Source organism: Cucurbita pepo, chromosome 2 (assembly GCF_057944985.1).
Source record: "Cucurbita pepo subsp. pepo isolate OVF chromosome 2, ASM5794498v1, whole genome shotgun sequence".
Classification (NCBI taxonomy): Eukaryota; Viridiplantae; Streptophyta; class Magnoliopsida; order Cucurbitales; family Cucurbitaceae; genus Cucurbita; species Cucurbita pepo.
The window spans coordinates 9,484,082-9,555,282 of NC_141799.1; the positions used below are offsets into that span (position 1 = coordinate 9,484,082).

General features: G+C 38.3%; 4 protein-coding genes, 1 non-coding gene and 2 pseudogenes across 8 annotated transcripts; 2 read left to right on the forward strand and 5 right to left on the reverse strand.

The window, feature by feature from the left end:
- Positions 1–980: 980 nt before the first annotated feature.
- LOC111784405 (putative 1-phosphatidylinositol-3-phosphate 5-kinase FAB1D) lies at positions 981–11,799 on the forward strand. Of its 3 annotated transcripts, none has more exons than XM_023665115.2 (13): positions 981–1,115; positions 1,650–1,911; positions 2,006–2,039; positions 2,126–2,764; positions 3,514–3,661; positions 3,751–4,089; positions 6,786–7,619; positions 7,898–8,232; positions 8,332–8,458; positions 8,572–8,727; positions 8,895–10,229; positions 10,320–10,586; positions 11,166–11,799. In XM_023665115.2, the coding sequence occupies exons 2-13, from the start codon at positions 1,704–1,706 to the stop codon at positions 11,424–11,426; spliced, it is 4,683 nt and encodes a 1,560-aa protein (XP_023520883.2). In that variant the 5' UTR covers positions 981–1,115; positions 1,650–1,703; the 3' UTR covers positions 11,427–11,799. The 3 variants fall into 3 exon arrangements, with proteins under 3 accessions (XP_023520883.2, XP_086977307.1, XP_086977308.1); XM_087121181.1 differs by lacking the exon at positions 981–1,115 and adding an exon at positions 1,147–1,542; XM_087121182.1 differs by lacking the exons at positions 981–1,115; positions 1,650–1,911; positions 2,006–2,039 and adding an exon at positions 3,359–3,443 and having other exon boundaries at positions 2,709–2,764.
- Positions 11,800–11,995: 196 nt separating this feature from the next.
- LOC111784407 (uncharacterized) lies at positions 11,996–19,169 on the reverse strand. Its single transcript, XM_023665119.2, has 17 exons — positions 18,892–19,169; positions 18,661–18,807; positions 18,488–18,578; positions 18,250–18,368; positions 17,979–18,169; positions 17,646–17,856; positions 17,295–17,535; positions 16,805–17,208; positions 16,528–16,660; positions 16,255–16,445; positions 15,792–16,123; positions 15,593–15,692; positions 15,295–15,513; positions 14,750–14,989; positions 13,894–14,103; positions 12,505–12,978; positions 11,996–12,409 (listed from the first exon to the last, which is right to left on the reverse strand). The coding sequence occupies exons 1-17, from the start codon at positions 19,027–19,029 to the stop codon at positions 12,251–12,253; spliced, it is 3,600 nt and encodes a 1,199-aa protein (XP_023520887.2). The 5' UTR covers positions 19,030–19,169; the 3' UTR covers positions 11,996–12,250.
- Positions 19,170–19,800: 631 nt separating this feature from the next.
- On the forward strand, positions 19,801–23,395 carry LOC111784408 (putative magnesium transporter NIPA6). Of its 2 annotated transcripts, none has more exons than XM_023665120.2 (9): positions 19,801–20,093; positions 20,408–20,464; positions 20,763–20,853; positions 20,970–21,130; positions 21,214–21,341; positions 21,507–21,644; positions 22,222–22,314; positions 22,391–22,508; positions 22,788–23,395. In XM_023665120.2, exons 1-9 carry the CDS (start codon positions 19,826–19,828, stop codon positions 22,916–22,918), a joined length of 1,185 nt encoding a protein of 394 aa, XP_023520888.2. In that variant the 5' UTR covers positions 19,801–19,825; the 3' UTR covers positions 22,919–23,395. The 2 variants fall into 2 exon arrangements, with proteins under 2 accessions (XP_023520888.2, XP_086977724.1); XM_087121598.1 differs by having other exon boundaries at positions 19,803–20,126.
- LOC111784409 (GDSL esterase/lipase At4g16230-like) lies at positions 23,362–25,517 on the reverse strand. Its single transcript, XM_023665123.2, has 4 exons — positions 25,086–25,517; positions 24,788–25,015; positions 24,452–24,698; positions 23,362–23,756 (listed from the first exon to the last, which is right to left on the reverse strand). The coding sequence occupies exons 1-4, from the start codon at positions 25,494–25,496 to the stop codon at positions 23,524–23,526; spliced, it is 1,119 nt and encodes a 372-aa protein (XP_023520891.2). The 5' UTR covers positions 25,497–25,517; the 3' UTR covers positions 23,362–23,523.
- A 22,616-nt stretch (positions 25,518–48,133) lies between these two features.
- On the reverse strand, positions 48,134–48,272 carry LOC111784412 (small nucleolar RNA Z247). The gene has a single exon (XR_002813534.1). It is a non-coding gene; the product is annotated as a small nucleolar RNA Z247 (small nucleolar RNA).
- Positions 48,273–52,520: 4,248 nt separating this feature from the next.
- On the reverse strand, positions 52,521–53,096 carry LOC147793593 (aspartic proteinase PCS1-like; annotated as a pseudogene).
- LOC147793592 (aspartic proteinase PCS1-like) lies at positions 52,521–56,907 on the reverse strand (annotated as a pseudogene).
- Between the last annotated feature and the right edge of the window lie 14,294 nt (positions 56,908–71,201).

Sequence of the window (71,201 nt, forward strand, 5' to 3'; positions counted from 1 at the left end):
TTAGTATTATTATTATTATTATTATTATTATTATTATTTAATAAATCGGACACAGAAATGAGGGAGGGATCTAAAACGACAACACCCGTCCTTCACTCGGCAACGGTCCTCCTATAACACCTTATGCCTTATACTTGTGTTTATTTATATTTTTCATTTTTCTTTTCAATTATAATATTTTCATTATTCAATTTTAAATATATTTTCAAATCTCCACACCTTCCACATTTCTCCATTTATTATTATTATTATTATTATTATTTATTCATTTATGAAGCTCATTCTTTACTGAAAACTTCCCAACTCTATTAACAACATAATTTAATTTTTATTTATTATAATCTTTTTTAGTGCACAAAATATTATCAATGGAGATTTAAATATTCGAGCACAAAATATTTAAAAAATAATTAAAAAGTATTTTTAAATATATGCATTAATTTACTAGATATAATGAATTTTGAATCTTTTTTAATCTAATTTTTAAAAATAAAAAAAGAAAGCAAATTATTCTTAAAGTAGATTTATAATTAATTTAAAATGAGTTAAATAATAATAATAAATTTTATGTAGGAAAAGACACAAATACCCATAGACATGGGAGGTGTTTTTTTTTTAAAAACGAAAAACTAATGATTTTAAATAAAAAAAAAATATATTTTTTTTATGAATCACATGTAGGTGTGAATATGACCTTTAAATTCAAACTTTAAACAGATCCAATTCATATTTAACCTAATTTTATTAACAAAATTAATGAAATATTAATTTAAAAAAATGTATTTAATTTTTTAGTAATGGGTGGAGGGAAATATATATATTTTTTTTAAAGTAATAAAACAAATACATATGTTTTAAAAAGAATGTTCCAGTTTCCAGCATAAATATAAACAGCTGTACGTTAAAAAATAAATAATAAAAATAAATAACAATTTTCCCCCATTTTTTTGTTTGAAAATATAATCCATATTTTGGTTAAACTCTTGGGGGACTCCACAATCCATTGCCCAACAACACCCATTTCTGTATGCTTCTGCTTCTGCTTCTGCTTTGCTTTGCTTTGCTTTGCTTTATTCACAGCACACCCCGTTCATTGCATTCTCACTAACACCGAGGTCTTTTTCGTTCTTTTTCAACTTCTTCTTCTTCTTCTTCTTCTTCTATTTCTCTATTATGAAATTGGGTATTTGGTTTGCTGAATTGGGGTTTCAGTTTCATTACTATGCTGCGGATTTCACTTTCTTCCCTAACATTTCAATCCAAAACTAAATTACTGTTTCCTTTCTTTAATTTTCTGAGATTTTGCTTTGCCATTTTAGTTTTTCTTTTTCGATTTATTTCCAATTTCATCACCTTCGAATTCTTTTTTTCTTCGTGGAGAATGGTTGGTGGTTGAAGATCTACGCTGCTTCTTCTTAATCCGGATCATATTCCCAAATTCATATCGGATTTCTTCTGCTTTTGTTGTTTCGATTGTGGATTTAGATAGTCTCTGGAATTTTTTGGTTTATGCATGCAATCTTTGGAGGTTTTTGGTTCAGGGTTTGTAATGAATCGTGTATTGTAATTAGTCATTAGTTTTACAATCACTTAAAAATGTGGTTTCCAGGAATAGTTGTTATACTGACGATGATGTTGTCTTGCCTTAGCTTGGTGTAGGAGAGGCTATTCTTGAGTGACATTACTGGAGTTTGGAGAGTAGAATGTGCCATCATTGTGGTGCTGTGGTTGCTGATTCAGGTGGCCAAAAATTGGAGAATGGTAGTTCTGTTAAGTTAGATGATGCAGGCGCCATGTGTTTTTGTAAGGTTTGCAACGAGAATCAGGAGCAAGAAACGATGAAGCGGGATGGTGGAAGCTCAAGTGAATCACTGATGCTAAGTCCAATGCCTTCACCGTCGAGCTGCAATAGTTGGGTTCCAACCTAGTTTTTCAATTGTTCCTATACTAGTATTTTTTTTTTTTCACCCCAAATTTAGTTCCCTTATCGTCTCTTTCGTGTCAGGTGATTGTTCAACAATGGGAAGTTTAGATATCAGGTAATATAGCTTACTAAGGGAAAACTTTTAGGTCAACTACCACTTTTTTTCTTATTTAGTCATTGTGTTCATTTTTATTTTGTTAGGGATGGTCAAGAAGGTTCAACAGGAAGTAGCCAAGAAGATATTGATTATAAGCAAGAAAGGAGGTCACAGAACTTGAGCGGAGTAGTTCATAGCAATGTTCAACTCAGTGGAAGAGATGATGAAAGTGTAATGCCAATCAATAATCAAGAGGCAACAAACAATGCTTTTGGTGTTCCTGTTAATGCGGAATTTGAGAAATCCAATTCTAGTTGGATGGATACCAATCTGTGGGATCCTCCAGAACCAGAGGACCCATATGATCACATGGAGGGCGGGATGGGTTATTACGACGATGATGACGATGATGACGATGAGTTTGGTGATAGCACAGAATGGAGCATGTCAAGTTCCTTTAGTCGCTCTGTGGATGAAGCCAGTGTTAGCCATAGGTCTAAGGAGGAAAAACAAAGGGCAATGCAAGAGGTTATGAATGGGAAGTACAAGGCTTTCATACGTCATCTTCTTAACTTAGTAGGTGTTCCCTCATCAGGGGAGGACGGTGAGAATTGGGCGGATATAGTTTGTTCTTTGTCTTGGGAAGCTGCCACATTTTTGAAGCCTTTAGTAAATGGTAAAGCAATGGACCCAGGAGCTCATGTAAAAGTAAAATGCATTGCAAGTGGCACTCGCAGCCAAAGGTAATCATGAAAACTACCCTGAAAGTTTTGAGCAGTGTCTGCAAACTTAATATAGGGAGGTATTAATCTTTTTACTTGACCTTTATTAGAATTCTTGCCATACCCTTTAAACCATAGCTCGAAAAGGCTTGAAAAAACCACTCCTCCTACGGAGGCAGAGGCACCATGATAGCCCTAGCTCATTTAGAATAAAATCCAACTATTATAAGGAAATGGACAATGGAGGAGGATGTGATCTAAAGACATCAAAAGAAGATCTAGGGGAGCTGACTTAATTTGGAAATATATATACCTATTAGTGTTTATAAACATTTCGAGACTATAATATCTCGTACTTGCATAATCAAAACCCTCTCATTCCAATCTGTGATGTTGTATTCCATGTTCATCATCTAAATTTTTGTCTATGTAACTTTGCCTACGCATAGTCTATTACACTGGCAATCACTCTTCGCCTCTCTTTAGAGTCCTGGGTGTTATAAACGTCTCATTCTTTATTCATTTTAATTAAAAGTTTATGTTTGTAACACAAAAAATGGATTCAAAAGCCTGTCCAGGAGCTTATTTCCCTTCATTTGATTCTTCTCATTGAAGTGTTGGTATGGACTGGAGAAAAGATGTTAGAGTGAGTGGAGCACAAACCTTTGGCGTGTGTGCGCTTTCCTTTTCCCGATTAAATGTTAGTAAGACAGAATATGCCAGATTTTTACTTTACATTGGGAACCTTAATAGTTTTTCTCCTATTGCAGTCAATTTGTCAAGGGCATGGTATTCAAGAAGCATGCAGCTCATAAACACATGGTAACAAATTGGAAGAACCCAAGGTTAATACTGATTCAAGGCAGGCTTGGTGAGGCTCCAATTAGTGGACTGTCTTCATTTAATTCAATGGATCAGGTACTGAAATTTAAATGGTTCAGTCTTTACTATTCGGTCCCTGAGAAATACACCCGTATGTCATCTGATATTTTACTGTCTGATCACAGGAAAATGATTTTACGAATTATGTTATAGAGATGATTGAAACTTGTACTGCAAATGTGATTATCGTTGAAAAAACTGCATCACGAGTTATCCAAGAAGCAATTCTCAAGAGATGCATCACATTAGTGCTTGATATGAAGCTCCACCGTCTGGAGAGAATAGCTCTTTGTACCGGTTCACCAATTTTAACATCTGAAACTTTAGTGAGCCAAAAGGCAAGACAATGTGATGCTGTTTATTTTCAGAAAGTTGTTGAACATTCTGGTGGTTTGGAGGGAGGAAAGAGGTCAACTAAAACTTTGATGTTTATTGAGGGCTGTCCAGCACGTTTGGGTTGTACGGTTAGTATATTATTTATAATTTCCTATCTCTTATATTTATATCATTGAGTTTGAGACATTTTTTTGAAAGAAAAATCTTGACTTTCATTGAGAGAAAGTGAAAGAATTAAGAAAGGAGTTAGACTACAAGAAAGGGGTTCTTATCAAGAGAATTAAGACCAAGCGAATACTTACAAAAGAGTCTAAAAACTGAGGCCACAAGAGAAACAAAGAATCTAACAAGGTACCGAACATCAGCAAAAGAAGTCTGGCGCGTTTTTGAAGATTCTGTTGTTTCTCTTACCTCAAAGTCCCCACAAAATGGCCTACACCCCAGCCTGCCACAAAAGTTGCCCTTTATCACAAATGGAATGATGAAGAAAAAGCTTCTCAAAAAAGCTGAAGCTGAACACCTAAAAAAATTGTGCCAGAGCGTCTAAGCAAAATTACAACTCCAAATGATAATGATTTAGGTTCTTTACTGCCCTCCTGCAAAGAAGACAACAAAGAGACCCAACCACTAAAGAACCTCTAGGCGAGGTCCTATCCAAGGTGTTAACTCTTCCATGCAAAACTTGCCACACAAAGAATTTCGCTTTCCTTAGAATCTTCACCTTCCAAACCAATGAAAATGGAATCACCCACGAAGGAAGGATTGGACAAGCATTGGAAAAAAGAGCGAGAGGTGGTTTTGTAGATCTTCCCAAAGACAGGGTCCCAAAAGGAACTACCTTTAGGAGAATGGCTCAAGGAAGATCCAAGTAGGATGAAAGTAAAGCCTCAACTTCAAAACCCACAAGGTTAGCTTGCCGACCTCTCAAGCTTGAAGTAGTTGCAATTAATGCCCAAAATTTGACATTTTCTTTTGTTAATCCTAAGGCTCGAGATAGTCTAAAAAAAGACTAACGTACAATTCAAACTGTTAAATAACTCTTTATCCGAGAAAAAGAAGATGGTATACTTTGCAAATTGGAAGGTGAGATGAGTGAACCTTGTCTTTACCAGTTTGAAAACCTTACAAAATATTTCTTTCCACTCCTTTTGAGACCATCTTGCTCAAAATGTCAACCACCAAAAGAAAGAGGAAGGGAGAAAGAGGATCGCCTTGTCTAAGACCTCTAGAGGCACAAATCCTTCCCCACGCTTACCATTGCGCAAGATTGAATAGTTCACATTCCTGAAACAACTCCCTATCCAAAATCTCCATTTAGGCCCAAATCCCTTATTTTCCATCAACTTATCTAAAAAGACCTAATCCACGTGATCAAGGCTTTCTCAAAGTCAATCTTGAAGATAATCTCTTCTATCTTTCAAACTCTGATTCTCAATGGCCCCTTTTGCAATTAGAGCTTGGTCCGAAATGTGTTTGCGAGCAAGAAAGGTCCCTTGAGTGTTGGAGATTGTTGATGGTAGAACCTTCTTAAACTAGTCAGCAAGGATCGAGGAGATAATCTTATACACATGGATAATAAGACTAATGGGTCTAAAGTCCTGAACATTTGTTGCCTTATCCTTTTTAGGAATTAAGCAAACAAAGTTATCGTTGAGCGCATTATTGAGAAGGCATCTCTTGTAGAATTCGTTAAGGACTTTTTGAAGATCCTCCATAATACCCTCACAATTGTCTTGGAAGAAAGCCAAAGAAAAACCATCAGGACCTGGGGCTGAGTTTCTATCCAACCCAAAAACCATCCTTTTAAGCCTCCTCCAAGGAGAAGGTGCCTCCAATTAAGCTCTGTCCTCGAGAGAGATAGGACACCAATCCACCCCCTCCACAGGCAGGTGAGACCAACTAACGGCCCATACAAAGAGAAGTAATGAAGAATTTCATCATCATTCTCATGGTTCTCGATTAACAGACCTCCAGACTCTTCAATGGAGTTGATGAAGTTTACATTTCTTCTTCTGCTAGCGACTCTATGGAAATAAGCCAAATTACAATCACCCTACTAGGTTACCGAGTTACTCACCTTCAACACAAATTTTTTCCACTCCACACTCAGGATGAGGGACTTACCTTCCTCGAGTCTCATCCTCTTTTCGCCTCTCCAGTCTTATGTGGTAGCTCTTGAGACATTCTTTGATTTCCAGTCACGTGCAAATGAGGATGGTGTCCTCTTGATGGTTGAACCTCATATCAAGCTTATTGAAAATTTTAGTGATTTAACCTGGTAGAGTCAGATGGGTCAATATCTATTGCTAGTTTCATTTTTGTACAAGAAAAGGCAAAGATTTTCTGCCTATTTTTGTTGCTCTAGACAATTCCTTGAGTGTGAAATTATGTAAAGGTTAAAAAAAAAAAAAAAGGAATTGAGCTTTCTCAAGACAAAGTCACAGCGGTTGGAAATACTCCTTTTGTTACTGACACAAGCATTAATTGCCACATATGTTTCAGTTTTGTAAGAATCTGTCATGTCATGCCATTTTGCTTTTAGACAGCCGTCCAGAACAAAGGTGTTATTGGTTGCATAATTTTTTCTGTAGAGCTACACTCACCGGAACTGTGGTGATTGGTTTAATCCCTACATCTGCGAAAAGTAGCAGTCATATTTATGTTCTAATTTTTCATCACACCATCTACAGGGTCTGGTGTTGCCTCTTTCCTTTGATATTGCTTTGCCCCATGATAGATTAGATTCTAAATTGGAAAATTGATTTAATTGACTATCTTTTGGGCACAAATGAACTATGTTTTTTTAATTTTTAATCTGATGCAGATTTTGCTGAAAGGAGCTCGCAATGAACTGAAGAGGGTTAAGCTTGTTGTGCAGCGTGCTGTTGTTATGGCATTTCACTTAATATTAGAGACTTCTTTCCTTGTTGATCAACGAGCAATGTTTGCAACTATTCCATCTGGTGGAGTATCGACTATGGTTTCACCAGATCCACAATCACCTTTAGAGCCTTGTAGCTCAAATATACTTCAAGTTGAGAAGGCAAATGATAAAAGTGAACCATGTGTGAGTCTTCTAACGGATATTTATATTTCAAGTGGACCCCATGAAGAGTCTTCTAACGGATCAAATCTGAAGCCGGTGGAAAAGCCAATAATACCTTCTGAACTAGAACCTTATAATCCTGCCATTCTTTCTGGATTTTCATCCATTTCTGATTCGTCTAAGAAAGTCATGGGAGAAAGTTTCCTTTTATCCTCTACCCATCACTCATTGTCTTCTTATTTTGGACATGAAAGAGACCGGATTGGCTTGGCCCCCAAGTCTGACTCAATTCCATCTACTCCACAGGCAGCCAATCGATTTGATGTGAAAGTTAGGGGTAGTTCTGATGAAGAGAATTCAGGTCACGAACAGTCTGCATCCCATCAATCAGCCTCGGAAGGCCTTGGATTCCATGAAAATGCTCCTAACTGTTCTGAAGAGACAATGCAGAAAAAGTCGTCATTGGATTCTCAGAGTATTTTGGTTTTGATGTCAAGCCGAAATGCTTTGAAGGGAACCATGTGTGAGCAGAGCCATTTTTTGCATATCGTGTTCTACAGGAATTTTGATGTTCCTCTTGGAAAATTTTTACAAGAAAACTTACTAAATCAGGTTCGCAAGTCATGACAACGTTTACCTACTGTTTTTTTAATATAACAAAAATTCTGTCTTTGGTCTATCTTATCAATAGCAGGAATATTAGACCACAGTGAATTATAATTTTTAAGGATATTTCTTAAAGTTTAATAATACTTTTTTAGCTTATGGTAAAGCTATCTTATGATCCATCTAATTTTCTTTTACTCATTGGTTTTGTTTACTGAAGAAGCATATGATATAGGTCAACATTGTTTTAAGATGATTCTGACTCGACATTGGTGGAATTGCAGACAAACTTCTGCACTGTCTGTGGTGAACTTCCGGAAGCCCACTTTTACTATTTTGCTCATTATGGAAAGCAGCTTTCCATTCAAGTCCAACAGCTTCCAGGGTATAAACTTTTGCCAGGTCAAACAGAAGGAAAACTTTGGATGTGGAGTCGTTGCAGTAAATGTAAATCTAAGGGAGAACCTTCTACGTCCACAAAAAGGGTGTTGATTTCCAAGGCCGCACGCAGCTTGTCATTTGGAAAGTTTTTGGAGCTTTGTTTCTCTGATGAAACTTTACCTAGTAAATCATCAGGTTGTGGCCATTCTTTGTTTGGGGACTTCCTCTACTTCTTCGGGTACGTCTAGCCATAGTCCGGATATTTACTTATACTTGCATTTCCATGTTTCTTGTCCTAAAATTAGTCGTCCTTAGCCATTGTACTTGTGAATTGTAGACTGGGCAATAGGGTTGCGATGTTCAGATATTCCGCCGCAGCAATTTATATGGTCTCAATGCCTCCTCAGAAACTGGATTTCAACAGTTCAATGAGACAAGGTCATCTCATCAGAGAAACTGAAAATGTATGTCATCTTATCTATGTACCTTTCACTGCTTTCTGACGGTTCCAATTGGCTTCCTCTAATCGCCCATGCTACTCAATTGTGAAGTGTGTTATTTTATTGCATCTGTTAAGGTTAAGAAGAAAGGGAAGCTTCTTTTCACTGAGATTGCGCACTCTCTGAAGAAGATAAGCTCTGAATGCAAAAGTTCAAATGTAAAACCGCAATGCTTTCTCAATGACTTTTCTTCCATTGAAGAAATGTTAAACCAAGAAAGATCAGAATTCGAGGTCATCTTCTTGTCATTATCTTCTGTGCTGTGGAATTCTTTGGAACTTTAACGATGCTTTTTTTGAATTCCCTCCCTTTTTTGCTTATGGCGAAGTGCATCTCTTATTTTTATCGATCATCATTTTCCTAAGCCAGACTTTCTCCTGTCTAATTGAATGAAATGCAGGTAAAGATTCAAAATTCTTTTGCTTTTCACAAATATCTCAGTCTGAATCAGTTACTCTGGGAGCTGCTGCTAGAATCATGTATTTGGGATAGACGTCTGCAGTCATTAACATCACTGGGTCTTACAAGTACCCCTGGCACCTCTGAAAATGTTGAGCCAGAATCGGTTACGATGAATATGAATAGCAACATTGATGCCGGACATGAGGAATCAGAATCCATTGCAGCAAATGATGATACAGAAGTTCAGCAAGATATATCATGGGATGAAAATGTATTGCCTGTGAAAGAAATTGCAGTCGAAGGTTTAGATGGAGAGTCCGGTTGTGATGAAAATCATTCACCTTCAGTGACTGAAGTCACGGAGATACGAATTATGGATGATCTGAGCCCGAAACAACTTTCTTGCCAAGGGTCTTTGTCCAATGGCTTCAACCGTCATCATTTGGATGATGAGGATTCTCAAGTAGGAAGGGTTTCGTCATCTGGTGATATGCATGTAGATAGGACCATTCCGATTTCGACAGGTGATTCAAGCTTGGGCAAATTGTTGTGGGCACCATGTGTGGAGATCCGGCAGATGCACATAAGGGACATCCAGAGGAGTTTTTTTCCTGAACTCAAATCCTTCAGTAGCTATACTCCAAAACTCATACCTGAAGCCTCTTCCTTCACCAACGAAGAAGGACAGAAGCTACACATTCGTCTTGCAAACAATAATTTTATTGTTTCGGACTATGAGGGTGAACTCTCGAGCATAGTTGCTTGTGTACTCGCTTTGTTGGAAGATCTATCCCTTCAAACGGATTCTCATAATGAGGATAGCAAGGGAGAGGGGGGAGGTGTTTCACAACCAACTTTGAGTTCACAAAGCCAAAATAAAGTTCCCTCAAATGGATCCTCCGATTCAGACTCGAGTGCCGCTGCAGACGCATATCAGTTCTCAAATTTTGAGAGGCTAAATTTGTTGGATTCTCTCGTTCCAGAGACTTTCAAGCGGACAGATCATGAAGGGGTCATAAAGTCACTAGCAAATGGAAAGTATGTTGTGAATTGTCCATATTTCAATCAGTTCCGTGATCTTCGAAGTCAATGCTGCCCATCTGAGCTCCATTACATAGCTTCCCTAAGCCGTTGTATAAAATGGAATGCAAAAGGCGGGAAGAGTAATTCTTTCTTTGCTAAGACACTTGATGACAGGTTCATTATCAAAGAAATTAAGAGGACGGAGTATGATTCATTTATGAAGTTTGCTCCCGAGTATTTCAAGTACATTAAGAAATCATTTGACATGGGGAACCAGACCTGCCTTGCCAAAGTTCTTGGAATCTATCAGGTTTGATCGATATAACATTCATCTCTTTGTCATTTTATAGCACCCCCACCCTCGGTTGTCCGTCATGTTGTCTTTACATTTCTTTTACAGGTAGCAGTGCGAGAGCCAAAGAGCGGGAAAGAGATGAGACATGATGTGATGGTTATGGAGAACCTCAGCTTTGGCCGCAACATAATTCGCCAATATGATCTTAAAGGAGCTCTACATGCTCGATACAATCCGGCTGCCAACAATTTTGGCGAAGTCCTCTTAGATCAGAACTTTGTAAAGGACATGAACTCGTCTCCCATCTATGTGAGTAATCGAGCAAAGCGTCGGATGCAACGGGCAATTTGGAACGACACTGCTTTTCTCAATGTGAGTACAAATTAATTCATTGAAGTTCATTTCCCTCCTTTTTGTAGTTTTATCACATCAATCGAATGTTTCTTATCACTCTTAAAAGTGCAAATAAAATTTCAGGAACTAAAATGGAATATAAATCTTAAATTATCATAGATATCATAGTTATTTGGTAGAGGTGATATTTTAGATAAGGGAGTTTTAACATAATTTTATTTCTCTTTTTAATTTATAAATCTTTATTTGAGCTTATTAATCAATGGGCTTAGGATGACTAGCCTGTTAATGACCTGCTATTTAGATCATTTAAAGGCTTGTATTCTGTACATTTGGATCATCTTTTGGGAATAACAAAATTTCTTTACATGAGTTATTGTTTAAACTTTAGTGACCATTGGTAGGTATGGGTGTGAAAAGGGGAATAAAAATAGAAGTGTCACAATAAAAAAAACAAGAAAGGGATATTGTAAATGATCTGAAGCAGGTAGGTGCTTTAGTTTTATATAGAGACTACTGTTGCATTTGATTTAATCTCATGAATGCATTTGGAAGATACTTTTCTTTTTCTGACAGTTTTTAGCATAACGTGTGCAGTCGATAAATGTTATGGATTATTCTCTGCTTGTTGGGGTTGATGCCGAAAAGAAGGAATTTGTATGTGGGATAATCGATTATCTTAGACAATACACCTGGGACAAGCAATTAGAGACATGGGTAAAATCCTCCCTCGCCCCGAAAAATGTACTGCCTACTGTTATTTCTCCGAAAGAATACAAGAGAAGATTCAGAAAGTTCATGTCTGCACATTTCCTTAGTGTCCCAGATCATTGGTGCCTGCAGCAGAACTTCCCTTAGTTCGTGCTTCTTCTAAGACGAACAGTGAAGAAAATGCTCGGTTTTGGTTTGGTGTCAATATATACATATCGATACAGGGAAAATGTGGAGCGTAGGAGATGATCTGTCTTCATCATTACACTTGCAAATTCATTATACTGTAAATAGATGAGTGGCATGGGTTTGGGCATTCAGTTGTTTATGATGAGCCCTCAGATTCTGCAATTTTCTTAGCAAAATTATAGGGTGGTGGGCTGTCCAGTTGAGGGGAGGGGCAAAAGAGTAGTAAAGTGTATAGTTGTTATTATTTGCTGTGAAAATCATACATAAATCCTCACTTATATGATATTGGTGTTCATTCATATATATATCTATAGAAGTTTTCCTTGTGTTCTTTGTTTGTCTGAAAAAACTGAACATCCCTTTATTTTACATTTGTTAGGGGATAAATTTCATTTCCCTTTTGATTCACGAATATCCATATTCTCTTCGTTCAATCGTTCAAATTCAAAAATGGAATATTTTTCGTGTGATCAACTTGAGAGGTATAAAAAAGGGCATGAAGAATAAATTGAGAGGTATAATACACCTTCCAATCAAATTACCCTTTCCTTATCTTCTTCCTCTTTTCTTTGTTTTTCTTTCTTCGTTAACCTTAAATAGGTTAAATAGAATGTAAATATTGCTACACTCCCCAACTAAAAAGATTATACAAAATTTTCATGAACTAAAAAGATCACCTAATAACTAACTCTAAGAATACATGTAGAAACTCATCCCAATATATTTGAAGAAACTATTGGGTGAATCTCCTCTCCATAATATATATAATATTATCCCAAACCTCATCCACTTCTTCTAATTTTCTTTCTCATTTTATCTTCTTTTCTATACCTCTCTCGCCGTTCTTCTCTTTGCCGCTTTTTAGACAGCTGCTCGTTTTTGGCATTCTCCGCTTCAAGCTCTTTTCTTTTCTTCTCTTCTTTGATCTTTCGTTTCTTCATCTAAACGGGCAAATTTGAGATACAAAATATGGGTTAGTAGTTGGCTTATTATATTCTAACAGAAGGAAAACAAAAAAAAAAAAAAAATGCATTACTTTCTCATGTCTCATAAGTTGAAGCTGCTGAACAAGAGCATGAACTTTCCGTTCACGAGGCTCCATCACCACAGCTCTTCGCTTTTCAAGAACTGGCCTCTGTTGACTAGGTTTATCCTTCGGTTTTGATTTGAATGGCAAGGCTGCTTGTAATGATTTGGGAATCACCAATGGATTGAACTTCCGTTTCTGCCTTTCGATTGGCTTGTACACTGAATCCTTGTTCACAGGAATGGGAAGATCATGTTCTTTCCTGAGTTCAGCCACAGTTTTCATCCCTTGCCATATTCGACCACGAGGTTGCAATGCTGTAGTCAGCGGGTTGTAGAATTGAGGAATTTCAACTTTAGTCCATGCACGCAAGAAAACTACATCACTCATCCGAATCTTGTCCTCGAAAGTACATCTAGCAATCCCTTCCTTCGGTAGTCCCCCCTTCTTTTTGGGCTGGTTACCAATCTCCTCTTTTGCAGCCTACAGATAGAATTGGTTGAAACTAGGAATTAGATATCCATTGATGTATCGATATATTCATTATTCCAGGTGTCCAACATAGCCTGGAGTGAGAATCAATACTTTTACAATACTGTAAAAGTTATCAACAGACGAGAAAGAAAAAGTAATCAAATGATATCTAACATCCCTGCAAATACTTGACCCTACGTCTAGCTACACATATTGACCATCTACAGATTTACAATGGCAAATTACATAGAAGAACTGGTAAGGGTCATTAAGTTACAAAATCTATAAATTGATAAATAAATCTTCTATTTGTTCTTTTATTGCTTTCATTACACATTTCCTGGAAACACCCCCGAGAAAAAAGATTTATCAAAATCCTCGTCCCATGTTTATTGGTTTCATACTTTCGCAGACCAGTGTTGTCCAAATCTACCATTGGCCAGCAATATTTATTCAAGCTACATTAAAGTTCTTACACAACAACTGCTCCTATTGCCATGTTTATTTGGTTAACAGATCAGCAAGCAAGCCAGGCTTAAGTTTCATTCCTCAGCAAATAACTTTTATATATCATTTTTTGTTTATCTAGAAACTAAGCTTTCATTGGAAAAAAATGATGGAAAATACAAGGCAGATCACGGTTCTATATATCACGAAAAGTCATCATAAGAACCAATAATTCACACTGTATAAACAGAAGCCAGATCACGGTTCAGCAGTTGCACATTAGCAAGCAGACCATAAGAGAATATATAATTGGAAAAAATATGGGGGTCAGGAAAAGTACGAGTGAGGTACATAAGAATTTCCAGTAGTAAGCATTACAACAAAAAGAAAAAAAAAAAAAAGAAAAAGAAGAAACTCTCTATGGGAGAGTAGGAAAAATAACATGCAAAATGTTCTCTCTATTTCAAACAGACATACCTTTTTGACCTGGCCTCGAATTCCACTGACAGTTCGAACAGATGCACCTTCAAAACGAGCTATTTCAAGATCTGAAGTAAACATATCTTTTATAAGTGCTGTCTTCTTAAAAATTTTGCATGGATAACCAACTAGCTTGATTTTCTTGACCACCCGCTCTTCATGATTGGATTGGAGCACAGTAGCTGTTGCACATATTCTGAACGATGCCTGAGAAGCCATACAAAAGGTCAATAAAAAGCTAGAAAAGGCCAACAAAAGATGGCAGTAAAAACTTCAAAGTAAAGTTGGCATCAAATATTTAATCTATAATGCAAACAGCTGAAATGGCACAAGACAAACCTTATGCTTATGGGGAAAAAAAATAATCAAATATTCATGTCATACAAGAATATGTACATAAAAGATGAATTAAAATGCAGTGAGATTCGTGAAGATTCCAGAGGATAAGACATTCTCAAATGAAGAAGAAAACTAAATTCACAAAAAAGAGCCTCATCTAGAATACAAATAGCAAGAGATAAAAGCTAGCTATGAAGACTTGGCATTCATTCTTGCAGTCTTTCGCTTTATGCCAAATTGAACACTTCAGATGGTATGTAAATTGAACACTTCAGATGGTATGTAAATTGAACACTTCAGATGGTATATTTATGCACTTTCAAAATCCTCAATGAAAGTACAATTAGAATTTGTATGGAATAATAAAATATTCAAGCAACCATCATCGCTGATGCTGCAATATTGGGAGGAACCCTATTTCAAGAGACAAAAGAAGTTTGAACTGCACACACTATTTGTCATCAAAGATGTTAGGGAAGACATGATATCTCATTTATAATAAAAAAAAGTATACCTGATTGCTTGATAAAGTCTGAACAGCAATAAGCCCTGTGTTAGGAGGGGCTAGAGGGCCCCAAAATATTGCTAGACAGTGCATATGTTCAGGTGTATATTTAAGCATGCGGTGCCTCCCATTTGAATCTTCAATTGCATAAACCGGGGTACTTTGGAAACGTCTCCATCCAACCGAAAAAATTAATGGATCTCTAGTCTTTAGTACCTTTTTATGCCACCTATGTCGTTTTAATCTGACCTGCAAACATATTATTGCAACATAACTTGGTGAAAGAAGAACACTTGGAATAACTTTTCCAAAAAGAAATAAAGCTTTAATCAAGCAATGAAGGACATCGGACAAGAGCTTCAGATATATCTCTTTATATCAGGTTCATGACCCCTTCTGGGGTTATGGTGTTATGGTTTAATTACATTATCGGAAACTTAGTAAGGTGAGATACATGCAATCGATAACTTCTCAGAATGACACAAGAAAAAAAAAATAATAATAATAAACAAAATAATCAAGTTAATAAAAAAAAAGATCTATTAAAATATTACCTGCATGTATCCAACGTCATCCTCCCCAGGCCCAATTCCTCCAACCAAAATTGGCTGGCAAGGATCAAAATGCTCCACCATCTCACAAGGAACACCATGAACTTCCAATCTTACGTATGTCCCTGATTGGAAGCCCTCAATCCCCACTCGGAAGGCTTCATCGATATTATCAAGTTCAGCTTTATTCCTTTGTTTCCTAATTTCAATTTCCTCCTTCATCTGAAACAATCAAACATGAAGCAGTGCTCAGGGTCATGCAAAAACTACCTACCTTTTAAAAAAAAGGGAGAATGTTTACCTTGTCATGATAATCATCACCTTCATTAGCTTCACTATGGTTTAACTTTCCCTCACCTTCTATATCACTTCCATCCTCCGTTGCCTTAGATCCAGCATATGTAGGTCAGAGTTAAGTCTAACAAATTCTTAAAAAAGAAAATTAGATAAATAAAATAGGGTGGAAGAAACAAGTATAATCAAGATCATCAAAAGGATATTCAGCATCGAACTGTGCCCGAAGAGCAAGCTTTTTCAGCCTGCGCTCCTCGATTGTTGAGTACTCTGCCTTTTGGTCCATGGCATCGGTAGTTTTATTAGCATGAAAACTCTCATACTTCTCACCAGTTTCTAGATCTTCAAAATCAGCATACACATCATCATCATCTTCTTCAACTTCATCCTGAGAAGATTTATTTCTGAGAGCAGCTTTTGACCAATCACCAGTTACAAAGCGGTCACGAATGCTCTCCACATTATCATTGAAAAAGTTTGTAAATTTGGAATAGTCCTCAGAACTGGCATTTGCACCATCCACTGCTTTACTTTCATTCTGCCATCAACAATATATTAAAACGTTAAGAAAGTAACCACTATTCGCACAATTGGAAAACCAACAATCGAAAACGTTGAAATCTAAAAAAAGGGAATACTATTTTTAAAAAATTAGGGCAAAGAGTAAACCTTATTTCCCTCCCCTTTAGGCCTAAAAAAGTGGTCCTCGTCACTTTCTTCATCATCACCTTCATCCCTTGAGGTTGTAGATGTTTGTGTGGATTTCCCATACACATGTTTCATGAGATTCACGTGTTGCCTAGAGACGGTCCTTTCTAACAAAGACTCCTTCCACTTTGAGGAGTTACCCATGCCACTATCTACAAATAGAGTAATAAGGTGGTGAAATTATCAATGGAACAAAAAAGACATTTGCATACAACAGATTTACAAGGAAAATACCATTTTCCTCGTCATTATCATCCCCATCCTCATCCTCATCCTCATCCTCATCTTCATTTTCATTGTCATCATCTTCTGACATCATTTTTTGACCGTCAACATCACTGTCATTGTCATCTTCTTCATCTGAATCCTACAAAGATATAAAAGAAAATATAAGGGCACTAACAACGTTCTTTTTTGGCACATTGCCTGCAAAGTTAACATAAATTGGATTGTGCATACAAAATATAAATGAACAGCCGCGTCATTTACAAAATTAAGTCAGTCACATTACCATGAGATCATCAGAGTCAACATCATTTCCAAAAACAGCTTTTCTCCTAAGCCTCCCTTCATGAAATTCAACATGTTCCTTCATATGGTCTACAACAGTGGATTTCTGATTTAATAAATCATTATGCTCTTCTTCATCAGTGCCCTCACTTTCAAATTTAGCCTTTTTCGGGGTAAGGTCATCTTGATCTGAAGACTCTGAATCATCGGTATCATGTACTACATCAGGTCTATCAAGTTCCACCAACCCAGGTTGCTCTGCCGGCCCACTACTATGGATCCCATTTAAGTTGTCAGGTTTTCTGCCAAATAGGGAAATGAAGCTCTTCTCTAACTTTTCATCAACCGAATATTTTGTGTTCTGGAGAGACTTCACCAGAACTTCACCCACGTCTTGAACTTTACCTGATTATAGCATAAGAGTTACTTCAGAGTTACTCCAGAATAAGTGACGGATGAGTGCATATTAGCAGAGAATGGAAGGCAATTACCTTTGGTTGAAGGAACTTCTTTATCATCACCAACTTGGGAATACTGAACGAAATGGTCATTAATATTTATATAAACAGCATCCTTATCGTACAAAAGATCCCCAAGCCCAGACATAGGAGCATAAAACAATTTTTCCTTATCACGTAGTCCTTTCTTCTTGGCAGCAGATGGCAAAGGACAAGGATCAGCCAAACTGGTTACATTAGCCAAATTAAAATCACCCACACCAGAGATGTGAACCTGATTTATGCATTGAAAATAAGGAAATGTAAAAACAATGTTCTAAACAATAACATAAACAGACAATAAATCCTATAGAAAGGCAAAAGCATCAACCAGAGAAGTGGTACCTTAGTTTCCTTCTTCAAATTACAACCTCGAAGATAACCATATAGTGTGATATTTCTATCACATTTATTATTCATATGAACTCGTTCAGGTGGAGTGACATCTTCAAATCGATCAGACAAAACATATGGATGGTTGGTACGCCAAGACAGTGGCTGAAACTTCATCACAGAGATAAACCGAGCAAGATTGTGTACTTCACGTTTAGTGTACCTGTTGATGAGAGAAAATTGAGTATATAAAATCACATATGCACCTACCTATTGCAAACATTAAATGATGAAATGTAATAAAAATGAATGTTCGAAGATAGGAGTGAAGAAGAAGATCCTTACTTTCCATGAATAAGCCCAGATAGATAAAATAATTTAGCTCCTGTACGTATCTCAGTCCAAAAGCGATGTTTAAGATGCTGCTTTGTTTTCCTCAACTTTTTTGCATCCTTAAACTTATCAAGGTGAGTGAGAACTCCCATAACTTTTGGAAGTCCGTGATTATGCAAAATGTTGAGGAACTCAAAAGTCTCCTGTGATGTAGGTAAGATATTTAAATTAACATAACAAATTTCATTATAACCTTCAAATAAGTGGAATCATGGTATCTCACCATCTCAAAACCGTAACTACCATCAATTAGAAGCAAAGTCAAATCAGCAAACTTTGCTGCGTCAATCATCCCATTGATATCATTTGGGCACTCTACAAACTGCAACCGCCTTTGTTTACCTGAAAAACACACACATTGAGAATACAAATCCCCAAATAAAATAGCCAAAACACTGAAAGAATGTGTTTGTGTACGAAACAAGAATGAAAATTAAGTTATAATCGGCAATAGATTGAACCTGACACAATTGTAATCGGCCCACGAACATCAGGTAGATTATGTTTGGTATAATGCTTAACAAGAGACTTGATTAGAAGAGATTTTCCAACCTACAGTAAGTTACAAGAATTAAAAGAAGAAGAATGAAAAGAGATGCAAGTGATAAAAATATAGAAAGTAATAAATTCAGACCTGGGGAGGTCCCTGTACAACAATAACATAGGGAGCTGGTTCACCATAACAACGATCGATTGTGGGAACATGAAGCCTACGTTGTTCTTTCTCGACAGAACGAGATTGCAGGCGCTTAGCTTTAACTGAAGAATTAAAAGCAAAAGCCTAGAAAAGAAAAACAAGAGTTAAGTTCAAATGTAGTCGGAGGCATGGATTGATTAGAATACAAGAAACAATTAAAGTACCTACCTTCGGGTTGTGCCTCCTGTCATTCTCAGAAACCTCCCCCTTCTTGTTGTGCTGTGCTTTCTTCTTTGCATTGGGACCAGATTGGCGAGACCTGTGAGCCTTGTGAGACTGATCATCGGCACTTGCATTGATGGCCATGATTATCCGACAAAAAACTCGAGTGAACAAATTGTAGCGATGGGCTTAAGGAGAAGGAGGCCGGCGGGGTTTAAGGAGAAGGAGGCCGGCGGCTAACTAAGACAGTGGGGGAGGAAGACGAGAAAGGTTTAGGAGTATCGTTTTTTCTTTAACCTTTTCTTTCCTTCTTCTCTCTTATTTATCAGATGCCAATATCTTTTAATTTCATAATTTTTTTTTTTTATTTTTTTTTATTTTTATTTTAACAGTTTTTTTAATCTGTATTATTTTGAGATTTTAAAATATTATTATTCTTTCTTTGATATTTTAATTTGTCAAGTTCTAAATAATGTAATGAAATATATTATTAATTAAATTTTGAAAATAAAATATATTATATTACAAACAAATTCTTACCAATAAAATTAAAAAAAAAATATTAACGGATTATAAATATCTAAAAATATGATTATGATTATATTACAAAATATATATATATATATATATATATATATATATATATATATATATATATATATATTTTTTATACTAGAAAGCTGGTGACCCAAAACTCAGATCAACTCCATGCGATCTAACCCAACAAAATCTAGAAATTGAATCTAAAAAAAATATTCACATAATTGGACTCAATCTAATCAAACTAAGTAAAGGAGAGAAATGAAAATGTGGGCATAATTATCCAAAATTATACCTAAAATGTAATCATGAAAAATTGGGAATATTTGTGTATTGATGTGTTCATATAATTTGGGTTAAGAAATGAACTCTGGCTGGGCAGCCAAATGGATTCAACGTCATGTTTGGGAGAGAAGCGTGGGAATTTGCTGTTGTACTGACATTACAAAAAAAAAAACGTGTTTCTTCTTCTTCTTCCTTCGTCTGCAAATCTTTGGACTTAGATGAATCTCTGCAGCAATCCATGAGCACCCATGACCCTTTCATCTCGCCCAATGATAACCTGAAAGGTTTCCTTCTTGCTATGTTATCCAGCGCCTTTATTGGCTCCAGCTTCATCATCAAGAAGTTGGGTCTTCGTCGGGCCGGGGCTTCGGGCTCTCGAGCGAGTCAGTTTTTCTTCAATTAATTTTTTCATCTGGGTGGGTTCTTTCAATTTCGTCTTCCATTTTACCTGTATGCTTCCTTTGATTTCCTTGATTTACATGTTCGAGGTGCTCGTTCTTCTTGCGATTTTGTCATTCTCATGATTGAATTTTTCAGTTCGCGAAGAATTAATTTGTTTCATTTACATTCTGAATGGTTATAATTGAGGGTTATAGATTGTGGTTTCTCCTTTTTGTTACTAATTGGCAGGCTGCGTTGCTCACATTGTTCCTTTGGGTTTTATGCTGATGAAATTTGTGTGGTTTATGAATTCTAGGTTCTGGTGGATATGGATATCTGTTAGAGCCACTTTGGTGGATCGGCATGAGTACTAGTGAGTATCAATTTCAACTGTCTTCGGACTCTTTACTCTCCCTACTTATCTCTAAGAGCCGTCTACCTCAATGCCAATTTATTGAGACAATAACTTTCGATTAAGGAATGCTCATAACTCAGAGTTACATTTAACTAAATCTCAAACCTCATTCTAGATCTATTAGATTCTTTAAAAAATGTTTTTGTTCCTCTCCACCCGAATTTCGAGAGCATCTCCAAGCATTTCAAGTCGAGTTTTTACATGCAGTTTCTAAGCTACATTTGATTGATTACTTTTACCTGTGTACCATTTGCAGTGATTGTTGGAGAATTTTCTAATTTTGTGGCTTATGTTTATGCTCCTGCTATTCTGGTAACCCCACTTGGAGCGATCAGTATAATTGTTAGGTAACAAGCTTCAATGAGATATTGATTTGGGATTGAATGTAATTACTTTTTATTTATGCTTCCATGTCAAAATGGGATTTACCCAAATGATTTTCATGCGTTTATTGTGTTGGCAGTGCTGTGCTTGCACATTTTTTCTTGAAGGAAAAATTGGAGAAAATGGATGTATTGGGGTGTGTATTATGTGTTGTAGGGTCTACAATGATTGTTCTTCATGCGCCTGGTGAACGTACTCCGAGTTCAGTGGACGAGATATGGGAACTAGCTACTCAACCAAGTAAAGTAAACTCTAAAACATATCCTGATGTGTGTCTTACTGCGTGGAGCTTCGTTTTGATTATTCTGATGTGTTTTGTTCAGCTTTCCTTCTCTATACGGCCTCGGTTATAGCTATTGTGTTGTTCCTCGTGTTGTATTGCGAACCCCGCTACGGACAGACAAATATACTCATTTACATTGGGATATGCTCCATAATTGGATCCTTGACGGTCTGTCTTCGTTACTCTTTTACGTGCTGAATCGTTCTGATGATTCATCGTTGATTTTTCTTTTTCTGTGAAGCAATTTTAATGAAACTTGGAATACTCTTTTTCTCTTCATTTATACTTGAAGGAGTTGTGTGTTAGAGACCAACTTTCTGCATTGGTTTGCAGGTAATGAGCATCAAGGCTATTGGCATTGCTATAAAACTCACAATGGAGGGTTTGAGTCAGGTTGCTCACTTCCAAACATGGGTCTTTGTAATGGTTGCAATCTCATGCATAATTGTTCAGCTGAACTATTTAAACAAGGTTAGTGTACTACTGTTTTGTTCAAATCGGTTCGGGATAATAACTATGGAGTTCGTGGATGTTAAATATAGAACTTTTTTGCTCGGTAATCGTTTGGTGTAGAGTACATTTGTGGCTTCTTCATAGCTCTCCCTATGATGTATTTATAGTTTCGTTATGACTATTATTATCTTTCGTGTGTTTTACGTATGGAGAATCCAAACCTCTCGAATTTTGGGTTTATATGGAACTTTCACTTGAATGTTGATGAATAATTATGTCGAGTATCAGTCCAGTTGTGTATCAATTGGTACCAAAGCTCTATTTTTGCCATGCTAAATATTGAGAAGATGAATACTCGTTTAGATGTAATTATGTCGAGTATCGATCTAGTTCTGTATCAATTGGTACCAGAGCTCTATTGTTGCCATGCGAAATATTAAGAAGATGAATACTCGTTTAGATATAGGCCATGGAACGGAATTGTAGAATATGCTCAGCTGCTGTTCAAGTGTGAGAGAGGGATTGTGAGAGAGAATATGGTCATCCCTTAAGGCTATTTTAAAACTTAAGCCGGAAAAGATCTTTACATGAACAGGCCTTGGACACATTTGACACCGCAGTTGTCTCACCAATTCATTATGCAATGTTCACATCCTTCACGATCTTCGCCAGTGCCATAATGTTCAAGGTACTTTTGCTACAAATTTAAACATTTCTTTTGGGCTTTTCAAAGAGATTGATTCATGTGCTTGTTATACCATTAGGACTGGTCTGGTCAGAGTGCTAGCAGCATCGCATCAGAACTTTGTGGATTTGTAACCATCCTTTCTGGGACTATGGTCTTGCACGCTACAAGATCACCCGATCCCGCCTCTGTTTCAGGTATTTATTTCATTCGAAACTCTTAAAACTGGCCGAATGCAGAGTTTGTGATGATTCATTGTCTGTTATTTATGACATGTTTTGCTAGATTATTAATTGTTCTTTATACAATCACATGCTACTAGTATCTATGATCAACATATATATTGTACATGGGTAGACACTTGTTAAGCACAATGGATATGTTCTTAATACTTGGTTAAGCTTGAATACGAACGAGACGATTATTTGGGCATTGAACACGTGTTAAACACAATAGACAATGCCTACTTGCTACAGAGATGTACCTGCCTGTGTCTCCTCAAGTGTCATGGTATTTCCAAGCAAATGGTGATACCTGGAAACGGAAATCTGATGAAATAACATTGCCAGATTTTGATGCAATCCTCAAACAGGACCATTTCACATGAGATGAAAGGTATTATTGGCTCTCTCCATTGCACACAAAACAAATGCATCCAAATTCTGGGAGAAATCTGCGTATACTTACTTTTCTCACATTGTTTTAATGAGTTATTTGGTAGAGTGGTACACCAAAGTTCCATTTTCTTTCTCGCTCGACCGCTTGAGATTGAAGAACGGGTAGGGCGTGTGTAACTTAGTATGTTCTTTGTAACACTTTACTTTGTTCCTAAATAGGTAACTGGTATTGGAAACACAGCTTCTTCCCCTCTCTTTTTACTTTTAGGCCTTACACCTCTGATAACATTATTTTGTACAGTAGATCAGAGCCTGTGGATGGAAGATGTAATCTGCTTTTGTGTGTAGTTTTTCACTCATTTCCCTTATCCGAGGAAAAATTTGAGATAGACGAATGTATCAATATTGGACTTTGAAACGACACGATGAAAGCTTGAAAGGTGAATAAAGTTCTAATGTTATTACTACTACACAGTGACAACTTACAGAGAAAGAGCGAGATTGCCAAGTTGAGCGTAACTCAATTAGTGAAGACATACTTTTAATTAAGAGGTTAGAGGTTCAAACCTCTCTACTCTACTCTACATGTCGGAATCTATAGATTGGCGAGGTGAAAAAGATTAGTGGGATAAACTTCGGTTTGAAGTTGAGAAGCATAAGCCTTAGATGCGATGAGGACATTGACAGCTTCGGTTGGATGTAACCCGTCGAAGAAGACATGGTTGGTTCTATTTGGACAAGTTTGCCCTCCATTTTTGCACAAAACTCCATTCCCACCTTCACTCAGAGATGGCACTTCACAGCAGGGCACAGCTGCCTCCATAAAACCTGAAAACCACCCACCATATGTTGAAAGGAAGGTATGTTTGAACATGTTTTTAACCAAATTTCTTGTTTTGGTAAAAAATGTTTAATGGTGGTAAATCCCTTTTAATGCTTAAATGTGAGATAAAAATGAGTACAAGAACAAGTAAAATAGAGATTACCCTAAATGCCACATTTATGATATGAACTTTAAAGATTAATGAAGTGTCCTACAGGTCGTAAATGGACTTAAATATTAGGGAACCGTATCCTTCAAATAATAAAATTTAGGTACTCTCTATCAATGCTATCACTGATCCTTGTCCCACACTAGTTTCTCTTTTACCAAACACAATTTATTATTTGATATTTGAAAATAAATATCAAGTTCATAATAATAATAAAATCATTATTAGATCTTATGGCTTTAATGTCCGATAGTTAGCTTTCTTATGGTTGGTAATACTATAAGTAGAACGGTTTCATGATTGACCCTCTAAATAAATTTTAGCCATGTTTATAAGCTATTAATGAGCTTAACAATCAAATCGTTTTCTCTCAATTAATTTTTTTTTAAAGATATAAATGCATTTTGATTATCTCTTTTGACCACATTTTATTATAGAAAATAGAGTGTATTCGAGAGAGAAACAAATCAACGTAAGCGAGTAGAGCGAAAATGACAGAAGTAGAGTAGAAAAGATAAATATGTCGAGTACCTTTAGAAATATGGTGAGAGATGATATCATCGATAATCTTGTATGAGTTAAGGAAGACGAGATTGGAGAGTGGCATTTGTGGTTTTAGGTCATCCACCAATGTCTTCAAGTGGAGATTGAACATTTGAGCAGCTTGGTTTAGTATATGAAGGCATTGTCCTTTGTTGTTTGCTCTCACCATTGGACTGCACCCTAATGGGTTCACTGATATCAACACTATTTTCCTTGCTCCCAAACCATACACCTTCTGTGGATCAAAGCAACACAATATTAATTGACATAAACAAAGAATGTGGTTCAAATTTGTGGCTTGAATCACAAACGAAACCAACCCACTTTGAGTTGCTGAGACAATGTGGCTGTGAGGTTGGCTGTGAACGAGTCGAGGCTGAGTTCCGAGTGGAGGTTACTCAAAAAGTAGTTGAATGAGTAATCGTTCCCTCCCGACCCAACCACAAACAAATACTCGTCTAACGATACCCTCGTGCTCATACCTCTTCTCAATTCAGGCAACGTCACAGTTTCAAAGTTTCTGATTTGCCTGTTCAAACTTATTACATTTCCCTACACAACACAAACAAAACAAGATTGGTTTACGTGTTTTCATGGCTAAGCGTGAGTTTTTGTATGTTACCGTGATGGCACCGGTGTTATCTAGAATACCAGAGCCACCAGAAGCATAGTTGACGCCATGAACAATCTTCTTCCCCTTCGTTGAAGGATCAGTGAACGGAGGAATGGGAGAAGGAAGGTGAAAATAATCTCCAAGAAGGTCGATAACATTCTTGCCGTTCGTAAATCGTCCCAACGGACCGAGAGAAAAATCCATTCCGTAAGGTAAAAAGTCAGCTTTGGCCCTTGAGTTCTCTAAAAAGTTATTGTTGCCATTGTCAACTAGAGAGCTCCCAAACACAAACATTCCCTTTATCATCCCTCCATTGCCCTTTCTTCTTTCTCTTCCTCCTTCACAATAAGAGAAGAAGAAGACGAACAAGACAGTCACAGAAAAGAACAAGACCGTTCTTAGATTTGTGTTTCTTGTCATTGTCGTAACACAAATTTGAAGAAAATGGAGGATGTGGAAGCTCATTTTATAGGAAAACAATGAGGGCAATTACGTAATTTGGTGCCGAGTTTCATTTTATATTTCGAACGAGTTTAAGTGGATCAATAATACGACATTTACTTTCTTAAAACGTTTGGCAAAATGAGAATCGAAGTTTATATCATCATTTGTAGTTTTCCTCGGATTTTTGTTAATTGAATTTCAAGAATTAGTTTGTAAGAACGTAATAAATGAACTTCAATAATTTATTGATGTGTTTAATTTCCACGGTGGTTCATGACCTACCGCTATCGTACATCCATTAAATCTTATTCAACTATACAATGACATAAATAATGGACACCATTGTCATGCATAGACCTATTTTCAAAAAGATATAATGTCTTAATTATTGTAAGAGTGTCAATTTATATACATCTTCAATAATTTTATAGACAAACGTATGAGCTTATAACATTTGTGCGGGTACAGACATAATTATCAATGAGTTAGAATCTTTTCTCAACGATTCGAATCAATAAATAAGTTTTAATGCTCTTTTAATTTATTCACATTAAAAAAAATTATTATGATAAATAAATCTAAAAATCTAAATGTCTTGTTTTTCTCTCCGTTCAAATGAATCATATAAGTTGGTTGAGAGGTTATTAGATGGAATGAGTTCAAATCATAACCGACTATTTATTTATCTAGAATTAAATTAATGGTGTACATAGGTTGGGTTAGAAAAAACTTTTGGACCAATTCAAAATTTTGGGTTGGTTAGGTGGTGACCCGAGCAGCCCGAAGAGAGCTCACAACCCAACCTAACTCAACCTTAACGATTTGGATTTGATAGTTTAAATTGGTCAAGTTGTCAGATCATACGAACATAAATTGAGTAATAAGGTCAGACAATTATTTTATAAGATGAATCGAGAAGTTGGTACCGAAAAATGGGATAGGGATTGAGGTGTGAGTGTAAAAAGTAATGGAAAATAGGAAGAAAAATGTGATATATTTGAATTAAATAGAGGGAACCACCCCAACCAACCTACTGTTGTGTGCAATTACTGGCAGTGGAGTGAGTCAGCTTGGAGAGGATGGTTTTACCAAAAGTGCATTCATGGTAAATAATTATTTTACGTATATTTACATCTACATCTCCTCACATCGATATTAAGGGATCAACAATTATTTTCATTACAAACCAAACAACCTATTTCAAAACAACAAGGTGAATATTGTTGGATGATGGAAGTCCCATATCGGCTAATTTAGGAAATGATCACGGGTTTATAATCTAAGAATACACTCTCCATTGGTACGAGGCTTTTTGGGGAAGCCCAAAGCAAAGCCATGAGAGCTTATGCTCAAAGTGGACAATATCATACCACTGTGGAGAGTCATGTTCGTCTAACCTGGTATCAGAGTCATGCCCTAAACTTAGTCGTGCCAATAGATTGGTAAATCCTCAAATATCGAACACGTGCCAATAGATTGGTAAATCCTCAAATATCGAACAAAGAACGAACAAATAACTCCAAAAGACGTCTAACCTGGTATCAGAGTCATGCCCTAAACTTAGTTGTGCCAATAGATTGGTAAATCCTCAAATATCAAACAAAGAACTTCAAAAGAAAAATGTCAAGAGCCGTGAGTTAAGACCCTGAATTGATCGATTTGCTCGAACTTTAAGTAGCGTTAATATGATCCACTAAATGAAGTTCACTGCCCATGAAACTTTAATGCTAATAATATTATGGGATGTTACGATTATACATGAAATTTAGACAAGGTTAAGTAGCTAAACCAAGTAACGGTGCTAAATGACCCGTACAATAATTTATCTTTGGTTCATGTTCTAAATGACCTCCAAATGCTATGAAACTTGGTAATAGGTCTTACTTTATGATGACTGATGACTTGGTAAAGTTTGAAAATCATTCAAACACTGTTCATTTTAAAGATATTTCAAAGTCTAAATATCCTCAAAATACGTGGCTACTTTTTGTAAAGCCTATTGATAAGGACATAAAAGATATTCAAAAATTCAAGTTGTTGAGAGCAAGTTTGGAACCTAAACTAAGTTAGGGCCTATGAAAACGCTTAAAGGAAATAAACTCTTACCCAAGATCCGAGACTCTTCAAGAATTTTCTAAACAACACATTATGACTTCATGACACTTTAAATGACTCAAGCATGTTATTGTAAGTTATGTGAAGCTTAAGAATGCATGTTACGACTTATGCATCCAGAAATTACGAACCTTAGAAAATTTATAAAATGTTTTAAGATTGAGAACCAAGAAAAATTACCACACAAGCTCTACATCTATTAAGATAAGAAGAATGCTAGGTACCACTCAAGAATAAGGGACCAAGGTCTTCAAACTCAAAAACTCAAGAAACTCAAGAAACTCCCAGACCTCCCACAGTACAACATTTTCATGACTCAGACTACATCGCTTGAAACGTAAGAAGACTTGGATGTAGGTTTTCAAACTATGCCACTTGGAATGTGCATCCTTAAGCGTAGGTATTTAGATTATGCCGCTTGGAACGTGCATCCTTAAGCGTAGGTATTTAGACTATGGCGCTTGGAACGTATGAAGCATTGGACATAGGTATTCAGGCCGTATCGTAGGGAACACATGAAACTCTGGATGCGAGATCAAACTACATCACTTGTAATGTAAGAAGCCTTGGATGTAGGTTTTTAGACTATGCTGCTTGGAACGTAAGAAGTCTTGAGTGTAGGTATTCAAACAATGCTGCTTGGAGTGCATGGAGCCTTGGGCATAGGTTTTCAAACCGTATCGCAGGGAACACATGAAGACTTGGATGCAGGTTCAGACTACGTTGCTTGGAATACATGAAGCCTTGGACGTAGGGTTCAGACTGTGTCGCTTGGAACGTATGAAGCCTTGGACACAAGTTGTTAGGTTCATGACTTGTACCGTAAATCCTAGGGAAGTGTCTTGGAGAAAAAACCATGAACAGAACAAGAACATAGAAAATAACCAAGAACGAGACAACAATCAAGAATTAGAACATGGATCAAGATCCAAATTCTGAAGACAATAACTCAAAACCACAGTACTAAGGCCCTTAGATCATAATCAAAGCTCAGATCTCATAATCCAAGAACCGAGTTCCTCATAATAGTTCATGATAAGAACTCATAAGTCAAGAACATAATAGAACCAAAGGGCCTAAGTACTTGCAACAAGAACCAAAACAAGTTAAGAAGAAGTGTGGTACCCTAGTATATCAAGGACACGGTTAAGAGCCTACAAATAGTCTACTTACTGAGTCTTCGTACTCACTCCATAATTTTTAGGTAAATAAGAAGCTAGTCAAGGTTGGGAGCAAACTCTGGAGCAGGTGACATAAACAAGCCTCACCTGTCGTCCTCAACCCCTCTTGTTTTTAAATATATATATATATATATATATATATATATATATATATATATATATATATATATTTTTGTTTTGACTAATCTATGAACTCTATTTTGATATAATATAAATATATTGTATATTATATTTTAAATTATCTTTGTTTTATTTGCAATTTTTTTCCATTTTTTTACACCATCGAGTCAGTCCAAAGTCACGTCTGTGACAACCTTGCATCGTCAGCTAGATATATTGTGGCCAACGTGACCTTTGCCTCTTCTACCACAATATTTATGGCTTGAAAGTACTGTTCAAGGTCAAATATAAAATTGTCCAAAACCTTAGCATCTTGAGCCCCATAGAAGGGCTTAGGCTCCGAGAATTTCACCTTGTTAAATTGGACCACTCCTCGGTTAGAGTTTGGTTTCCTATTTCTCTCATGGTGAGGTTTAGCTTGTGCTCAAATCCGTCACTTCAGCTTTGACTACTCCAAGGGCTGCTCTTAAGTCCTAAGACATTTGTGAAACCATCTAAATGAACACCGGTTGGCCATTGTCTAAGCCCTCGATAGTTCTTTCATCTGGGCAGTAGAGCCCACCAAACTATCCACCCGCTCAATGCCACAAGCAGTTGTGGCATTGTCTTCTAGGGTCTTTACCCTAACCATTAATTTACGTACGGGCATTGCCTCAAGAAGGCCTGCCATTCCTATCAACTTTAGTGGCAATCTCGTTCATGCGAGACACCAAAAGCCTCATTCCATTAAGAACTTTACTTAGGTAGAAGAAATGATCTTCAATCTGTACCAATCAGTCAGCCTAGGACTTGTACGGTAGTTTTGTAGAAGACATGTTTGTTTACCACGATTTAAGGAGCTAACTTGGCTCTAATACCACTTGTCACAAACACATGGTTGGAGAAGCAGGATAACGATTGTGTGACAATTGTTCAAACCCAGCGAACAAGTCAGATGTATAAAAATTATATGTCGCAAATAATTCAGACATACGACCGAGCTTCGATTACGTTTAAGAGAAAGTATTTTAGAAAACGTGGCATTAAAACTTTTTTTTTTTTTTTTTTTTCTTGGGTAAGAAAACAATGTTATAGGCTAAATAAAAGCAAATAAGCACCAACAATTTTGATAGTATACTCGAGTAGGAAGAATTGACGACTAGTCACACCTCCTATAGAACATTTTGAGGCAGACATGATTTTGGTAAACTGTTATACACAGCGTACATTGACATGACAGGAATATTAAAGATCTAATTACATATGAAAGCAACTAAAAGGAGTCTAGAATGGACATGCGACCATGGACAACATGTCCTAGACAAGCATGACCAGAGCATCCGACAAGCCGCGAAAGCCGCCATAGGCAACATGCTTTGGACAAGCATAACCGTGACACCACACTTATGTGAACCCCATGCGCCTATCATCTCTATGTGTCCGTTAAAACTAGACTATTCTAATCCAAAAAAGTCATGACCAAATTCTCATTCGTAAAGAGAACTGGTTCCTTAATTTTTGTAATGCACGTTTATTTTTAAATACTTTTCAAGTAAAGATAAAACCACGACCCAAAAGTGACAAAGAGTGTTATGTGACAACCATATGTTGATTTTGAAATTAATTCTATTTTATTTTTTAAAATTTTTTATTTTCGATCTAACTTATAAAGAAAAGAAAAAAAATTCATGTTTTGGCAATGTACATGTGTAGCATGTGTATTGAAACCATATAGTTTAATCATGAAAACTATGAATATGGTATTAATTTTTTTTTTTTTAATTTAAAAGTCTATTAAAAATAAAATTCGTAATGTAATGAAATTAATTATTTTTGGAATCAATACCCTATTGAATGAAATTGAAAGATCCTGTGAACCCAAACCCACTGACCCATCCATGAAGATCCCATTGTACCAAAACCACTTTAATTAAAACAGGTAGTTTTGTTCATTGATTACAAAGTCAAAATCAAAGTCAAAAGTCAATGACCAAAAATGTCTCCTCCTCTATTATTTATTAAATTAAATATATATTAAGAACTATGGTCTAAAAATATACTATGCACTAAACGTATTAAAAATATATGGTGTAAAAATTAAAATTAAAATTATGTTATAAGATTAGGAACCATAGTCTAAAAACTAATATTATATCACGAGTAATGTAATTTTTTTTAGCCCATAGTCAAAAGTGTATCTTTATATTGTGCTTAATGAACATAATTGTTGGAAATTAACAGTTAAAAGTGAATCGTTGTCAATAATGGTCTAATTTTCAAGATCATTGTTTTTCTTTTGTATTTGTTTTGTTTTGACAATGAGTTTTATTTGATTCAAAAACTAAAAAAAGTGGAAGCGTCTACAAAAATGAAAACACAAATTTTGGAGAAAACACAAATTTCTGAGTTGCCTCATTTTCGATTCCTTAACCTTTCGTGCCACGGTCTAGCCCTTACCTAACTCATTTTAAAAAGAGTAAAAGTATTAAAAATGTTCAATAATGTAGTCATAGCAACTAAAATCGAGGGACTTTAGTGAATAACTACTTACATATGCCGACAATGAGTATAGTAATAATTACGAATAACCAACGAGCAAAATAAAGTTCTTACATTAGTAGTTAAAATACGACATAATAGTTAAAACATAAAATAAAGAACATACACAAAATATTTAAAACAAGAGTGTGGAGAACGACGGATGAGGCTTGTCTATGGCACCTACTTTAGAGTCCGCTCCCAACCTCGACCAGCTCTTTGTTTACCTGAAAAATGTGGAAAGTACAAAGACTCAATAAGTAGCCTATTTGTAGGCTCTTAATCATGTTCTTAGGGTACCACACTCTTTCTTTTATTGTTATGGTTGTTGTTAGTACTTGGGCTCTTTAGTTCTAATTTTGACTTCTCGGTTCTTATCATGATCTATCCTAAGGATCTTAGTTCTTTGATTTTGACACCTTAGTTATGGTTTAAAGGCCTTAGTACTAAGTTTCTAGGTTATTGTTCTTAGAACTTGGATCTTGATCCATGTTCTAATCCCTGATCGTTGTCCTGTTCTTGATTATTTTTTAGGTTCTTGTTCTGTTATTGGTTCGTTCTCCAAGACACTTTCCGTAGGATTTATGGTAATAGTCATGAACCTGATAACCTGTGTCCAAGCCTTCATACGTTCCAAGTGACACAGTCTAAACCTACATCCAAGGTTTCATGAATTCCAAGCGACGTAGTCTGAACCCGCATCTAGGGCTTGCCTTGTGATACGGTGTAACGACCCTAAATTTCCACATACTCAGAGTTGCTACTAACGTCTCATGCTCATCTATAATGCGGAAATATAACTCTTACATGAATATAACTGATAACGTAAACTTAAAAAAAAAAACGTTTAAAACAACTTCTTCTCTGGAAAACACAGCCATGGTCTTACGTGTTTAAATATGAAATACTGAAATTTAGAGAAAACAAAAACAAATACAAAATAATTTAAAACAATGAAATGCAAAACAACCTATTCTAACTTAAGACTAGAAATCAAATATGAGTCTACCCTATGCACGTGCCACAGTCTCTGCTCGCGATGCCGCCGTCCTTCGTACAAGTGCTCCTTGCCTTTACCTGAAAAAAATGATGTGGCCCACGGCCTGAGTATTTCAAAGAATACTCAGTAAGTGGCCCCACTATAGGGGCCATGCTAATGCAAACACATGCAATCATGAATAGGGACCTATCTCTAATCATCTTAGGGGTGGCCTTCAGTCTCGGACAAATTGGATGTGTAGTACTTCCCTACACACGACTCACACGTGCGAGTGTGAGTCCCCAGGGCGCTCGCACACCCCCTGGACCCTCTGGTCAAGCTAATCTGTAGCGACGTCCGGAGGTCAGCGGAACCCCATAGTGTCATGCGCCTCATAAACACCCTCATCTGTGTGCTTCCGCACCTGTGCGCATTCGCGCTCATCATAAGGTGCGCGTCCGCACTCATCATCTCTAGGGGAAGTAGCCCTATGCTTATGAGCATACAAAATGCATGAGGTCCCTCTAAATCCATCGTAATGTCTCTTCTGACACAACCCTCTAGTCTCATCTCTTTGTTACTCAAGGTAACTCATACTCGTGGATATTTATATTAATATCATTTTCATGCTCTTAGGGTTGTGTCCTACGTCGATCTAACGACATGATGCAATATGGCACTCATCACCATCTAGCATGCTCAATATGGAAAACATCATCATATTAAGGTAAAAATCATGCAATCATCATGCTCATCATAATGCCACACGTGCGTCAAACATATCAAGCGTCACTCAACAAAATATGTATATACCGCACATATCATCAAGCATCATAATCCACACATCATCATAACTCATACAATTATTTAGCCTATCCTATAGTAAGGCCACTTACTTGGTTGGCCTTGGCCGAAGTACTCCCTAAATAGCTAAACGTAAGCTCTCGTTCCGTGAGAGCTGCTTCCTACGTCGCCGGAGTTTGTTTCCTATCACACCGTTCACCACTTTCCGTTAGTATTTCACAATTAATTTACCAATAATTTAATAAATGTGAAATACGGCTCTAAAACGGCCTCGGATACCTTTATCGGGGCCGAAAACAAGTCCGGGAGGGTCGAAATAGTGGAAACCGGGCTGAAAACAGGTGAGCCGAGCCAAACAGCCGCTGGAGCCGCCGGAGGAGCCGTCGGAGCGTCACCGGAGGGAGCCCGAGCCGTTTGCGCCGAGCCGAGCCGAGGGACTGCCGCGCCGCTGTGTGACACGTGGCAGCAGCAGAGAAAGCCACGTTGGGCGATAGTGTCGGGTCGAAGCGCGGGTCGCATTTCGGTTCGGGTCGTGGTTCGGGTTGCGGGCTGTGGAAGGCTACTGGGCCAAGGCTAATCGTTGGGCCTCGGCTTACTGGGCTGGGCCGCAAGTGTTTGGTTTGCAGGCCGGCTCAATTGGACCATGGGTCTAGTCTGGGTTGGTTCAACTGAACCATAGCTTCTGGGCCGGTTTGAGGTTTGGGCCGCTGTAGTTGGGCTGGGCCGAAGGCAGAGGCCAAGGGAGGAACGGGCTGGCTCTCCCGGGTTCTGGGTTCGGGTTGACCCGGATCCGTGGATCTCGTCTTCCTTACCCGACTTCGGCCGATTTTTTGGCGAGCTTTCTCTCTCCTTCCCGCGGCGTTTCCGTTGCCGATTTCGGTCCTCTTCCTTCCCTTTTCCTCTTTGTTCGTCGTCCTTCTTTCCTTTCTGGGAGTTTTGCGGCCTAAAAGCTCCTAAAAGCCACAGATCTAAGAATCGATTAAGAAACTTAATTTTTCGACCTCGGTTACCGACGACGACGCTTACGAAATAACACAAAACGCACCCTGAGTCATTGTGCTTTCGTTAGGGATCCCTCTTATGGTGGGAACAGGTCGTTTGGTGTCGGTTTGAGGGTGGTTTGAGGGCTCGTCGGAGAAACTGGACACTCGCCGACGTTTGTCCGAAATCTCTCTCTCTCTCAAAATTTTCTCTCTTTTCTCCCTTTGCAGGTCTTCTGAAGATGCTGGGTGTCGTGGGCTGAGGGTGGGCGTGCTGTGACCGTCGTTTCGTGTGGATTCCGCGAAACTCGGCGGTCGCCGGAAAACTCGCGGGTTTTCCGGCGACTGAGTTTTTTTTGTTTTTTTTTTTTTTGTTTTCTCATTTTCCTTTATTTATTTATATATATATATATATATATATATATATATATATATATATATATATATATATTTTTCTTTCTTTCCCGGGTCGTTACATTATCTACCCCTAAAAAGAACTTTCGTCCTCGAAAGTCTCAAACTCTTGTACCAACTCGGGGTATTTCTCGCTTATCTCGTCCTCACGCTCCCACGTGGCTTCCTCACTGTGGTGATTCCGCCACAGTACCTTAACGAACGCAATACTCCTGTTGCGTAAGGTTTTTACTTCTCTAGCTAAGATTCTTACTGGTTTTTCCTCGTAGCTCAGATCTTCATTGAGTTAGAGTAGTTCGTAGCCTATTACGTGGATAGGGTTCGTAATGTACTTCCTTAGAATCGCACATGAAATGCATCGTGTATTCCTAAGTGGGCTATAGGTAGGGTTAACTTATACGCAACTGGACCAACTCGCTCTAGGATCTCGAATGGTCCAATGAATTTAGGATTTAACTTGCCCGTACGTCCGAACCTCAAGACACCTTAAATAGGTGCCACCTTGAGGAATACTAGGCCCCTTGTCTCGAACTCTAAGCTTCTACGCCTTACATCGGCGTAGCTTTTCTGTCGACTTTTAGTGATACGCATCCTCACTCGAATTTTTCTGAACAGCCTCGTTGGTGAGTCGAACCAGCTCGGGTCCTACTAACTCTCTTTCGCCTACTTCGTCCCAACATAGTGGGGACCTACACTGTTTCCCATACAAGGCCTCAAACGGTGTCTTACCAATAGTGGCTTGGAAGTTGTTATTATACGAGAATTCCATGAGATGGAGTATGGAATCCCAACTTCCCCTAAAATCTAGTACTCAAGCGCATAACATGTCCTCTAGAATTTTGTTTAAACACTCCGTTTGTCCATCTGTTTGGGGGGGGGGGTGGAAGGCGGTAATAAAATCGAGGCGGGTACCCAATGCTTTTTGAAGTCCGCGCCAAAACGCTAATGTAAAGCGTGAATCCCGATCCAACACTATAGACACTAAGATTCCATGTAGTCTTACTATTTCTTTCACATACAGTTGTGCCCATTTGTCAACTGTATATGTAGCTTTCCCAAGTAGGAAGTGTGCCGATTTGGTCAACCTATCGACGACTACCCAGATCACTGTATATGCTTTGTGCGTTTTGGGTAATCCTACTATGAAATCCATTGCTATGTTTTCCCACTTCCACTCTGGTATGCTTAGGGGCTACAACAACCCCACTGCCTTTTGTTTAGGAACTTTCACTTGTTGACAAACTAAGCACTCGCTCACAAACTCGGCCATGTCCCTATTCATGCTCTTCTATCAGAAATGTTGTTTAAAATCTTGGTACATTTTTGTACCTCCTGGGTGCATGGCAAATGGCGAGTTGTGAGCTTCCGTTAGTATCTCCTTCCTTAACTTCTCTGGGACACATAGGCCTCCCTGATACAATAGTCCTTCATCTTAGGTCTTCGAGAATCCATTTACTAGACTCTCAGCTAGCTGGCTTAAGACTTTCTGTAGGTTTGGATCCTCTCATTCGGAGGTCACCATTCTTTGCCAAAGTGTAGGTTGCACTGTAAGTCGGGCCAGTTGTGCTATGACTCTCTCGGTCGCTACAACTATGTTGGCTCCCTCGAATTTTCTTTGTACCCTTACTTCCCTCGTAATGAGGGCTGAAGAGTGGGCCACCTTTCTACTCAAAGCGTCTGCGACCACATTTGCTTTTCCAGGGTGGTACTGGATATCTACATCGTAGTCGTTCACCAATTCTAACCACCTTCTCTGTCTCATATTTAACTCTTTCTGGGTGAAGAAATATTTAAAATATTGTGGTCGGTTAAACTTTGAATTTTCTCTCCATACAGGTAGTGTCACCAAATTTTCAGCGCGAACACTACAGCGGCCAACTCCAGATCGTGGGTAGGGTAATTATCTTCGTATTCTTTTGGTTGACGGGACGCGTATGCAACAACTTTAATGTGTTGCATTAACATCCTAGTCCATTCTTTGAAGGCATCACTATAGATTACGTACTCTTCTGAGATCTTGGGAACCGTGAATACCGGGACGGTTACCAATCTCTATTTTAGGTTTTGGAAGCTTGCCTCACAAGCATCATTTCATATAAATGGTACCCCTTTTCTCGTTAGTTGTGTCAAAGGCGAAGTTATTCTAGCGAAGTCCTACACGAACCTTCGATAGTATCTTGCTAGTCCCAAGAAACTCTGTACTGATGTTACCGAAGTTGGGCGTTCCTACTTCGTGACCGCTTTGACCTTAGTAGGATCTACGGATACTCCACCCTTTGTCGCCACGTATCCTAAGAATGAGACTTATCGTAACCAAAATTCACACTTTGAGAACTTGTCCTACAACTTGTTCTCTCTTAGGGTGGCTAGGACTTTTTAGAGGTGTTCCTGGTATTCCAAGTCTGTTTTTGAGTACACTAGGATGTCATCAATGAGCATGATCACACAAGTGTCTAGACAGTCCTTGAACACTCGGTTCATTCACTCCATTAACACAGCTGAAGCATTGGTGAGGCTAAATGACATACCACGAACTTATAGCGATCATACCTTGTCCTAAATGCTGTCTTTGGTGCGTCTTTTTCTTTACTCTTTATTTAATGATAACCTGACCGCAGGTCTATCTTAGAAAATATTGTTGCTTCTCTTAGTTGATCGAATAAGTCTTCTATTCTAGGTAAAGGGTATTTGTTCTTTATGGTTCTCTTATTTAACTCTCTGTAATCGATGCACAAACGCATCGATCCATCTTTCTTCTGAACAAACAACACTGGCGCACCCTAGGGGAATATGCTAGGTCGAATGAATCCTTTTATCCCGTAAGTCTTGTAATTGCGCCTTGAGTTCTTTCAACTCTGCTAGCGCAATGTGGTAGGGTGCTTTAGAAATAGGCCCAGTTCCCGGCTCGAGTTCGATGATGAAGTCGACCGCTCGGGAAGGGGGTATTCCAGGTAGGTCATCCAGATACACATCTGAAAACTCGTTTACGATTGACACGTTTTCTAGGGTCTTTTCTTTTCCTCTTACATCTACGACACATGCTAATATAGTCCAACCGCCTTGTTGGACTAATCTCTTTGCTTTCATCATCGAGCCTACCTTTGGGGGTATCCCCGGTATTTGTGCCTTTAAATTTAAAGCTAGGTCCCACCGATGGTGAGAATATCACCTTTTTTTTTTTTTTTTTTTGCGACATTCTATAATAGCATGGTTTGCAACTAGTCAATCCATGCCTAGTACTACGTTGAAGTCGGTCATCTTTACTACTATAGGACTACGCTTAGAGTTTGGTTAGCTACTATTGCTTGATCATTCTTTATTCTATCCTTAGTTACTATGTCTACCCTCTCAGGGGCTGCTTTCCGACCATACATACAATAAGAGTTCTAATTCAAACCCTGTCTCTGATCCCTCTCGAGGTGGGCTCTCTTCAGCCTCACCTCGTCCTCTATCTCTAATAGGAGGTCGTCCCCTTCCTCATCTTACTCTTTCGCATGGTCTAGGCAGCATGGTTCTAGAAACCAAGATAGCATCTCTTAAGTCTAAGGCTCATTACCTATGAAATTATGCTATGCATCACATCTACTAAGTTCACATCATATTGCAAACAAAATCACTCAGCATGCAACACATCACATCATGCTCTTAAATAAATACATGAAATATCACAACAATTTCAGTAACATTAACATAAAAATGCATGCGAGTTTGAAAACGTTTCTCTTTTCTTATCTTGTGCAAGGCGTACCTGACGGTGACGGGGCATCGACGTTGGGACCATGGAACGTGCCAAGCCTACATTATAGGCTAGTCTACAGAATCTAAAACCTAGAGCTCTGATACCAACTGTAACGACCCTAAATTTCCACATACTCAGAGTCGCTACTAACGTCTCATGCTCATCTATAATGCGGAAATATAACTCTTACATGAATATAACTGATAACGTAAACTTAAAAAAAAAACGTTTAAAACAACTTCTTCTCTCGAAAACACAGCCATGGTCTTACGTGTTTAAATACGAAATACTGAAATTTAGAGAAAACAAAAACAAATACAAAATAATTTAAAACAATGAAATACAAAACAACCTATTCTAACTTAAGACTAGAAATTCAAATATGAGTCTACCCTATGCACGTGCCACAGTCTCTGCTCGCGATGCCGCCGTCCTCCGTACAAGTGCGCCTTGCCTTTACCTGAAAAAAATGATGTGGCACACGGCCTGAGTATTTCAAAGAATACTCAGTAAGTGGCCCCACTATAGGGGCCATGCTAATGCAAACACATGCAATCATGAATAGGGACCTATCTCTAATCATCTTAGGGGTGGCCTCTAGTCTCGGACAAATTGGATGTGTAGTACTTCCCTACACACGACTCACACGTGCGAGTGTGAGTCCCCAGGGCGCTCGCACACCCCCTGGACCCTCTGGTCAAGCTAATCTGTAGCGACGTCCGGAGGTCAGCGGAACCCCATAGTGTCATGCGCCTCATGAACACCCTCATCTGTGTGCTTTCGCACCTGTGCGCATTCGCGCTCATCATAAGGTGCGCGTCCGCACTCATCATCTCTAGGGGAAGTAGCCCTATGCTTATGAGCATATAAAATGCATGAGGTCCCTCTAAATCCATCGTAATGTCTCTTCTGACACAACCCTCTAGTCTCATCTCTTTGTTACTCCAGGTAACTCATACTCATGGATATTTATATTAATATCATTTTCATGCTCTTAGGGTTGTGTCCTACGTCGATCTAACGACATGATGCAATATGGCACTCATCACTATCTAGCATGCTCAATATGGAAAACATCATCATATTAAGGTAAAAATCATGCAATCATCATGCTCATCATAATGCCACACGTGCGTCAAACATATCAAGCGTCACTCAACAAAATATGTATATACCGCACATATCATCAAGCATCATAATCCACACATCATCATAACTCATACAATTATTTAGCCTATCCTATAGTAAGGCCACTTACTTGGTTGGCCTTGGCCGAAGTACTCCCTAAATAGCTAAACGTAAGCTCCCGTTCCGTGAGAGCTGCTTCCTACGTCGCCGGGGTTTGTTTCCTATCACACCGTTCACCACTTTCCGTTAGTATTTCACAATTAATTTACCCTTAATTTAATAAATGTGAAATACGGCTCTAAAACGGCCTCGGATACCTTTATCGGGGCCGAAAATAGTCCGGGAGGGTCGAAACAGTGGAAACCGGGCTGAAAACAGGTGAGCCGAGCCAAACAGCCGCTGGAGCTGCTGGAGCGTCACCGGAGGGAGCCCGAGCCGTTTGCGCCGAGCCGAGCCGAGGGACTGCCGCGCCGCTGTGTGACACGTGGCAGCAGCAGAGAAAGCCACGTTGGGCGGTAGTGTCGGGTCGAAGCGCGGGTCGCATTCCGGTTCGGGTCGTGGTTCGGGTTGCGGGCTGTGGAAGGCTACTGGGCCAAGGCTAATCGTTGGGCCTCGGCTTACTGGGCTGGGCCGCAAGTGTTTGGTTTGCAGGCCGGCTCAATTGGACCATGGGTCTAGTCTGGGTTGGTTCAACTGAACCGTAGCTTCTGGGCCGGTTTGAGGTTTGGGCCGCTGTAGTTGGGCTGGGCCGAAGGCAGAGGCCAAGGGAGGAACGGGCTGGCTCTCCCGGGTTCTGGGTTCGGGTTGACCCGGTCCGTGGATCTCGTCTTCCTTACCCGACTTCGGCCGATTTTCTGGCGAGATTTCTCTCTCCTTCCCGCGGCGTTTCCGTTGCCGATTTTGGACCTCTTCCTTCCCTTTTCCTCTTTGTTCGTCGTCCTTCTTTCCTTTCTGGGAGTTTTGCGGCCTAAAAGCTCCTAAAAGCCATAGATCTAAGAATCGATTAAGAAACCTAATTTTTCGACCTCGGTTACCGACGAAGACGCTTACGAAATAACACAAAACGCACCCTGAGTCATTATGCTTTCGTTAGGGATCCCTCTTATGGTGGTAACAGGTCGTTTGGTGTCGGTTTGAGGGTGGTTTGAGGGCTCATCGGAGAAACTGGACACTCGCCGACGTTTGTCCGAAATCTCTCTCTCTCTCAAAATTTTCTCTCTTTTCTCCCTTTGCAGGTCTTCTGAAGATGCTGGGTGTCGTGGGCTGAGGGTGGGCGTGCTGTGACCGTCGTTTCGCGTGGGTTCCGCGAAACTCGGCGGTCGCCGGAAAACTCGCGGGTTTTCCGGTGACTGAGTGTTTTTTGTTTTTTTTTGTTTTTTTTTTCGTTTTCTCATTTTCCTTTATTTATTTATGTATTTATTATATATATATATATATATATATATATATATATATATATATATATATATATTTCTTTCTTTCCCGGGTCGTTACATTATTGTGATGTCCCACATTGGTTGGGGAGGAGAACAAATCACCCTTTATAAGAGTGTGGAAACCTTCCCCTAGCAGACGCGTTTTAAAGCCTTGAGAGGAAGCCCGAAAGGGAAAGCCCAAAGAGAACAATATCTGCTAGCGGTGGATCTGGGTTGTTACATAAAAGGATGACACCTAAAATGAGAGTTGCTACAAGGCGTTGGAGCCAAGGTTTGCTTACGAACACTCTACGAAAGGAGCATAAGATGTAGGAATGACTCTACCTTCTTGCAAGGTCCAAAAATATTCATTTAAGACGGGTTCTACTTAAATCGATTCATACTTGAGTAAGGTTATAAGAAGCCAAATTAGGGTACTCGACGCTGGACTTATCAACAATCTAGGTTGTTTCTTGCTCTTGGTCTAGCTGATTTGGAGCTTAGCTTCTCTCAGTTCCTTCAACAAAATTGTTCTATATTTTCCCCCAAAGCTAATGGTATAAGACCCATGTCACGACTTGTACAATAGAGGTCAAATTTCAAAATCAAAATTCTAAAATTTTAAACTTGAAAGCTTACCGATACTTAACCTATGGGTTCTTTGCTTCCAGCGACTTCTAGCCTTCATTTCCTTCATCAAAGTTGCTTTTCTCCTTACCATGAAACTATACAAACAAATCTTAAAAAATAAGCTTAAATGTGGAGAAGAGGTTACGAATGATTCCAATATTGAATCTCAATTCAAATGATACTACGAAAGTCTACAACCAAGTTCAATTCGAAGCATGGAGGTAGTAGATAAGATTCTAATTTTTGGTCGCTAATGGAGAGAATGAGCTTGGAGGCAATGAAATTTTGGTTGTTTAGATGTAGTTTGAGCTCACTTAAGTATCATGGTCATATAACACTTGAAATCCACTACATTCCACACTTGGCCAATTTTCCATAAATGAGAATTTTGGTAATTATCTCATATTTATTTCTTTAATTAATTAATTAATACAAGTGAATGGTAATTATCTCATATTTATTTCTTTAATTAATTAATTAATACAAGTGATCAAGTGGATTACATTTCCAAATCTATCTCAATTTTGAAGACGTGTCGATTATTGTTTTTTTTTTTTTTTTTTTTTTAGGGTAAAACTGAGAGGTAAGGGTTGTCAAACTACGAGATAAGGGTTAGAACGCATACTACCCTTATCACGAAGTGGAAAGGAGGTGTGCTATCTTTTTCGTCCTTTTATATCATAGAGGCCTACTACGTTCTTAGGGGCATCTAGGTTGTTTGATTTTTAACTATCATTTCCAAGACATTTAGGACTAACTCCTCAACTAATCTATACTCTGGGTTCACACAGACCAAAACCTTTAATCGCAGCTCACGATCTTAGAGTTCTTGGTCTAGTGAAAATGTATTGATCTTGGTTGACTTGAAACCACTAAAGCTCTTGTGACCTAGTTTTAACTTTGTTTTCTTGTGCATGCTTTGCTAGGGAGATTATCCTCTCGAACACCTAGAGTAGGGTATACATAGTCTAAACATTTGTGCATGTTTATTAGGGAGATATCCTATCGATCAACTAAAAGCACTCGAAACATACACTAAATTATTCATGAAAACAAACGAGCATAACAGGGAGATAACATCCATCAATTGCCTATAATATATATCATAATATCTCATCCTCTTTTCTAACACAACAGAAAATATATAAAGAAAAATTCATCATAAGTGTCACTAACACTAACAGTGTCCCAAGAACCACTATAAGTTTTATTGTTATTAAAAAAAAAATTAATAATTACATTATTGAAACAAGATTCAATATTGGTATCATTCGTAAGCTCTCCTCCACGTTTAAGCTTATTCTTTAAGATTTGTTTGTATAGTTTCGTGGTAAGGAGATAAGCAACTTTGATGAATAAAATCAACCTTGGCATGCTGGAGAGCTCATAAACATGTTAAGAATATTTGAGTTCTCAAACATGCAAGGAAAAACTATAAAGCTGTAAACTATGCTAAACGGTAAACAATACACGTTTCTAGGTTTAACTATCATGATAATAGATCAATTTGGTCCATAGATATGATTTTTAATCGTATGATACTTGTCCTAATCGACTCCTAAGTACCATTTGATGCTTGTGCCATATTGCTACTTACTTGTTCGAGTATGTTTGGGCGCTTGGTTCACAGTCTTCCTAAAATTCCTTTTCTACCAAATTTCTAAGGTATGTTGCAAATAGTGTCTAATTTCTTTACCAAAAAAAATTATTTATGAGAACTAGTCAAAATAGGTGTCAAAATAATCTGGATAGTAAGTAAAGGTCATTAAATTTGGTGATTTACCATTTAACCTATGGTTGGGATCACTTTTGATGACCTTTCTATACCTATTTCTTTCTGTCTCAATTTTAGTCTACTTTCATGAAAATTAAAATAAATAAAAAAATCATTAGGAGAACATATATAAAAATAGGTGAATCGATCTAAATAGTACACAAAGGTTAAGAAAATAAAGTAAAGATGATGTGTGACTCCACATTATCATCACTATCACGACCCAATATTTACTACGAGTCGTGACTAAAACCCACTGGTCTCCTACGAAGCTATGACACCAATCACACACATATAGCCTAGGGTACTCTAGCCGCGGTTTGTATGCGGTGGTGGTTTGTTAGGCTCCTAGGGGAAGGGTTAGGTCTTTACTCACTGACTTGTCAGTCTAGCCATAAAACCCTAGACTTATCGTTACACTGGTTCATGAAAGCTAACTGAGTGTGCATGCAACTGTATCTAGCATCATCATACATAATTCATGCAAAAATAAACAAACTGTAACGACCCTAAATTTCCACATACTCAGAGTCGCTACTAACGTCTCATGCTCATCTAGAATGCGGAAATGTAACTCTTACTTGAACATAATTGATAACGTAAACTAAAAAAAAAACGTTTAAAACAACTTCTTCTCTGGAAAACACAGCCATGGTCTTACGTGTTTAAATATGAAATACTGAAATTTAGAGAAAACAAAAACAAATACAAAATAATTTAAAACAATGAAATGCAAAACAACCTATTCTAACTTAAGACTAGAAATTTAAATATGAGTCTACCCTATGCACGTGCCACAGTCTCTGCTCGCGATACCGCCGTCCTCCGTACAAGTGCGCCTTGCCTTTACCTGAAAAATGATGTGGCACACGGCCTGAGTATTTCAAAGAATACTCAGTAAGTGGCCCCACTATAGGGGGCCATGCAAATGCAAACACATGCAATCATGAATTAGGGACCTATCTCTAATCATCTTAGGGGTGGCCTCCAGTCTCGGACAAATTGGATGTGTAGTACTTCCCTACACACGACTCACACGTGCGAGTGTGAGTCCCCAGGGTGGTCGCACACCCTCTAGACCCTCTGGTCAAGCTAATCTGTAGCGACGTCCGGAGGTCAGCGGAACCCCATAGTGTCATGCGCCTCATGAACACCCTCATCTGTGTGCTTTCGCACCTGTGCGCATTCGCGCTCATCATAAGGTGCGCGTCCGCACTCATCATCTCTAGGGGAAGTAGCCCTATGCTTATGAACATACAATATGCATGAGGTCCCTCTAAATCCATCATAATGTCTCTTCTGACACAACCCTCTAGTCTCATCTCTTTGTTACTCTAGGTAACACATACTCGTGGATATTTATATTAATATCATTTTCACGCTCTAAGGGTTGTGTCCTATGTCGATCTAACGACATGATGCAATATGACACTCATCATCATATAACATGCTCAATATGGAATACATCATCATATTAAGGTAAACGTCACGCAATCATCATACTCATCATATTGCCACAAAGTGCATCAAACATATCAAGTACGTCAATCATCGAAATATATATATATTACGCATATCATCAAGCATCATAACTCACACATCATCATAACTTATATACCGCATCGTACGACATAGTTTATACATCATCATAACTCATACAATTTTTTTAGCCTATCCTATAGTAAGACCACTTACCTAATTAGCTTATATGGTTGTCACCAATTTATCTTTAATGAAAGTTCTATTTTTTTTCCCTTTGTATCCAAGCCAACCTATAAGAATCCATGACATCAATTTCATGTTAAATTCTCTAACTCTTACAATGGTTCATGTGCTAAACTTCATGCGAGCATTAAAGACTTTGTATGGATAAAGTCTTGGAACGTTATAATATACATCTAAATATATATACATATTCTATTTATATTAATATTTCATTTTCTATTTTTTTTTATGACTACTTCCTTGTCTTCTAATATTCTTTCGGTAGTCTACTTTTTCTCTCAATTTTTTTGTTCAAGACATATTCTTGACCAATTTTTAATCGATTCTTACTTAATCATATTATTGGTCAATTTCGATCGATTCTTACTCCTAACTCTTCCCTTTTATTTTTCTCTTCCTCCTCTCCGTATTTCCTCCTCTCTTTCTTTCCTTCTCTCTTTATTTATTTATTTATTTATTTATTTATTTTTCTTTTTTAGGTATTTCCTCTTTTTCTTTTCTTTTTTTTCTTTTGAGTTTATTAACGGTATTCTGGCTTTTCTCTCGTATTCTCTTTGTATTTTTCTTCCTTCCAAAAATCTTTCTTTTATCTCTTCCAAATCTTCCTTTTATCTTGTTTTTTTTTTTTTTTCCTTCAATTTTGTTATCATTTAAATTCATAAATATCATAGATAAATTTTTCTTACCAAATATTTCCCTTCTTATTTACTTGTTAATTGTTTTTTAAACAGAATCTTTTCTTTCTCACTAGTATTTACTTTCTTATTTTCCCTCTTTTTACCTCTGTTTCTGTCTTTTTTTTATAAATAGATATTAGCTTCAATTATGGTTAATTTTCTATAACCTCATAACCAAAACAAAATCTTTTCTCTCTCTGGCTTGTATTTACTTCTTATCTTCCATTTTTCCCTCTGTTCTGTATTTTTTTTTATGGACAGATATTAGGGTCAGTCATGGTTAATTTTCTATAACCTGATAACGAAAATCTAAATAAATGGGCAGGGAACAAGAGATCTTCCGATTAATTAGATAAAGGAAAAGAAAATTTGATTGGGATAAATGAAAAAGAGATCTGAAATATGACTTACAGTAATAACAAAACAAGATCTCTCTCATAATTAAATCTCCAGCTCTCCTTGCAAATCTGGTTGTTGGTATTTTTTTTCATTGTAGGAACCTCCCATGCATACATTATTCTGATTTGGGTTTTTTGACGGATGAGTTGGTTGAGGAGAGATAGTTGGGAGAGGGAGGGGTGAGTGGAGAGTAGTTCAGGGAAAATTATTATTTTAATTATTTAATTATTTAATTTTTTAATTTTTTTTGGGTGGTTACATAACAAACTCAACACAACAGGGCTATAACATCCATCAATCTCGTGGAGCGCAAAGTTCACAAATTCTCATCCTCCTTTCAACAAGAATTAATATATACATAAATATATCTGAAGTTTAAAGCATATTTGCACACTCAACAAGTTCACATAATGTTTCACATATTACCTCCATTCTTCATATTAATGAACTCATCCAAATACATTAAAAAAAACCTACATCTAAGGAAAATATTCTAGCATGCAGGTGACTTGGTTGACGTGTGCTCTTATGTTAGGGTTCTTAAGCAAGTAGAGTGTTCAAAAATACTGATTTGGAAACTAAGACCTAAATAACATAAAAATTGGATTAGAGTAGGAATCAGGTTGAAAATCAGGCAAACAAAAGTCGAACGGGCCAAAACATGTTTACACGCGCCTGCCACACACTAGCCACTCGCCAAGATAAGCCTAGTTGCAGATTCCACGCGCAAGTGCCACGCGCGCACACTTTTCTGCAATTACGAGTCGTCGGTTCGGTTCAGGTAAGGTGGTTTGGTTGGACCGCGGGTCGCTGTAGTTCGATTCGTCGTGCAGGTACGGGGTTGGCTGAGGAACGCGAGTCAGGTTGGCGCTGTCGTAGACACGTGTTGTTGTTGGAAGAATAGAACCACGCCGCTCCAGGTGGCGTTCGATACATGTCTAGTGGCTATCGATGCACGGGAAACCTCTTGTCGGTTGACACGTGGCACGTCGTCGCCTTCTCTCTCCTCCTAACAGAAAAATGAGATTTTCAATTAGTTTTTCTACGTTATTCTCATTTTTTTATCTCTCGATTTTCTTTAGCACTCTATTCACAAAGGAAGATCTTAGATATGAATAGGAACATTTGAGATCTTACCTTGCGGATTCCTCTTATATTTTGACGCAAAACGGAACTTCAACTACACGAGTCCTCTTTTTCTTCTAGAAGAAGTTCCTGCGTGTAAGTCTTGGTCTTTTTCTTCGATGATGGTTTTCCGATGAGAAGTCCAGCTGGTTACTTTTCTCCTCTCAAGTTTTTCTCTCAACTTTCTTTCTTTCTCTTTTCTCTTGCAAGGTGCATTGTGGAAAATTCTCAAGACCCCTATAATGGGTTGAGAAGCAAAATGACCCCTCATTTTTTTTATCTCTCGATTTTTTGTTTTGTTTTTTTTTTAGCGTTGCAGACATTTAGACACTAAAATATGGCAGTTCACATGATTTTTTTTTTCTAAAATAGTTTGTTTTCTTGCGATTCAGCAAATATTTTTACTTAGTTATGCATTGGACAATCGGTAAGTGTCCTAAAGTGTATACTAAGGTACTAGAACCAAGTTACAGGCCCCACTGTCTCCTTTGGGTTTACCATGTACTTTGTGTTAAACGTAGAATAGGTCATATCTATTCATAGTAAGAGAATCTCCTTTGGGTTTACACAATGCAAGAGGACGAGCAACGGTATTAATTGAAGAATAACTAGTATGCAAAATTCGCAAACCTGCTCCATTGTCGACTTAAACTTGTTCACCTCCATGATGGTGTTCACGCACAGCAATATGATCTAGGTTCTGGTGATATGATCAGTGGCGCTTGTGTTGATGTACCAATTTACCAGCAAAACGAGAGGGCGCGCCACCTCTAGAACAGCCACGACCACGATCCCTACGCTCACGGTTCTTCTGCTGACCACCACGACCAACATAATTGGCCGAAGATCTAGGATTTAACTAAAGTTCAACTTGGTGTTATAGTTGGAGAGTTTCAAACGTCATTAGATATGCAAACACATCATCAAGCGTGAGGGCTTCACTCTTAGTAGTCATCGAGGTGATGAAGGGATCATAGTCAAGGCCAAGACTAGCAAGGAGATACGCTATCACGTCATCATCCCACAAGCTAGGATCGGCGCCGGCTAGCTCGGTGGCTAACCCTTTGATATTGCAAAAATAATCTACAGCAGACAGATCGCGTTTCTTGGACATGATGAGCTTAACACAGATCTAAACAGTGTGGGCACGAGTTGACGATGAAAACATCCGCTGCAGGGTATCCCATGCCTCCATGGACATAGTAGCGTCAACCACATCGTGAAAAATCTCCTCAGACATGGAGGAGAGAAGGCCGCTAAGGACCTGTTTATCTTGATCATACCACCGATCATAGACTGGATTAGAGACTAGGTCAGCATCAGTAGCGGTTGAGGAAGGGACCAGGTTGGCACGTGCGGCAATTGTGCCATCGAGTTAGCCCATAAGTTTTGTACTCTGTAGGTAGGGGAGGAGCTGGGCATGCCATATGATGAAGTTGTTTTTGGTGAGACAAATTGTGATAGCGTGGTGGAGAGGGATTGGGCCAAAGTTCAACGCCGTGGTAGATGAGATCGTGTTGGAGATGGTGGATGGGGAGGAGGAAGAAGATATGGTAGACATTGTTAATGAATAAACCTTGGCTCTGATACCATGTTAGGAATCACGGATCTCCACAATGATATGATATTGTCCACTTTGAGTAATTTTCTTGGGTCCGCCATACTTCCAATGGACTTGTTCTGACATAACATAAATACATTCAAGATTTATTGTTCAAAACCAATATACTCACCTCCGTGCCCACACCTATGCTTCCTAGTGAGAAGTTGTTATTGGATGGTGGTGGAAAGCTCTTGTAGCGATAAGGGTTTCAGAAAAGGCAAAAAAAAAAAAAAAAAAAAAAAAAAAACCTTAAATCTCACCGAAAATCCCATGATTTCCGGTGAGGCATGCCTTGTCAGCAAGGGAGTATTAATGCCTTGAGTCCCCATATTAAACCCTAGGTAACTTAGTAGCCGTCTTTTCCTTTCAAGTCGCTATCGTACCTGTGAGGGAGGAGCCAAAAGGTTAGATGAGGGATCGAGAGCGTCGCGAGACTTCAGACTTTTGTGAGCCCTTAGGTAGGAGCAAACTGACGCCAGGGTACTTCGGGACAAGCGGGACAGACGCATTGCCAAGGACGACGGAAGGCGATGGTCTCATCGGAACGGCAGTCGAACTCTGTGATTAGGGTTCATTGGGATCCTCGAGTGAGGAAGACGAAGCAGCGTGTCGTAGGTCGGGCTCTTCGGGTACCCGTGAGCTCGCTTAGCCAACGTGCGCCCACTATTGCGGCCCGCGCCTTGCAGTCTGCGTCAAACATTGACGTTGGGCCACATATCCATTCCAGCCCAAGACTAGCAATACCAGCATGCACCCAGGAGCTGTGCGCCACCAGGGACCCTCTCGGCTTGGCGGCTCAGTGTTTCGGCTCCGCAGCTCGGCTCGGCTCAGCTCGACGGCTCGGCTTAACGGCTTGGTATACAAATAATATACCGATTCCTTGGTTTTCAACCCTTCTAGAGCCGTTCCCGCCCTTATTTTAGGCATTTGAGGTCAGTGTAACTCTTAATTATTAAACATAGATCATGATAGGAACTTACCTTGATAGTTAGACATAAGGTTGGTTGGGTTACATCATGAAAGGACGCTAAGTGTATATTGTGGTGTTATAGGAGGTAGTTAGGCGTGGACGTTAGCTTATCGCGAGTAACTTCAGCAAAGGCCAAGAGGTAAGTAACCTTACTGTTGCCGTGAGTTATGTATGTATGTTGGTGCGTGCCCTGTGGCCCTTACATGCACCATGTATGTTGTTGATGTATGCTAGGCTAGATGTTCCTTGTAGTGAAATGCTATGTATGTCATGTTTATGTATGTGATTCTAGCCGTAAAATGCTATGTATGCCATGTTTATGCATGTGATTCCTGCAGTGAATTACTATGTATGCCACGTTCATGTATATGGCGTTTGTCATGGTTGCTACCCTGTATGAGCTTGATTGACATGTCGTGATTGTAATGAGAACCCCGCATGCCATGAACGAGACGACTAGTATGCTATGATATGCTTGCTCGATGCTGACCCAGTTATGCTATGTAATGCGGTGAGGGGATGGAAGTTGTATGTATAACGCCATGGAGGTAAACCTTAAGAACCTCATGCACGCTATGGTTATGTACCGGGGCACTCCCCTGTTATGCTACTGATCGTATGGATGCGTATGTTCGATATTGTGTTCGCCATGATATCATGCAGGCCCTCCTTTGTCCGTGGCGTCCGGTATTGTACGTCATACGTACCCGACCAAGCCAGGCCCAGGGAGTTTGCTTGCGAGCTCGCCTGGTGGGCCCACAGTCACACGCGTGGGTCATGTGTGGGAGAGTACCATGCATCCACCCCCGCCCAGACAAAGCAAGGGATTAAGGCCATGGGAAGGAATGGAAGACAGACCCCTCTCACGGTTTCTTTCTTTTAACACTTGTGCTCATGTAGGTGTATTGTGTGTGATAAGTATGTGTATTGTGTGCGACTGCTTGTATCCGTATGTATGATTATGTGCTTACCCCAACAGTGGGGCGACTTACTGGGTATTTTATATAATACTCAAGCCACGTGCTACCCATATTTAAGGTAAGAGCAAGGCTTCTATGTACGGCTGACGGTGGATGTTGTGAAGGCCATGGAAATCTTGAGGAGAGTTTGTAGTGTCGTAGGCGCCTTGTTGGATTCTTTTGGGTTCATAGTTATTGCAACTGTTTCCTCTTGTTCTTTGTTGGTTATTTCTAGGTTAGGTTGTCGTTATTGTTTTACGTGAATTCTTGTTCTGTTGATTATGCAAGAATAAAGTAACGTCGCTAATTAGGTTAGAGAAAATTAGGGGCGTTACAGCTCTCGCCTGAGGATACTACTCGCTATCGGAATGTCGTTGGTGATCTCCAATATTTGTCTCTAACATGTCCTGATATCTCCTTCTATGTCAACAGAGTGTGCCAGTTCATGTCCTCCCCGACTTCTGTACATTGGGTGACGGTCAAACGAATTCTCTATTATCTACATGACACTATTGATATGGGCTTGTAAGCCAGCACTAGTTTTCTTAGTGCCTTCTCGGATGCTGATTGGGCCAGGAATCCTGATGACTGTCGAAGCACTGGAGGCTATGCGATCTTTGTTGGTGGCAATCTTATCTCTTGGAGTTCAAGGAAACAATCGTTCTAGTACAGAGGCCGAATACAAAAATGTTGTTGATGCCGAATTAATCTGGATCCAAGTCCCCTTGCATGAGCTCGAGATTTCGCAAGCGCGAGTGCCTTGCCTATGGTGTAACAACATTGGTGCCACCTATTTTTTCGGTGAGTATCTAGTCATCAACTTGATGTGCGACTCATATCTTCCAAGGTTCAGCTCACCAATATCATGACAAAGCCAATGCCAACTCCTTTAGTAGTTTTCAGCGCAATCTGAACTTATTATAGTACATCGCAAGATTGAGGTTTGTTACCGAATCAAGGTTCACCATGTAATCCTCATTGTACACATCTATGTATAAATGAGATCGTGGCCCATATAGGTCGAGTTGTCACCCTTAGTAAGTTACATGAGTCATAGAGGGTACATTACTAAGGTAGTTTTAGTTGTGCTCTATCGGGAGCAAGGTTTTAGTTGTGCCTAATGGGGGGAGCTACCTATGGGGAGAAAGGTTTTAGTTGTGCCTAGTGGAGGGAGCCACCTATGGGGAGCAAGGTTTTAGTTGTGCCTAGTGGAGGGAGCCTCCTATGGGGAGCAAGGTTTTAGTTGTGCCTAGTGGAGGGAGCCACCTATGGGGAGCAAGGTTTTAGTTGTACCTAGTGGAGGGAGCCACCTATGGGGAGAAAGGTTTTAGTTGTGCCTAGTGGAGGGAGCCACCTATGGGGAGCAAGGTTTTAGTTGTACCTAGTGGAGGGAGCCACCTATGGGGAGAAAGGTTTTAGTTGTGCCTAGTGGAGGGAGCCACCTATGGGGAGCAAGGTTTTAGTTGTACCTAGTGGGGGGAGCAAGGTTGGTTATTTTCTCCGCTCCTTATGGTGAAAAGAGAGCCAGCTTACAAGATTATACATTTAATCATGTAAGTTATGATGACCGTGATTTAATTTAAGATGGGTGGATATTGATGTTTTATATTTATTTATTTATTTTGCAAATTTTATAAATTAAACCATTATATTATATTTAGGAAGTATGGAACTTAAAAAAAAAAAAAAAACTATTTCGTAGTTGTATACTTTACGAAAAGAAATCAATGATCAATAAGTGTGATATTACAACAAATTTCTTTTTATTTTATAACAAAATTTGGTAATATAAACAGATACACAAAAGAATAGTATGAATCTCCACCGTCCATGATCATGCCTTCAATCCACTACACTTACACCAAACCCAATTCTCTTATTTCTCAGATCGTACTCCACCCACATATTCTGCTGATGAACGTTCCCGATTATATTACTCTCAGTCACAAGTCTATCTAACCGTCCGATCCCCACGCACTTCACCCCTTTCTCCACTTCCGTCAATAACCCTTCCCCTTTCCCGACCAATATCTCCACCCCATTCTCAAACTGGAACCACATGTCACCGATCCTCCGACCCACCGTCGCCGCCACTGTGCCGTCGAAACACATGTCAGCGACGGCGGCGTATTCATATCCTTTCTTCATCATGGGCCCCACTAATCAGACCATCTCTTCTCTGACCTTGCTGTAGGCCTCATCTACCAAATACGTCAAATCCGAGCCGGAGTCGATCATGGTCTGACCGGCCCCAGATGGGTCCGGTTTGAAAACGGCGGGCGAGATGTTGAGTTTGTTGTTGCCTATTCTTATCCCCTTCATCGGGAGGGTGTGTTGGATTCTGATAATCAGCCAGAGAAATCCCTTCTCGGTGAGAGGAAATCTTCGACAAGAGGTTGTTGGAAGAAAAATAAAATGCTTAAAAATAACAAAGAGGAGAAAGGGTGAAATTTTGACTGCGCAGGCAGGTTGTTTGATATTCTAAACAGATTTCCTATTTAAATATAAATTATCTTGTTTGATATTCTAAACAGATTTCCTATTTAAATATAAATTATCTTGTTTGATATTCTAAACAGATTTCCTATTTAAATATAAATTATCCTAAAAATGGCAGGTTGGCAGGTTGTTTGATATTCTAAACAGATTTCTAAGGCAGGTTGTTTGATATTCTAAACAGATTTCCTATTTAAATATAAATTATCCTAAAAATGGCAGGTTGTTTGATATTCTAAACAGATTTCCTATTTAAATATAAATTATCCTAAAAATGGCAGGTTGTTTGATATTCTAAACAGATTTCTAAGGCAGGTTGTTTGATATTCTAAACAGATTTCTAAGGCAGGTTGTTTGATATTCTAAACAGATTTCTAAGGCAGGTTGTTTGATATTCTAAACAGATTTCCTATTTAAATATAAATTATCCTAAAAATGGCAGGTTGTTTGATATTCTAAACAGATTTCCTATTTAAATATAAATTATCCTAAAAATGGCAGGTTGTTTGATATTCTAAACAGATTTCTAAGGCAGGTTGTTTGATATTCTAAACAGATTTCTAAGGCAGGTTGTTTGATATTCTAAACAGATTTCTAAGGCAGGTTGTTTGATATTCTAAACAGATTTCTAAGGCAGGTTGTTTGATATTCTAAACAGATTTCTAAGGCAGGTTGTTTGATATTCTAAACAGATTTCTAAGGCAGGTTGTTTGATATTCTAAACAGATTTCTAAGGCAGGTTGTTTGATATTCTAAACAGATTTCTAAGGCAGGTTGTTTGATATTCTAAACAGATTTCCTATTTAAATATAAATTATCCTAAAAATGGCAGGTTGTTTGATATTCTAAACAGATTTCCTATTTAAAATATAAATTATCCTAAAAAGTACTCCACACATGTCCTGGGAGTACGACCCAAAATGCAGTATTACCCAACTCTGGAGGACGACCCAAAATACATTTATTATCCATACTCTGGAGAGTACGACCCAAAATGCAGTATTACCCTCCTGCCCAAATGCACTATTACCCACCCCAGGTACCACACAGTACCCACACCGTTTTCCATACTATGAAGTATTACGCCTCTTAATTTATAGTAAAAGATTTTTTGGATGAGATGCTTTTAAGTAATACTTTGGTTGGCCAACTAAATATGTCACTCCCTACCAAATTGCCGTCTAAAACTTTGGTTGGCCAACTAAATATGTCACTCCCTACCAAATTGCCGTCTAAAACTTTGGTTGGCGCCGTCTAAAACTTTGGTTGGCGCCGTCTAAAACTTTGGTTGGCGCCGTCTAAAACTTTGGTTGGCGCCGTCTAAAACTTTGGTTGGCGCCGTCTAAAACTTTGGTTGGCGCCGTCTAAAACTTTGGTTGGCGCCGTCTAAAACTTTGGTTGGCGCCGTCTAAAACTTTGGTTGGCGCCGTCTAAAACTTTGGTTGGCACCGTCTAAAACTTTGGTTGGCACCGTCTAAAACTTTGGTTGGCACCGTCTAAAACTTTGGTTGGCACCGTCTAAAACTTTGGTTGGCACCGTCTAAAACTTTGGTTGGCACCGTCTAAAACTTTGGTTGGCACCGTCTAAAACTTTGGTTGGCCAACTAAATATGTCACTCCCTACCAAATTGCAAACGGAGGTATTCTGAAATCGTGTGAATCTAAATAAGGAAAAATGAAAAAATCAGGTTTTATCTAACAGGGTGTAGGCCAACTTGTCAAGATTCGGGGAGCGGCGACTTTTGGGGAAAGTCAACATGTTGACGTATTTGAATTTAACGGAGTTGGGGTTGTCTCCAAGGTAGAACAAGCCGGTTAGATCCGACCCGGTTCGATCCGGAACGCAATAGGAAAACTTGGATATTTTGGCCTGGGAGATGAAGGAGAGGCGTCCAGTATTGATTCCCAACATACCCCTGTTTTGGGTGGAGGCCATAGCGCAGCCCAGAAGGAGGGAGCGGGTAGTTAAGGAATTGGAGAAGGTGAATTTTTCAGTGACGAGATTACCCTCGGCCAGGGTCCCATCCGCATAGAAGTAGGAGTAGTGGCAGTGACGAGTTTGATCACAAGAAGTAGGAAGGGTAAAATCGGGAATTCGGGGTAGGAAGGGTAAAATCGGGAATTCGGGGTCTGCACAGAGTGGTGTTACAGGGAAGGAAAGAGAAAGAGGAGGAGAGATAAGGGTCAAACACATTAATCATGGGCTTCACTGATTTTCTCCTTACTTTGCCGTGACATTGAATCCAAGACAATTGGCTGCCGGTGTCTACTACCATGTCCATCTGCTGCGACGGCGATCCAATGGGAACAGACACCACAAGGGCGTTGGAGTAGTGGAAAGGGAACTTCCCATGGGATTTTGTTTTGGAAGAGAGGGAAAGGGAGGCTTCTTGGGAGGAGAGAGAATGGGAGGTTAGAGGGAAGGAGAGGGAGAGGGAGAGGGAGTTTGATGGGGAGAATAAGAGAGAATAGAGAGAAATAGGAGAGAGAGAAATGGAAGTCCAAATACACGGAAACAAATAAAAAAAAAAAAAAGCAACAACTAAAAAAGAACCTCTTTTCTAGTTTGTTTGTTGTTATTTTGTTAGTGGGTCATATCCAAAGTGTTTTTGGATGGAGCTGTTGTTTCCATTATATAGAGAGTAAAAATGGAAGAGAGAGCACATAATTAAATGTACAATAGAAAATTCAAAAATCCTATTTCAGGATAGTATTATAAACCAATTTTAGTTTTAGTTTGAATAAATTTGTGGTACAAATTTGAGATCGGATTAAATGATTTGTTTTTAGTTTGACTATATATGTGATAGAATTTGAATATGTAATTTTTTAGTCACAACTATGATATTAAATGAACTGAATTAATTTCACAGTGAATCTTTGTTTAACAATAATATGATCGTAGATTTAACCTCCATGAGTAGAATCTACCCTTAATGTGGTTGGGAGTCAATTTCTAAACAAAACCTGTGTAGGATTTCTAAACAAAACCTGTGTAGGATCAAACCAATAGCAACTTAGAAAATTTATTGACGGCTTAGGCAAACCAATTATGTGACTTTACTATTGGATTGGTTAGATGAATTGTGTGAAGTATGAATGACGTGTGTTCTATGTCTCTTACACATGTCGTACTTGTGACTGTTTGACATGTATCGTATTATGTTATGTTATAACTAAATCTATATTATGTTATGTGGGATCCCATGAGGCATATACATGACGTTATGTTATGTATCTTGTGATTACTTTCATGTTGTATGATGCATGATGTCTCTATACATACGTTATGTCATGCACACTATATTAGCATATTCTCTTTAGGTTTATGAAATATTGTTTAGCCATGTATGCTATTCATGAAAGTTATGTTTATGAAAGAACAAAGGTATGACCCACATCATAAGTATATGCCGTGGGTTAAAGCTATGAGGACCTCATGCATTTTGTGTGTCCTGTGCGTCGGGATACTTCCTCCTTATGATGAGTACGATTGCATACAGTACAATATTGTGTACACTATAGTATTATGCACGCTCTTTTTCCTTCACGACTTTTCCGCTAGCTTGAAAGTGCGCTAGTCAAAAACCTTGTCCAGGGGGTAGATATACGAGTCTACCTTGGGGTCCATGTCCATGTGTGTATACCGTGCGTAGAGAAGTAATGTACATCCAATCAGCCTGAACTAGAAAGTGAGACCACCTTAAAATCTTTACACTCACGAGTTCTTCACCCCTAGATCTCTATACTTTAATCAACTCTCTCCGTTTTTAAAAAAATAACCGTTGTATTTTATCATATGTAATGACTCGATTTTTCACTCATTTTAGCATAAACCATCTTGAGGAAATAGGTCATAACTTTTTTTTTAAAAAAAAAAAAATTAAAATACAAGACATAAAACAAATAAAGCAATACATTAAATTACAAGAAGTTAAATACATATATCAGTGGGCGTGCGATTTTAAATACAAAGATCAGTTACAATTGGAAACGGGTACAAAAGACATATGTAAATAAATATAAGACTCAAAAGACTTAGGTCAACGAGGTCCCCTCCATAGCCACGCGACCCAACAAGCCCCCAGAGTAAACAGTGATCTATTACTCACCTGAAAACATGAAATGTAGTAAGACGGAGTATAAAAATACTCAATATGGAACCAGCTTATAGCCTCTTGAGTATAAAAATACACACTATGGAACCAACTTATAGCCTCTTGTCAAACTTATTCCTGTACATGAAATCTTAAGCTATGTGCTCATACTACCCCTAGAGTTAGCCAAAGTGAGGCCCAATACCTATATTGACCTTTTTAGGTCCCTACGCACCAAAACCCTATACATACCTCCTCTAAGGAGTGCTCTACCCCTTCTAGTTCATAATTGAAAAGGTCAGGACTAGGGTAAGTCTAGTAAGTATGGAGGAGCCCTTTTGCTCTAATGTAATATACGTACTTCACACCTGACTATAGTTTAATATATCAATAATATATATATATATATGAACTTATGTTTTTTCAATAGTTATAATAAAAATAAAAAAAAATGAAAAAAAAAACTTTGGATCTTTATAATTTGTATTAGAGCAAACGTTTTTCTATGGCTCAGCTTCAAAAACGATCCTTCACGGCCAGGTAAGAAAGCCTTTAAAACCTTATACCTAAGAAAGACCTAAGACCGAGTGAAAATAAGGTTATAGATTTTCCCGTTGGAAGGAAATATAGACATCAACCTAAGATGGAATCAACAAGTGACCTCCACTACTGTTAGAGGAAAGTTAAAAGGATGACACCTAAAATGAAAGTTGCCACAAGGCGTAGGAGCCACGAACACTCTACGGAAGGAGCATAAGAAGTAGGAATGACTCAACCTTCTGGCAAGGTCTAAAAAATATTCATTTAAAATGGGTTCTACTTAAATCGATTCATACTCGAGTAAGGTTATAAGAGGACAAAGTAGGGTATTGGACGCTCGACTTATCAACAATTCTAGGTTGTTTCTTGCTCTTGGTCTAGCTGATTTGGAGCTTATCTTCTCTCAATTCCTTCAACAAAATTGTTTTATATTTTCCCCCAAAGCTAATGGTATAAGACCCATGTCACGACTTGTACAATAGCGGTCGAATTTCAAAATCAAAATTCTAAAATTTTAAACTTGAAAGCTTAACGATACTTAACCTATGGGTTCTTTGCTTCTAACGACTTCTAGCCTTCGTTTTCTTCATCAAAGTTGTTTTTCTCCTTACCACGAAACTGTACAAACAAATATTAAAAGATAAGCTTAAACGTGGAGAAGAGCTTATGAATGATACCAATATTGAATCTCAATTCAAATGATACTATGAAAGTCTACAACAAAGCTCAATTCGAAGCATGGAGGGAGTACATAAGATTCGAATTTTTGGTCGCTAATGGAGAGAATGAGCTTGGAGGAAATGAAATTTTTGTTGTTTAGATGTGTTTTGAGCTCACGTAAGTATCATGGTCATATAACACTTAAAATCCACTACATAGAACTCCGCCAATTTTCCATAAATGAGAATTTTGGTAATTATTTGATATTTATTTCTTTAATTAATTAATTAATACAAGTGACTAAGTGGGTTACATTTCCAAATTCATCTCAATTTTTAAGACTTGTCAATTATTGATTTTTGTAGGGTAAAATTGAGAGATAAGGGTTGTCAAACTATGAGATAAGGGTTAGAACGCATACTACCCTTATCACGGAGTGGAAAGGAGGTTTGCTATCTTTTTCGTCCTTTTATATCATAGAGGCCTATTACGTTCTTAGGGGCATCTAGGTTGTTTGATTCTTAACTATCATTTCCAAGACATTTAGGACTAACTCCTCAGCTAATCTATACTCGGGTTCACACAAATTAAAACCTTTAATCGCAGCTCACGATCTTAAAGTTCTTGGTCTACTGAAAATGTATTGACCTTGGTTGACTTGAAACCACTCTAACTCTTGTGACCTAGTCTTAACTTTGTTTTCTTGTGCATGCTTTACTAGGGAGATTATCCTCTCGAACACCTAGAGTAGGGTATACATAGTCTAAAAATTTGTGCATGTTTATTAGGGAGATATCCTACCGTTCAACTAGAGCACTCGAAACATACACTAAAATATTCTTGAAAACAAAGAAATATAATAGGGAGATAACATCCATCAATTGCCTCAAATAATATCTCATCCTCTTTTCTAACACAACAGAAAATATATAAAGAAAAATTCATCATAAGTCTCACTGTAAAGCCATTTTGGTAATTTCTTACATCTTACCTAGCTTACTAATCCATATTGCCAAACTCATGTTCATCATAAATCTCTTCCAGCTTTGTGTAACATAAAAACAACATGCATCTTGGAATCTTATTCTAGAACATAACGGTAATTTTCTTTTATATTGTACATATAATGCATTCTTATCCAAAGTTTCCCTTTTGTAGTCTTAATCATGCATATTCTAACGGGCTAAGACAATGGATGCCTTCATGCTAGGACGTCTTAGCGATCCATACAAGTATTATTTGTTAAAATTTGTGCGACTACTTATATGGTTGATGTGTTCCTTCCTGATCTAGCTTTTTTTTACGTTTGAATCTCTGCAATTTATGAAATTTCTCTGGTAGGTCCTAATTCAAGAAAAATAAGGGTTAGTATCGAGATGAAAAACTGACAAACGGGAATTAAAATGGGATAGAAAATGACCTTTAAGTGCATCACATGCAACTAGAGAGCTGCTCATGCGCAAATAGGTCACGCGCCAAGGAAGAGTATTCGCGCCCTGGACTTGATACGTGGCAACAATAGATCGGTTCATTCGGCTCCTAGGCATGCATTCAAATCTAAAGCTACACGGTTTTCTTCTAATTAGTTATAACCTAGCACAACTCGAGTTTATAACTGAAAAGGTCAGGCCTATGGTAAGTCTAGTAACTATGGATGAACCCTTTTGCTCTAACGTAATCTACGTAATTCACAGCTGACTATCTACTGAGCTCATTGTAGCGCCCGAAAAAAAAAAATGGTTACTATAGGGGCAAACTAGTCATTTCGCCCTTATTAGTTGAGGGGTCTGTTTTGGCTGAGTTATAATGGGGAAAAGAGAAAGAAGAGGGAAAGAAGATTAGGGTTTGAGGAAGGGGAGGAGATCGGATCAGAACCGACGCCGGAGAACCAAGTCTCCAATCTAAACCGTCAAATAGCTCGAGGCAAGGTGCTCTCACGAATCACACCTTCCTATTTCGACAAAACGTTCAAGAACTTCAGGTTAGTCCACGAGTATCTACATTGAGAAGTCATCAAGATTTTCGTGTGCTAGCAACATTTTGTGTTGATCCTTGGACTCTTACCCTCAACAGCGCTATCTGGTTAAGTTCTGGAGTGAAGGCGGCCAAGATCGGCGTTCGAATCGGAGTTTAAAGATAACGTGATTTCGGTAAGAACTCGTGTTTTTCTCCAAATTTAAACTCAAATAATAAGATCTGTGATCATCAGAAAAATTTAAGAAAATTCTTTCCAAGGAGTAGAATATGAGGTCTGCAAGTTTCGTGAAGAAAATTTAACGAATCGGATTACGGATTGGAAGATAAAAAAATCAGAAGAAAATAGATCGAAACGGGAAAGAGACCTGGAAAATGAAGGCAGGAGAGAGGGTGGAGGCCGCCACGCGTCGGTCGGCATGCGGAGGAGAGCAACGGAACCAGTGATCGACACATGTCGATCACCGGCTGGTGAGGCGCGTCCTCACCCGGCAGCGGGCACGCGTCAGGCACGTGGACCCGGGCCTGACCCGCACCGCACGCGAAGCGCCCAACCCGGCGCCTCTGACCCGTGCCTGCACGGGGGAGAAGCGCGTAGGGCATGCACGCGTAGTGACCTTTCAGGGCGCGTGCGTCGCGCGTGGGCGCGCGTGAGGCACCGTTTTTCTTCCCGTTCGGTCTCTGTTTGCTTGTTTTTCGACCCGATTTTGATGCTGACCCTATTATTATGTGAATTGGGACCTGTGAAGAAAATTCCAGAATTGTTGGAATCCATTGCGTCAAGAAAACTCGAACTCGGGAAGGCACGCATCGACCAAGTAAGTAGCCATTTGGATTTCCACGAGCAGTACTTGTAGGAACCGCTAGGAACAAGCATGCATGCTACCACCTATGAAATTAGCTAGCCCGACTTAGCGTGTTATTATAGAAATTGTGAATATAAGATGATTATGGAAAGCTAGATACAAAATGTGTATTAAATCTGTTTTGGTTGAGACTCTGATAATGTATGTATGCATGAGGAGGTTGGGAAACTTGTGAAATCTGCGCTCTGGGTAAAGATGGACGTTATCTTCCCGTTGAGCATGTTTGATAATTTTGCATGAACTGCTGCGTGTAAACTCTATTGTATGATGATTGGTTGTATTATCTTTCTTGATGAATAGGAAGAAATTATGAGCTTAGATTGGGATGTTTATGGCTAAATAAGCTAGACGAGTCCCTAGATTGGGGGACCTCTAGAATACCGTGCAATTAGACCCGCAAAATGATTACCGACGGAACCAGAACCCAGAATTCCAAACCTGATAGGTTTGTGACACCAGGCACGAGAATCCTAGAGAAACACGAATCTAAGTCTAAGGCACCAAGTTCCACCCTAGAAAGAATAATAGGTCACCACGGTAACTGTAGGTAGCCCGCTAGAGTTGAGCAGTGAAGATAGTGTCATCAGAACCTCAACTTCCCTCTCTCCTCCGATACCATACTGTCGAGACAGAGCTCCGGTACAGTGATCGTTGAGCTTTGCAGATCCGGATAGGGAAGTGTGACAGGTGCCCAGACCTAGTGGTGATAGCTAAGGGGTCTTCTGAACAGGACTCCTGGGCCGTAAAAACCCGTCCCTGAGCGGGGGACGTGGAGCCACTTAGGATGACTCAGTAGCTGACCGGCACATAGGGGGTCGCACCCCGTTTTGTGGATGTATGGTCCCGTGTGAGGGTCGTCAGTTAACCTCCACGGATGATGTTTAGAGAGAGAGAGTCACGTATTCAGATCCAGCCATACGATCCCCTCAGATTTGCTTATGAGGTCGCGCCTCACCTCAGGACACTGATCATTTCACTGCATATGATGGGCAAACCTTTTATGATACAAAAAAGAGAGTTGTAGCTTAGATAGAAACCCGAGAAAGACCGTGGTTACCTACCAAGATAAGGATGCGAAAAGAGCCTACAAGTAGGCTGCTTACTGAGTATTCTTTTATACTCATTCCTTTCTACTCCTTTTTTTTTTTCAGGCGAGTGAGGCCAGGGATCGAGGCGGGAATGCATGCTAAATCTTAATGCCACAGAGGAGTGTCCCGGGGCGTCTAGGAGTCTGTGCATAATTTTGTTTAGATTTGTCATGCATTGTTTTGTAAACTGCTTACTTACTATTCAAATTTGAACACCTTGTTTTGGATTTTAAACCTCTTACATAATTGTTAAAGTTTTCTTTTTGTGTAATCTCGTTTCTCTATTGGTTCTTACACGATTGCATTGCATAGTCTGTTGGTCCGCTCTTAATTTCGAGATTCAAATTTTGGGCTGTGACACTCATATCGGAGGATTTTCCCTAGTGGTGTTGGGTTATAACTACTTGTTGCGCCGCTTTTTCAGGTGAAATAGTCATTGGCTTGTCGAATTACTCTTCCGAGCGAAGATAGTAACTGACTTGTTCACACCCCCTCTTGCGTTACAATAGTAAATTACCTATCACCCTTCATAGTGGAGACAATAACTAACCTTCCTCCTCCACTAGGCACAACTAAAACTACCTTACTAACCTACCCTCTATGACTCATGTAACTCACTAAGGGTGATAACTCGACTATATATACTACATAGACCCTAACCCCTCTTGGCTAGTTCATGAATAGGGGTTGCACCCTAATCATCCCTACAAGGTACATGGTAAACCCAAAGGACACAGTGAGGACTGTAACTAGGTTCTAGTACCTTAGTAGCATAAAACAGCGGTTCATAATCTATAACCAGCATAACAGATGCTCTAGGACATTCATCGATTGTCCAACACATAATTGGGCATAAACAGGTTTCCAAACTCCTCTGACATGCATCTAATGACAATCACAACATATATCATACTCAAAAGGCACAATATAGGGAATAAAATCAACCTTGGCATGCTGGAGAGCTCATAAACATGTTAAGAATATTTGAGTTCTCAAACATGCAAGCAAAAACTATACAGCTGTAAACTATGCTAAACGGTAAACAATACACATTTCTAGGTTTAACTATCATAATAATAGATCAATTTGGTCCATAGATATGATTTGTAATCATATGATACTTGTCCTAATCAGACTCCTACAAGTACTATTTTTACTTGTTCAAGTATGTTCGGGTGCTTGGTCCACAGTCTTCCTCAAGTTCCTTTTTTACCAAATTTCTAGGGTATGTTGCAAAGAGTGTCTAATTTCTTTACCAAAAAAATTATTTATGAGAACTAGTCTAAATAGGTGTCAAAACAATCTGAATAGTGAGTCAAGGTCATCAAATTCAGTGATTTACCATTTAACCTACCTATGGTTAGGGATCACTTTTGATGACCTTTCTATAGCTATTTCTTCCTAAAATTTCTTAGGTATGTCTTAAATTTAGTCTACTTTCATGAAAATAAAAAAAAATCATTATGAGAACGGATATAAAAATAGGTGAATCGATCTAAATAGTACACAGAGGTTAAGAAAATAAAGTTAAGATGATATGTGACGCCACATTATCAACACTATCACGACCCAATATTTACTACGAGTCGTGACTGAAACCCCGTGGTCCCCCACGAAGCTATGACACCAATCGCACACATGTAGCCTAGAGTACTCTAGCGGTGGTTTGTATGCCGTGGTGGTTTGTTAGGCTCCTAGGGGAAGGGTTAGGTCTTTACTTAGTGACTTGTCCCTCTAGCCACAAAATCCTAAACTTATCCTTACACTGGTTCATGAAAGCTAACTGAGTGTCCATGCAACTGTATCTAGCATCATTCATGCAAAAATAAACAAACAAACTCAACAGGGCGATAACATCCATTAGTCTCATGGAGCGCAAAGTTCACAAATTCTCATCCTCCTTTCAACATGAGTTTGAGATAATTCTCTGTTATCTACATGAAACTATTAATATGGGCTTGTAAGCCAACACTGATTTTCTCTGTGCCTTTTCGGATGCTGATTGGGCCGGGAATCCTGATGACTGTTGAAGCACCGGAGGCTATGCGATCTTCGTTGGTGGCAATCTTATCTCCTAGAGTTCAAGGAAACAATCAACAGTTTCTCGCTCTAGTATAGAGGCCGAATACAAGGCTGCTATTGATGCCATGAATTAATCTGGATCCAAGTCCCCTTGCGTGAGCTTGGGATTTCGCAAGCGCGAGTGCCTAGCCTATGGTGTATCAACATTGGTGCCACCTATTTGTCTGCCAATCCAATCTTTCATCGACGAACGAAGCATGTTGAGGTTGATTATCACTTCATTCGTGAATGAGTATCGACTCATCAACTTGATGTGCGACTCATATCTTCCAAGGTTCAGCTCGCCAACATCATGACAAAGCCAATGCCAACTCCTTTAGCAGTTTTCAGCGCAATCTGAAATCTCAATTATGCTAGCAGATTATGAAATCTCAATTATGAATAGAAGTCTCTTGATGTTTAATATTTAATGTATTATAAAATATTATTTCATGTTCGTTTATTTAGCAAGAGTAAATTAAAACTTTATAAAATGTAATATCAAACGTGTCTTAGAGTAATTATAGCATACTATATTGTAACTTTAAAAAAAATGCTACTAAAGTTAATAATAGCCTAATATTTTAGCTTTGTTTACCTAGAGTAGCTTTAATAAAAATGCTATAAAAGATTTCTATAGCATTATAGATAAGCTATATTTGCATACTTTATTATAGCATTTGTTATAGCTATACAAAAACGCTATAAAAAGTTTCAGACTTTTAATAACATGGACTGTCACGACGTACGAAAAACGCTATAAAAAGTCTACAATAATATTTTTTGTAAGTTGTTGTATCCTATATTTGTTGTGACATACGTAAAAGAATCCACAATATGTAATATAAATAGATACGTAAAAGAATAGCATTTTATGACGTAAAAGAATAGAATGAATTTCATAAAAAGTCTACAATAGCGTTTTTCGTAGGCAATGATCATGAGCGTTCTGAGCGTAAAAGATACGTCGGCAATGATCATGAGCGTTTTTTGTAGGCAATGATCATGAGTGATCTGAGCAATAAGACAATGATCATGAGCGTCGATGATTCATACTAAATTTTGTTAGAATCCACAATATGTAATATAAATAGATACGTAAAAGAATAGTGATTTACGTATCTTTTAATAACATGGACTAGGTTTTTTGCACATTCAAGGATCGAAGACAACCGAGAGAATTGTAACTATTCGAATTTCTGAAAAAAGTAAAATAAAATAAAATAATTAAATGGTCTCATGAAATCTCCCCAGAAATCGCTGGATTTCTCGCAAGACATTTATTGCCTGGTAGAAACATTTCTATTCCTCTAAGATTCCTTATTCTAAAACCCTATATGTTGCGTCTATGAGAGAAAACATACGGGTTTTGAAGAGAAAAATCGTGAGACGTACGCAAGGCTTTGAGTTTTCCGTGAGGAGTTTTGGGTAGAAGCGGAGTAACGTCGTGGGCGTTGTGCAATGAGGAGTGGCAGACGAAACGACAGCAGGGATGAGCGTAAGCATCGAAGTCTTGTCGTAATTGAAAAGGGAAAATCGTGTCTAGGGTTTTTGTGTCTTTCAAGTAAGAAAGATGAGGGACTGGATTGGGTCGGGTTTCGGCATCTTTGTACCCACAGGCTCGTACCACCCAAATCAGGCGTCAGTCGTGGCTCCTCTTGGCTCGGATTGGCGTGTACGTCGGCTCGATACCAATTCCCACGGTTTGGCTTAGCGGCTTAGTTGGTAGGCTTGGCAGCTCAATGACTCGGGTTATCGGCTCGGTATCTCTATATTATATCGATTCCTAGGTTTTCGGCCCTTCTGAAGCCGTTTCTGCCCTTATATTTGCATTCTAAGGTCAGTATGGTCCTTAATCATCAAAACATAGCGTTTTAAGATTTTCCTTTGATAACTAACATGAGGGTTAGCTAGAATACGTTATGAAATGTTCCTAAGTATATTATGTGGATCTTATAGGACATAGTGCCATTGGAATTAGCTTGTTGTGAGTAACTTCGGCCAAGACCATCGAGGTAAGTGATCTTACTGTTGAAGTTAACTTATTCAGTGTTGTATGATGGTGCGTGCCCTGTGGCCCCTGCATGCACCATATTGAAGTTTAGGAGAGGGCATAGTTAACGGATTATGATGTTGAACATTTATTTCATTTAAACTTATGAATTCAGTTATTGAATGTTTCGTTTTGAAGTTAGGTTTAGTTAGATTTTGAACCTTTATGAAATACTGGTGTTGTTTTCCAAGGTTATTTATGATGAGCTTCCACTTAATGAGTTATACATCACTAATTAGGATAAGAAAATTAGGGGCGTTACAAGAATTAACCCCAAGAACATGCATAATCGTAGAACTTTAGTTTCGGGATCAAATTGGGGGTAAGGATCGAACTCCAATCTATAGTCCATGTTTTAAAATTGAGTATTCCTTTAGCTTAAGAGGATTAAGATGAGTAACTTTGATGAAGAAATTGAGGGCTAACACATCCTAGATCAAGCTGTCCTAGAAGTCGTGTTTTCGGGTAAGTTACTGACCAAGGATAATTTCTCAAAACTAAGGCCACACACTTCAAGACGTTACTCTAAAAAATTCCTATAGGTGGAGGGAAAGATAAGGAAGAGGTTCCATGAAGAAATCGGATCCTGAAAACCTTTAAAATCGGCTGCCCAATATAAAATTTCTGCTTTGAGCTCCAACGAGGAAAATGTTTTTTGACGTACTTTGGAGGCAAATAACTTACGCTATTATCTACGAGAAGGTACAAAATCAATCCCTAACTCTTCCCTATGATACAATATTTAGTGGATAATAACTATAAGCTTGTTTCATAGGCAGAAGAAGTGCTTTAGCAACAATATGTGCTACCGATTAACTAATGATTGCTTGCGTAAGTTTTCACACGACTTGATCACAAAATCTAGAGATTGCTTACAAATGTTTGGCTTGTTTAAATAATAAATTGCAGTTTCACAATTTAGAGGTAAAAGGGTCGAACCTGTTTTTAGTGATCGAAGTAATCAATTATCAACTACAAGGATGGTTAAAATTTCTTGCCTTCATTAACCTAAGATATGAATAATTATCTCAAACTCTTAAACGTAAAGAGAGATTTTCGATCATAAAAAAATTTAATGGATATTTTGGTTTAGTACCATACTATTTTCTTCGTTACATTAATTTGATAACATATTATTCCATAATTTACATCAATAATATAATATTTTTAGTACTATTATTACTTTGGCACATCATTAGTTCTTTGTTTAAGTTTCCTTGTTGATGCTTCTGCCAACCAGTTGTCTTCCAATAAACAAATTTGTGTAGGGTTTCTTATTGCTCTCCTCATCGGCAACGGTAAAAGCGTTAAACTCAGGTGGTGGAAGCCTTGGATCATGTCTATTATTAGCTCCTGGTTCAGTATAGTCATTTATCACAACCGTGGTTGCTTGTTCTTCTGAAACTTCAATTATTACATGAGATGTTTTTAGTTTATATAGAAGGAATGACTTAAAAATCGTATCCTATTAAAAGCGCACAAGCTACATGAATCTAAATTATTTGAATTGGTAATGATTTGTGTACCTAGATGAGGCACAATTCGAGCTGAGCTGATGAGGGTGAACGAGAGCAAAAGGAAGAGGTAAAGACGAGCTTTAAACTCCATGTTGTTCCTTTGTGTTCTTGTGGAATGAGATCCAAACATATATACATATATAAATTATAGAGAAGGAAAGAAACAAAATTTTTATTAGTTGAAACCACTCCATGGAATGAGAGGTCAAGCGAAAATAGATGGAAATGTTCCGTTTTGAAGTCAAAAAGGGTAAAAGTATCACTGTTTGTGAAAACTTGTAAAGCTAATGCCTAAATTTATTCATAGGTTAGTTGACGGGAAATGATGAGAGATAGTTTGGTATCCAATATAGAAACATAAATTATGAATTTCTGTTAAGACAAATATTCAAATATTTAATTTTTAAGGTAAATATTCAAATTTTTAATTTTTAAGAAAAATGTAGTTGACTTTATTGATAAGGAAGCATAATTGTGAATATCATACCTCATATGCTGCTATGACCTAATTTTTGAGTTGTTTGAATTACGGATCTTAATGTAGACTAACGTGAAGGAGATGTAAATAAAAATACGGTAACAGTTCTCGTTTTTAAAAAAACAATGAAACTTAAGACGTTTAAAAACAAACAGCGTACGAATGCATGTATATATATTTATCATAAATAAGAGTTTGAGTTCAAATTATAAAAGAGAGATGATGTATAAACACAACCCATTCAAAAATTCACAAAACCAAAGGAGACCGCTGATCTAGAGAGTCTCCTTGGACTCACATGTAACAACCCAAAAAAATATGGGAAAATTTATTTTTACCCACTCCACCCCTATAATTTCACCCCTCCTTTACCCCAAATCTCTCTACTTTAATTAACCATTTCTCCATAAACCATATTCATGTTTATCCTAGGTAATGATCCAACGTTTTACTTTTCTTAGTATAGACCATCAGGATGAAATAGGTTATATAATGATAAAATGGTAATTTTATTTTTCATTTTTGAAATACAAGAAATAAAACAAATAAAGTAATACATTAAATTAAAAGAAGTTAAATACATACAATGCGCATGCTCAAAGATCAATTAAAGTTTGAATAGGGATACAAAAGACATACAAATAAATATAAGAATTATATCAATGAGGTCCCTTCCATAGCGGTATGGCCCACATACCCCTACTGTGACTAGTGATTTATTGCACACTAGAAAACAGGAAGGTATAAAAAATACTGAGTATGCAACCTACATCTAAGCTCTCGTCAAACTTATTCCTGTACATGGAATCATTAGGCAAACTGAGGTTCAATATTTGTACCGACCTTTTTAGGTCTCTACATACCAAAATCCATTACACACCTCCTCTAAGGAATTCTCTAACCTCGTCGGGTTCATAACTGAAAAAGTCAGGGCTAGGATAATTCTAGTAAGTATGAAAGAGCCCTTTTGCTCTAATGTAATATACATACTTCACACTTGACTATCTACTAAGCTCATACAAGAGGATTTTCTCTAGTGGTGCTCGGTTTTAACTACCTTATACCACATAGACCCTAACCCCTCTAGACTAGTTGATGAACAGGGGTGTCACCCTAAGGGTGACAACTGGATTCACCTATTTTTAGGGTCTATGTGGTGTATATAGTTGAGTTGTCACCCTTAGTGAGTTACATGAGTCAGAGAGGGTACGTAGTTGTGCCTAGTTATTGTCTCCGCTCCAAAGTGGTTTTTTTCCCTTACCCTATTCTACATATTGGCCTAAGCCTAAAAGAAGTTAAATGAAATAGGTCGTATAATTTTTTTTTTTTTTAGTTTTAAAATACCAGACATAAAATAAATAAAGTAATATATTAAATTACAAGAAGTTAAATACATACATTCATGAGCGTGTTGTTTTAAATACAAAGATCAGTTACAGTTAGAAACCGGTATAAAAGACATATATAAATAAATATAAGACTGAAAAGACTTGGGTCAACGAGGTACCCTCCATAGCCACACGATCGAGCATGCCCCCACAGTAACCAGTGATCTATTACTCACCTGAAAACATGAAATGTAGTAAGACCATGTATAAAAATACTCGGTATGGAACCAACTTATAGCCTCTTATCAAACTTATTCATGTACATGGAATCTTAAGCTATGTGCTCATACTACCCTTAGAGTTAGCCAAAGTGAGACTCAACACCTGTATTGACATTTTTAGGTCTCTACGCACCAAAACCCTATACATACCTCCTCTAAGGAGTGCTCTACCCCTTTGGGTTCTGAACTGAAAAGGTTGGGCCTAGGGTAAGTCTAGTAAGTATGGAGGAGCCCTTTTGCTGTAACGTAATATACGTACTTCACACCTGGCTATATACTAAGCTCATGCCAAAGGATTTTCCCTAGTGGTGCTGTGTTATAACTATCTGTTGCATCACCTTTTAGGCTAAAATAGTCACTGACTTGTCGCATCGCCCTTTCGAGCGGAGATAGTAACTTGCTTGTTCGAACCCCATCTTGCTGGTCACCCTTCTAAGTAGAGATAATAACTAACCTGGCTCCCCCACTGAGCACAACTGAAACTACCTCAATAACATACCCTCTATGACTCCTGTAATTCACTAAGGGTGACAACTCGACTATATATACTACATAGACCCTAACACCCCTTGGCTAGTTCATGAACACGGGTTGCACCCTAATCATCCCTACAAGGTACATGGTCAACCCAAAGGAGACAGTGGGACCTGTAGCTAGGTTTAGTACCTTAGTGACGTAAAACAATGGTTCATAATCAATCACCAACTTATTGAGACTCTAGGACACATATCGATCGTCCAAAGCAAAATTGGTCATAAACGGATTTTGCAAACCCTTTGGCATGTATCTAAGGACACTCATAACATACATCATGCTCAACATGCTCAATATAAGGAATAAAATCAATCTAGACATGTTGAAAATCTTATAAACATGGTAAAAATATTAGAATTATCAAACATGCAAGCGGAAACTATAGAGCTGTAAACTATGCTAAATCGTAAACCATACACATTTCTAATTTAGCTATTATGATACTAGGTCAATT

Bases quoted from the DNA above. Each gene is read 5' to 3' on its own strand.
- LOC111784408 (XM_023665120.2), top strand. From the start codon at position 19,826: ATGTTTGGGAGAGAAGCGTGGGAATTTGCTGTTGTACTGACATTACAA. The intron at 22,315-22,390 runs GTACTTTTGCTA...TTATACCATTAG, and splicing joins CCAGTGCCATAATGTTCAAG to GACTGGTCTGGTCAGAGTGC. The intron at 22,509-22,787 runs GTATTTATTTCA...TACTTGCTACAG, and splicing joins CGATCCCGCCTCTGTTTCAG to AGATGTACCTGCCTGTGTCT.
- LOC111784407 (XM_023665119.2), bottom strand. From the start codon at position 19,029: ATGGCCATCAATGCAAGTGCCGATGATCAGTCTCACAAGGCTCACAGG. The intron at 18,808-18,891 runs GTAGGTACTTTA...TTTCTTTTCTAG, and splicing joins ACAGGAGGCACAACCCGAAG to GCTTTTGCTTTTAATTCTTC. The intron at 17,209-17,294 runs GTAATTGCCTTC...TGCTATAATCAG, and splicing joins AGAAGTTCCTTCAACCAAAG to GTAAAGTTCAAGACGTGGGT.
- LOC111784405 (XM_023665115.2), top strand. From the start codon at position 1,704: ATGTGCCATCATTGTGGTGCTGTGGTTGCTGATTCAGGTGGCCAAAAA. The intron at 4,090-6,785 runs GTTAGTATATTA...AATCTGATGCAG, and splicing joins CAGCACGTTTGGGTTGTACG to ATTTTGCTGAAAGGAGCTCG. The intron at 8,728-8,894 runs GTCATCTTCTTG...AATGAAATGCAG, and splicing joins AAGAAAGATCAGAATTCGAG to GTAAAGATTCAAAATTCTTT.
- LOC111784409 (XM_023665123.2), bottom strand. From the start codon at position 25,496: ATGACAAGAAACACAAATCTAAGAACGGTCTTGTTCTTTTCTGTGACT. The intron at 24,699-24,787 runs GTGGGTTGGTTT...TTTGATCCACAG, and splicing joins CATTGTCTCAGCAACTCAAA to AAGGTGTATGGTTTGGGAGC. The intron at 23,757-24,451 runs GTACTCGACATA...GGTGGTTTTCAG, and splicing joins CTCTCACCATATTTCTAAAG to GTTTTATGGAGGCAGCTGTG.